Source organism: Ziziphus jujuba, chromosome 7, assembly GCF_031755915.1.
Source record: "Ziziphus jujuba cultivar Dongzao chromosome 7, ASM3175591v1".
Classification (NCBI taxonomy): Eukaryota; Viridiplantae; Streptophyta; class Magnoliopsida; order Rosales; family Rhamnaceae; genus Ziziphus; species Ziziphus jujuba.
The window spans coordinates 29,071,802-29,143,890 of NC_083385.1; the positions used below are offsets into that span (position 1 = coordinate 29,071,802).

Here is a 72,089-nt window from a genome sequence, read left to right on the forward strand (position 1 = left end):
AGATACTAAATAGTTATGATTAGAGGTTTATTGAGGTTACCATGCATGTGGAGAAATTTACTGGTGATGCAACAATTCATTCTTTCATTTCCCAACTTTGAATTGAAGAATTCATGAGGACACTTATGGATAATCAACTTCAGACTTTTTTGGAAATGCTTGCTAAAAGCACATAGATTCATTACCACAGAGTAACTTCTCAACTCTCACAAGCATCTCGAAAAAAAGGGGGCATCAACGTAGGAGCGATCAAAGATAAAGTCAACATTTGAATAGAAGTACAAAAGATGCTAACCAAAAAAGATATGAGCATTGGAGGGAAATAAGAAGCAAATTGAGTGATATACTCCCTCGAATACCTCTTGGATGAATGTGCAAGTTGAAGATGGGAATATTTTGAGGAAGTAAGCACCCATCAAAGCCCCTATAAGTAAGAGAATCATTGGAGATACTGTAGATATAACATGCTGTATGGCCAAAGTACAAAAATTGTTACAATATGAAGGATGAGATTGTGGTGTTGATTAGGTGGGGTCACCTTTGAGAATTTGGATCTAGATAACCTGCATTGGATTAACAGTGTAGAGATTTTGCCTAAAAGGAAGAATAATTAGCCCCCACTACAGAAAGTTAGAACTATCATTGGTGGATCTGATAGTGGATATTCAAATAGAGCTCATAAAGCTTATGCTCATGAAGCAAGATTCATGAAAAACTCCTACATGTTCGCATGGTCACATAAGTATATGGCTGGAGTGGATCCTTAATTAATGGTTCATAAGTTAAATGTAAACCCATCCTTCTAACCTGTACGACAAAACAAGGAGTGCTTGGTGGGGAAATATATGAAGCCCTAAAGTGATAGGTTGACAAACTCATAGTTGCACATCCAAGCTGGTTATTTAATGTGGTACTTATGAAAAAGGCAAACAAAGAGAGAAGATTATGCACGAATTTTACCGATCTTAATAAATCATGTTCTAAGGATAGCTTTCCTTTGCCAAAAGTTGATCAATTGGTGGATTCAACAGCATGCCACGAGACATTCAGTTTTGTCAATGCATATTCTAGGTATACTCAAATCAAGATGCATCTAGAGGATCAGAAAAAGAAAAAAAAAAAAAAGCCTTCATCACTAAACTTAGAATAAGATTCATCTAGAGGATAAAAAAAAATGGCTTTCATAACTGATTATAATCCTTTATTGTTATAAGATGATGCCATTCAAGTTCAAGAATGCAGGGGCAATCTATTAAAGGCTTGTCAACATGATGTTTGCTTAGCAAATCGAGAAGACCATGAAAGTTTATGTAGATAACATGCTTGAAAAGTGTAAAAGCAACAGAGCATTTGATGCACCTTGACGAGATGTTTAATATCATTAAAATGTATAAAATGAAACTTAATGCTACTAAATATGCTTTTGATGTGTCAGTTGAGAAATTTTTGGGCTTTATGGTGAGCCAGTGTCCAATTGAAACTAACCTAGACAAAATCTGAGTTATGTTGGAGATGTCTCCACCTCGAAATGCTAAAGAAGTTCAGAAGTTAATTGAAAAGTTGACACCATTTAATAGATTTGTTTATAGAGTAACTGATTAGTGCTTACCTTTCTTTAATGTAATTCAAGAAAGTAAAACTTTCTGGTGGATGGATGAATGCAAGTAAGCTTTTCAAGAATTAAAGAGATTCAGGGAGGTATTATTGCTATACTTGGCTATTTCTCCCATCACGGTCAGTGCCGCCTTGGTCTAAGGGGAAAGAGTGGTTCAATATCTGATTTACTATATTAGCTTAGCCATGATACTTATTGAGATGAGGTACTCAAAGATTAATAAGCTTGCATTGACATTGGTGGTATCATCTTGAAAATTAAAACCTTATTTTCAAGCTGATATGGTCTGTAACACCCCGTCCCGAAGTACATAGGAAATTTCTCAAATTTGACCGAGGTTGACCAGGTTTGACCATCATTGACCGAGAAGGGGTCAAATGTTGACTTTTTGCTTTCGGTGGAATTTCACATTGACTGAGGTCTCGTTAAAAAGTACACATTGGCACGAATTCATAGACTAGTAGCACGTTGAAAATGGAGTTACGGTTTGAAAGCTATGAGCAAAACAAGTTGAGGTCCAAATTGTCCAAAGGTATCGGGTTGACTTTTTATTTTTGAGGATATGAGCTTTGACTCATATACAAATGTGAAGTACTCGTCGGTACGAGTCCATAGGCTAGCGGCACACCTGATGTGGACATTTCGTTGAAAAGTTATGGACCTGTAAAATTTTTAAATACAGTATTATTTTAATATTATTTTTAAATATGTGAACAGTATGCCACGTGTAATTTAATAAAGGGTGCCATGTGTCACAACGGTGAGATGCTACATGTCAACCATGATTAAATACCATATTATTTTATTATTATTCTATACAATAATATTATTTAATTATTTTCTTTTATTTTCTTTTTCTTTTCTTTTTTCCTTCCCCCACGTGGGAAAAAAAAGGCCCACGGCCCCTCCTTCTTTCTTTCTTCTTCTTCTTCCTTCTTCTCCTTCTCTCTTCATTTTTCTTTCCTGTCAATATCTCTCTCTCTCCCTGCTGCATCTTTTTCGGCCACTGGATGGCCACACGCACTAGCCACCAGTGAAGCCCAGCCGTCAGCGAGCTCAGGTACCAAGTTTGGTGGCCAGCCGATCGGCGACGTGCCCAGATCGGCGGTTGAAGCCGGTGACGGCTCATTTTGTTTTTCCAGCGATTCTCACCGTTTTCGGCCAGTCCAGTCCGATCTTCCACCCTTTTCTCCCTATTTTGGGTCTTCTGAGTTCAAACATGGTCTCCAATTGTTTAAATTCAAAGTGGTTCGCGAGTTATGAGGAGGTGAAGTTTGAACGGTACTTCTCGGGCAAATTCCGACCACCACCGGCGGAATTGGGGTCAATGGAGGCTAGTAATGTGATTCTCGTCTCCTTAGCTTTCCATAGACACCTTATTTGTGAATTTTAGATACCGTTTGCATTAGCTCCCCCGGATACCAGGTATTATTTATTCGAATAAAATATTAATTTATTTGAATTAGGTAATATTGTTGTTCTAGGAGCACGTGTGAGTCATGGAATGGATCCTATGGAGGATCTTAGTTGGATTGCATGCTCGAGGTGAGTGACCTACCTTCAAAATTATTTTGGGATGTTAAAATATATATATATATATTTTGTGTTAATTGGTTATTTGAAGAATATGTTTTATGTGTTGAATATTTAGTAAATTTATATTTGGAATTTTGATGCCAAAATTGACTGGAATTGAATATTTGTGCATTATGAAATATTTTGGTTTTAAGGATTATATGCATTTGGGATTTTTTTAATTATTATTAAATTTCATTGTTGGAGTATTTCATAATTAAATATTTGAGAAATAGGTTTTATGTATTTGATATTAAGAGAATTTCTTTATAGAATTATATTGCCAATTTATGATAATTTTTTTTAATGCGTTTTGGTGCAAAAATATATTTTGGGACTTAAGATTCATGGTTTAAAGTTTGGTTTAAATTATTGTTAAATTTAATGTTGGTGTTATGATGGTGATTTATATGAATTTAATTGCATTCGGATTTAATATAGTTTTTAATATCATTTTTGGTACAGCTTGATTTTAAGGATTTGAAGAAAAATTTTTATTTTAAAAGTATTATGCTTCAAAAATATTTTTATGCATTTAAATATTATGGAATTGATTTATTTATGGTGAAATTGATGGATTTTAAAGTTATGGATTTATGATGAGGATTAAAGAAAAAATGTGGGATGGTGAATTTGAAAAATGGTATGATTCCCACGGTGAGTTTTGGAAAAATGGTTACTTTTAAAAATAATATGGTTATTTGTTTTAGATGCACTCATACAATACTAGTGTTCTGTACTGTGTATGTGAATGTGCACGCAAGTTATAATGTCTACCATGAGTTGCCATCGGACCGAGGGCAGGCAAGTTTGGTATTGGCCATAAACCGTCCCCCTCCATGGTCAGGTTGACGGTTTAAACAGCGGCATTGTCGGGATGCCGAAGTGACTGTATGCAAGTTTCTCTCTTTAACTTCCCGCCAGATGGTGCTCGGGATGCTGGGTATCATAGGGCAGCACTGATATATAGTGTGGTGCTTTAAGTTATTTTCTCGATACGAATTTCAAACCAAGATACTTTAAAATCATATTTAAAATTAAACATATTTAATTTTGTTTTAGTGCTTATTTCAAACTAATATTTTCTAAAATGTATTTATTCATGTTTTTATCAATTATTTTAAATTGGTGTTTTAGAATTTTATTTTACCATGTTGATATTATTTATTTAGATTTTGAAATTTTAACATGAATTTTATTGTATTCTTTTATCTATATTAAATTGAGGTTTAAAATATATTAAAAAGTTCCCTTGATTAATTCAATGATTTAAAAAATAAATTTTATAATTTATATTCTGAATTTATTTTTGTTTTATGCCAAATTTCTTTAATACAAGTTTATTTACGATTTTATTTATTTTATCTAGTAATGTTTATTATAAATTTAATTATTGGATTTTTAAAATGTTTTCAATATACATATTGAGTTCTAAATTAATATTTGTATTTATGTGCATTCTAAATTATTGCATTCCGTTTAATTTGATATTTCCTTGATTATTTTTTTTTATTTAAATTTTAATGTGATTTTGCTTATTTTATTTATGACATTTTGTTACAATTTAATAATTGTTATTAAAATTATTCTTGTTTCTTACATATTCTAGATCTTTAATTTAATGTATTTTATTTATAATTTATATAATTAATTATTCCTTGATTTTTGGGGTACAATTATTGGATTTTGTGAAAATATTTTTAAAAGGGAACATTTCTAACAGAGTGAATTATGAGAGTTTTGAGAGAAAACATTATTTTAAATATTTATTATAATTATTTATTTAATTGTTTGGTATTGATTAATTAAGTTTCTTTTATTGTTATATTATTAATATTATAATTGTGTAATAGATTGGATCACTCACTGAGATGATTAGCATCTCATGTTTTTAAATTCCATTTCCCTAGGCCCAAGTTAGGAGACGTTGATCGTTCGGGGCGAGCACGACATCTTAGTTCATTGCCGAAAGTCCAAGAAGCATTTCCTCCCTTTTTTCCCTCCATCTTGTATTGCTTCATCTGTCATTATATTAATTTCATAATTCTTTGTATGATGCTCTGTGTACAGATTGGATAGATATTTGTTTAATTGCTTATTGATTCCCTGTTATTATTTTGGAGTGCTGTAAATTTGTGGAAACAAATTGTAGTAAGGTGAGAGGAATAAGAGGATGTTTCTAGAAGTGTTTTTCATGCAGAAAAATTTTGTGGTAAGTCTAACCCTTAAGGGAGGTTCTATCGGATTTTTCATTGGAGGGTCCGGTAGGGTTTTCCTAGGATTAGGGCTTGTTTAGGGTTCCGGTGAGGAATTTTGGACGGGTCCTGACAGGTCCATGTGCCTACTAATTATCCATTGAGGCAAGTCTTGATCAAGTGGTCTGTAGAGTTGGGTCAATATAATGTGAATTACCAACCTAGAACATCTATTAAGGCTCAAGTGATTATTGCCTTCATCATAGAGTTTACGAACCTACCCAAGATCATATTTATAGATGATTAAGTCGTTAAAGTGTAGCTTGAAAGTTCTTTTCTCACATGAACTTTGCATGTAGATGGGGCCTTAATGAACATGGCAGTGGTGCTAGGCTCATACAGACTTCCCCAGCACCCAAACATATCAGGTTGGAGTATGCTTTTGCGAATAGGATTGAAAGTTATGGATAACGAAGTTGAATATGAAGCCATAATAGTTGGAGTGAAATTGACCAAAGCCGTTGAGCTATGAAAGTTACTAATACATAGTCACTAGCATTTGGTTGTTAAGTAAGTAAGTAAGTGGAAAATATCAAGCTAAAAGCAAGAAATTGGGTGCCTGCTTGAAGATAGTAAGGTTAGTAAAAAGCTTGGAGTGTATCAAATTACTCAGATACTAAGGTCGAAAAATGAGGAGGCTGATTCTTTGGCCAAACTTGCCTCCACTCCAAGTACTAAATTAAGGCACACTGTACCAATTAAATTCTTGAAAAATCTTAGTTTTTATGAAAAACCAAAAGAAGTAAATGTTACTTCAAATAGCCTCAATTGGATGGATCCACTTTTAGAGTACTTGACTGGAGAAAGCTTCCACTTGATAAATTTGAAGCTTATAAACTGAAGGGATATTGGCAGCTATGCACCATGAACTTTATCGAGTTGACACATTGCATCATAAACTTTTTTTCCTGACATTATGCACTCTAAACTTCCTTTTCTCTTGCACCGTTGGTTTTTCTGTCAAAAATGCTTAACGGAATGATCATGTATTGCACACGTGATCATCAAGTAAGGGTAGATCATGTCATTTTGTTATTCTCACATTAGAAATTAGGGCTTAAAAAAATGGAGTTTTACCCTAAGTTTGAAAGAGATATTGCATTTTGAAATGCCTCCATTTTCTCTACCCTAAAAAATAAAGTAAGAATTGTGAAGAGACAGCCATGAAGGGATACAATCGGAATGGTATATGTGCTTATAGGGCATTTCTTGAGCTTTGGTTCCCAATTCAAAAGCCTTTTTTGCACATGACACAGTGCGGTTCATTCATTCGAGACGTGAGAATCGTCGATCTCAATCATCAGCATCGACTAGATCACAGTTTTGGATGCTGGTGGCTACTCGCACCATCCGATACCTTTGATTTCGATCTGAGAAAGCTACTTTAAAAGCTGGTTGAATCCAGACCCCAATAGAAATTCCGACATGCTCGGCGGCAAAGGTCTCAAACCTGATCCAGTACCTCATCGTAATAGAGCTTTAACCCATGTCCTTCTGAACGGCCATCGCCGTTAGCTCCATCCGACGATGATCCGTGAAGCACGATCATCGGGTTGAAAGGAGAACAATTGCTGCCATTTCACATGAACAGAGCTTCCCTTTCCATTCCACAAACCTTCAGAACCAGAATTTTCTATTAAAAAAAAAAAAAAAGATTTATTGGATGGATTTTCAAGAATTCTTTTCTACGAAAAGAAAAATCGTCTTCATATGAATAAGCGAGAAAAAAAGAGATAAGGGTGGTGTTTCAAAGACAAGAAAATGAAGAAATTATGACTTTCTTGGAAAAAAAGTTGGACAAAACTGCAAGAAACTTTTCTTTTTCTTCTTTTTTTTTATATTTTTGATTTTCGATAAATTTTCTTTTTATTTTTTATTATTTTCTTAATTTATATGAGAGAGGTCAAATTTTCCATTGGGAAAGTGGTTTTGAAGGAACCTGAGAACATCAAAATGACTTGATCTACCCTCATTTGATGATCATGTATGCAGCACGTGATCATTCCATTAAGCATGTTTGACAGAAAAACCAATGGTGCAAGGGAAAAGAAATTTTAGGGTGCATAATGCCAAGAAAAAAATGTTTAGGTTGCAATGCGTCAACCCCGATAAAGTTCGGGGTGTATAGCTGCCAATATCCCTAAAATGAAATACTAAGCTATTTGTTATTAAGTAATTTATAGTATTATCTATAGGTGATGGTATTCATTGTTTTACCTTAGATGTTCAGGTAAGTAGCAAGCTAATTTTATGCTTAGAGAAATTCACAAAGGCATATGCAAGAATCATTTTGGAGGAAAATCTCTCACTCATAAATTGCTCCGTTAGGGATATCACTGGCCTGTTCGAAAATGAGGATGAAAAGAAGTTGTCTACGACATGTAAACATTGCAAACACTTCACTAATATCTCTTGACAATCATTTGAGCACTTAACCCTAATAACTAGCCCATCGCCTTTTGCTTAATATGTAGTAGATATCATTGGCCCATTTCGCATGGGGTAGGGTCAAGTTAAGTATGCCAATATACCTGTGGACTATTTCACAAAGTGGGTAGAGGCAAATTCCTTGGTGAAAATTACTAAAGGAAAGATGTCCAGCTTCATATATCTAGTTATTATTTGTAGGTCTGAACTTCCCCATACAACTGTGAATGATAATGGGCGCCAATTTGACAATGAGAATTACTGACATATGTGCTCGGAGCTTGGCATCAGTTGTGCCTTTTCCTCGTTTACTCATCCTTAAACTAATGTTCAAGTTGAGCCAATGAACAAGATCATCAAGATAAATTTAAAGACTAAGTTGGATGAGTTTAAAGATTTATGGGCCAGTGAGCTCCCTAAAGTATTGTGGGCCTATCACACTATAATTAAGAATTCTACGAGGGAAACTCCATTACCAATTGATTTTGGTACTAAAGTTGTCATCCTAGTAGAAACTGTGGTTCCAAGCTATCACGCTCAGATTTATAAGGAATGTGATAATGAAGAGTAATGGTTTTAAATGTGATAATGAAAAGTAATGGTTTTACTTAATCAAAGTGTTACTTTGATACATACTTTCATGAGGACTTCTAGTCATTATTTTGAGCTTGTCATGAAAAGCTACACATGTTATCCATATTTAGTGTCTCTCTCTTAGTTTTCTCTGGTGGTTTGAAGAATCTTTTTCATCTCCTTGGGCATTCCCAAGATAGTTGGGTATGAAGGCCATCGATCTAGAGGTTTTCATCCTCATTACTTTGCTAATTAATGAGGTAAAAAAAACACAAAAATAACCAATTTCTTTTCAACTACTTAACCTTTTTATTACCTTAGGAGCTTCCAAGGTGACTGCGTAGTTGGATTAATGAAGTACAATCTATCTTTAGCGTGGAAAATTTAATTTATTGAGCTAAGTTATTTACGAGCTGGTCGCACATTTAAGCCATTCATTATCATTCTTGTTCGTTGGGTAGTTGTTATCTAACCTAATTGGGCATTATGATTGCAAGTTCACTCATTGAAGTGCTCAAGACTATAAAAGCAAGTATGGGGACAGACAAACTGCTGAGTTAATATTCATGTGAACTGAATGTTTGTGATTCTCAAATGTTCATAATTGCTATGAGGAAATTCCAAGCAATAATATTAGTGAGGTAATCCATTTCCAACTTTTACTTTTTTACTTTTTTACTTTGATTTTTTATTAAAGTAAAAGAGTTGGGGTATAGTAGTAAGAAAATAGCATAGAACGCAACAATATTACTTAAGCAGATTTACAAAAGTTTGGTTGGAGTTTAGTTCAACAAATAGTTTCAAGTTTAGAGGAGTCTATCTTATATCCTAAAGCTATAACCATCCACCCATGGGATGGCAAAGCTAAGATATCAAGTCACTATATCAAAATACTAGTATGGCAGAAAAGCAATGGCCTTAACATCCAAAAGTATAAAGTATTTTAGCTAAGATAGAAAAAGTAAAGTAAAAGCAAGAAATGTCCATGGTAGTAACAACATCATTGAAAAGTTGAGCACTAGGATCGGCTGTGGCATTTCCATCATCAAGTTTAGCTTGGATATTTCCTTCATCAAATTTATCACTGAAGTTGGGAGCAACCAAAAAATTACAATCAAAATCTTGAACTTGTTCTTTGATCATTCCTTTTCATTTCTTGAAATCTTCAAGAAAGCAGTTCGTGAAGTTCTCAGCATACTTTGTGGAGGCTTTGAATTTCTCCATTTTCTCATCAGCTTTTTTGTTATTGAAATCCTCCAATTTCGAGTATTTCTCTTTAGGAGCTTGAAGCTTATTTTTCAACTCAGAAATCTTAATGCTCAACTTTATCTCGTTAGAATTGAAAAAAACCCTCAACCTCGCAAAGAGAGTCCAAGTATCTTCAACTTTCTTGTCAAATTGATGAGATTTGTCCTCAACTTTCTCTTCTTTAACCTTAGCCATCAAAACTTAAGCCTGCAAAATCTCGATCAAATCTCTCACCAAAAGTTATTTGATTACAAACAAAAAGATAAGGAATGTCAAAGTTGACCTTTGAAAAGTCACAAAAAGTTCTATCTGCAAAAAGTTTAGGTTCAATTTGAAAACATAGCAAGGGTAGCATTCAAAAGTTGGAAACATATTGTTTAGTTTCTTAAGCTACGGAATCTAAATAGGTCAAATCCAAACTTTTGAAAATCTATCATAGTATGGAAAAACTCAGCATTATTTATCTTTAACTTTACTTATTCAGCCTCAATAGAGATCCTTTATTTACAACATGATTCCAAAACCTCATTGGTCTTCTCATTTGATTTGAAGACACATTTCTCAAAATATCCTATGTCTTTCCCTACTTTAACCACTTAGTCGACGTAATCTCTTACTTGATTCTTCTTTAATAGCTCATAATTGTTCAAGCTATGAGTTAGTTGTTAAATACATGGAAGAAATCAATCAATAATTATCAAGGAGAGCATCGACGATTCCAATAATTATAGCTAATTTTATATTAGTCATCTGTTCAACAAAGTGTACAAATGCCAGAAATAGTATGAAAACTTCTTACTTAAAGACAACTTAAATATGCAGAAAAATGTTTGTTAGCTAGTCTTATGTGGCAAAAAATGCAGGGTTGGCATGCTTGGGATGTGAACCCGCATCACAATAGCACCATTTTAGTATTTCATTGGCTCAGTATTATCCGACTTGAAATGGGACCTTGAATGACATCACAAAATGTAGCTATTAAGACATGTGTCTTTTCTAGGTTAAACCTAGCCATTTCTCTTCTATCATGTAAAGCCCATAGGATAAGGAGACACCTCCTTTTATTATCTATAGGACAAAACTTCATCTTCCTTCTTTTAAATTTCTGAAAGTACTCTTTGAACTTTGCGAGAGCAGATTTAGATATGACTGTCAATTTATGCCATCTATTGATGACAAATTTTAGTAAGTTTGGCAAACTACGAGATCCAGTAAGGTTGAGCATGCCTAGATCTATTTTCCTTCATCCGAGCAATTGAAATCACAAAAAACTATTAGTCGACACTGGCGCAACCACTCTGAATTATAAAGTCCATAAAAGCTATTTATGATTAGTTAATTAAATATTTTTTTTATTATTAATTTTTTTGAAACAATAGACTTTTTGAGAAATATTTTATAAAAGTAATTAGATAATCACATTTTTAATGTAATTAAATATTTACCTTTTTCAAAAGTTGTTAAAATAACTATATATTCCAATTATAGGTTTTTTTTTTCTAAGTAAAACCTACAAATTAGTTAATTGCTAATTTTGAGTAAATTATAAATTTATTCTAATTTTGTTTTGATATTTTAAAGATGTGGATTTATTATTTTGACACATATAATTATAGAGTTAGAGAGGTGTATTCAATCAAAATTTTAATGGACTTTTATAAAATTGAATAGGATTGTAAATAGGCTTGAGTAGCTCATGATCAGCTCGAACTCGACTCGATTCTAGCTCTTTCAATTGGACTTGTAAAGCAAACAAGCCGAGATTGAATAAGAACCGAAGCTAGCTAACAAATCTTGAACAATAAATTTATTTTGTGTGTAGCTTGTAAGTGGATCGAATTTGTTATGTATATATATCTATATAAAAATTGCACTATGAAATTAAATATATTGAATATTATAATGCATTAACAATATTTTTTATATTTTAAATTTATAAAATTTTTAAAAATAAATTAATTTTATAGTAAACTTAATAGAATAAATGAAATGTATTAATAGCTAATGTTAAAATTGTTATTTTGTGAAAACAAATATTCAAATTTTTAAGTTTTCATGTTGTAACGAGCTGAGCCGAATTTGAGAAGGTTGTTTAAAAATTTTATGAGTTTGAGTTGAGGTTGAGCACACATAAAATTATAAAAGCTGAGCTTGAAAATGTTAATGCTCAAGCTTTTGAATAGTTATGTGACATTCAATTTAGACTTCTAAAGGTTTATAAAAATAATAGAATATTCAATTTAAATTTTAAAATACTTTAAGAACATATTCAATTACTCTATCTATTGTTAGATTTTTTTGCCGTATCAAAAAATAGACGGTCATTAAAAAATTCTTCTATGGATATGTTTAAACACTCTATCAAGTTTATACAGCAAAAAAAAAAAAAAAAAAAAAAAAAAAACTGTGAAAATGACCCTCTACTTCTAAAATGTTTGTTAAACATTCAAAAATTTACTTAAAAACAAAATTTTCCTTAAAAGATCAAATCTTTCAGAATTTTTTTTTAATTAATTATTAGCCATAAATAACTTTTATGCATATTATTATTAGAAAACAATTTTAAAGTTAATCGTACATTTATGCCATCTATATTTAGATGATATTAATTTTTATACTATATGGACAACAATCCACATTCATTAATGGAGATGTTTTAAAAAGTTAATAAAGGTCATGAGGTACAAAAATTTTGAAGAGTCATGAGAAATTAAATTTCAGTTAATACTTTTTTGTACAAAAATTCTTCTCTTATCCAACCACAAACTTATGAAAATTTTTTGAAGACTTCACAGCAGTCTATCATTTTTTGAACCTCTCCCTTAACTAGACAAGGATCCTTTCCATTTCAAAGGAAATGAAGGATCTCAATTTAACTTAGACAATTGTATCATATTAGCTTTTCTTGTATTATTTGGAATTAAAAATTAATTAATAAAATAAACCTTTCCAAAATTGAGTTCTAATTGATTACTTTTAAGGAAAAAGAAAAATCATAATATTATATAATATATTTCCATGATAATTACCATTTAGTAATACTTATAATTAAATAATAAAATAAATTAAGAGCAAAAAATATAACAACAAAAGTCTCAATTCCAAAATGGTCGGTATAATCTACTCACATATGAGATTTCAATATTTATTATATTTAGCTTTAATATTATTTTTTCTTGATAGAGTTTAATTTACATGATTGTGAAGTATGGATGAATTCTAAAAATTTTGATGCTACAAGTTTTCCTACATTTACCCAAATATTACATAGTGAATATGGACATGGGACAATGTAATGACTTGTTTTGGAAAAAGATATCTATAATTTGAAAATTTAGACTGTTGACCAGGTGACTAGGTGACCATGTTGATCAAATTTGGCCAAATTAGACTTTTAAGTGGAATTAAGTTTGACTTGTCTTTGGAGATGAGTTTTTGGTTTTAATTTTACATCATTGTGTAAATCTCTTGCGTAAAGCTCATTAATATGAGTTCTAAACGAGTGGAATGCTTAATTTTGAATTACGATTAAAAAGTTATAGTTCTGAAAAGTTTTCAAATATAAATATTTATTTGTGTCAGAACTAGTTCTAGGTTTAATTTTTTTAGGGGATCATAGGCCTATATATATTCATGGGGATGCATGCTATCATTAAACAAATAAAAAGATATTCATTTTTGTCCCAAAATCTTTCAAAATAGTGAGACCCATTGGGTCAACCCAATCTGCATTGCGACTTACCACCAGTAGATTGGTTTTACCTGAATCACCCATTTTCCAGCCAAAACCATCCATATGCATCGAACAAGGCTCTTGCCCATTGAATTTCTAGCATAGTCCAAGAATCCCATTGTCAACCACCACACGACATGCCGGGATTAACCATCCAATGCCGGCGAAGGCTGCCGGCAGGTTTTGTTGGAGTTTTGTCATTTCAGGCGGGCCTATATGCTCTCCCACTATTTTGAACCCTCTGAGCTTGAATTGGGCTTTTGTTTATTGAAATTCCTCCTAATTTGAGAGATCCATTAACAACAAATTTGGCCGAAATTTAAAGGTGGTTTTTTAGCCATCGGTAAGGTTTTTTGGTCAAAGTGAGTACATCATTGTCTTCATCCTCTCATGGGCTTTCCATCGATATAAAATTTGTAAATTTTGGAGATCATTTGATAATTTTTTCATTTTTAGGTCAATTAGTTTAATGCTAGATAAATTTATATTATAATTGGATATAACTAAAAAAATTGGATAAAATTGAAATTAAATGAGTATAATTAGGCGTTAATGGAATCCAATGAAAGGTTTGTATAAGTAAATTGACCTCCAGGTGAAAAATCTTAATTTTAGATATGGGATATTTAGGCTTCACAGTATAATTGGATTGTTTAATATCCAATTTTAAAAATTTTAAAGTTATTTTGAGATAATGATATATCCTAATGTCTTTGATTTAATTTTTGGAATATAAAAAATATTTTATTATTATTTTAGACACCGTGGCTGATATTAAAAGTGATTTAATGAGGGAGCTATTTTGAAATGTGATTTGTAAGTGAACTTTATTTTCTAAAATGATTTTAAAAATTATGTGTTTTATATGATTTATAAAGTATCTTATTATTATTTCTAGAATTATGTAAGTCATATGATTTATTTCATGCTATGAAAGAATTATTTGATTAATCATATTATGTTATGTTAAAATGAATAGTTTAGCATACATAAATTTTGGTATATGATTATACTAGTATATACATACATATATATATATATATATATATATATGTTTACGTTGATATTTGTGAGAATATTTTGATATTATGATTATGGGTATTATTAACAAATTTTATAAATATTTTAAGTTATGAGTTAGATATTGAGTTGTGGATTATTGTATACCATACTATAAGTCTATTTGGCAAAGTTTTTTTTGGTCCAAAAGCTCTATTTGATGACTAAAAGCTTTTTTGTCAAAAAATAAAAGTATTTAGCAAGAGTAAATAATTACTTATTAACTGAAAAAAACAGTTTTTTTAAGCTGTTCAAAAAAAAAAAAAAAAAAACTAAATTTTGAGCTTTTCTAGAAAAGCTCTGTTTTTTTAAAGCTTATGTAGAAAACCAGATGAGCATTTAATGTAACTTTTTTATTTATAGCTAAATACTTACTAACTTGTTAATAAAAATTCTTTTTCAAAATGATCTATTATACAATGATCTAAATGCCAAAACTCTACTTTTATCAGTAATACCAACCGACACTATATCATATGAATATGAACTTGTTGAATTATGATTACTTGTGCTTATTTGACCCTCTTCTTCTTGATTACGTGATTTTTGAGGTTGGATAGGAGGTCCCAATCTGCGATGCCTTTGGAACGCTGAGGGTCGCATTGAAAATTTCCTTTTCCTAGGTAGTCAACGACATACCAGGACATTTGTTGTGTTCCTGACTTTTTAATAAAAGCTGTTTTTCTAAATGATCTATTATATAATGATCTAAATGCCAAAACTCTACTTTTATTACCAACCGACAATATATCATATGGATATGATTTTGTTGAATTATGATTAGTGTGCTTATTTGACCATCTCCTCCTTGATCACGTGATTTTTGAGGTTGGATAGGAGATTCCAATCTACGACACCTTTGGAATGTTGAAGGTTGCATTGACAATTTCCTTTTACTAGGTAGTCAACAACATACTACGACATTTGTTGTGATCGTACGATATGTTATTGTAATGGATATGATATATAGGGATATTATTGGTACACTATCGATACAATATATGTTTATATACTTCTATATATTTTTTCTTACTGATATTTGTAATTATTATGAGGTGATGAATATTATCGGATTTTAATTTTCTTATTTGATAGTTTAAGAAATTGCTATTTATTAAGGATAATTATGAGTTTTATGAAAATTGTTTGTCAAAATAAAAAAATTCTTTGAAGTGTGAGAGTCAGGTTTTGTGATAAAGCATTTTAAAAAGTAATGCTTATTTTCATAATATTTTATTTGTTCACTTATTGAGCTTATTTTATAGTTTTGTATTTTAAAATTGTTTCCCTAGGTCTCAACTAATAGGTTACATATATTTCATTTAGGCATATTCATTGTTCCTATGTTATTCTGCAATGGATGTATTGCTCTTTTCATTGACTCTAATCATAGTAAATTATTTTTTCTTTCACTAATTTTGATGTATATATTATATTGAGCATTTTTGATATTTTATATTTATTCATTTGTACTTTTTATATTGTTCTGATGGACTAATCTAACAAGTATGACTCTTATATTATCTTTGGTTGATGAGTTTGCGATATTTCTATTAAAAATATTTATGATATCTTATCTATATTGTTGGATTATATCAAATTCATGAGAAAATCCCAATGAGGTTTCTTTTAGCAGGACCCTCTCAAATGTCCAAAAAGGGTTTTGGAAGCAATCCTATCAGACAAACTTGGGAAGTGATTGATTATGGTGTAATGAAAATACGATATCATCTTTTCTTTTTTAAACGTGTTCAGATATTATACTATATTTGTCGTATATTCAAGTATCTTGAATAAGAGATATTATTAAGTAATATGTTTTGTTTGAACAACCAATTTTTTTTTAAATTTTTTTGCTCTCTTAATTTATTTTATTATTTAATTATAAATATTATTAAAAGGTAATTATCATAGAAATATATTATATAATATTTTTATTTTTTTCCTTAAAAATAATTAACTAGAATTCAATTTTGAATACATATATTTTATTAATTCTAAATCATATAAAGAAATTAGCATCAATCAATGGTGAATGTGATTGTTTCCAAATTAGTAGTGATGATATGGAATAACAATAGCCTTTGGATCTAAAAATGGCACAATTTTGTTAAGCAAAATTTAGATTCTCCATTTCTCTTGAAATGGAAAGGATCTTTGTTCCCCTCAACCCCCTTCTTTACCGTAAATGTAATAAAAGTAAACTTAATGCAAAAATAAAACGTCACATGATATACATAGGTATGCTATAATAAAATATATCGAAAAAATGTTTTTTTGGTCTAATGCCCATATAAAATTTTTTAAGAATACATATTTTTCCAAGTTTTTCGATAGCAACCTTATTTTATAATTTTGATTTTAATGGATTTAGATTTATTACATTCATAAAAAAATATATTAACAAAATATAGTGAAAAAAGATGCTTCTTTCTTTATTATTTATAAATATTACATAACCTTTTCAGTTCAACATTCTTTTTACCAATGGTATCTTAAAAACACCTTTTAGTTAAAAAAAATTCAAACAATTAATATTTTTTAATGTATACATATGTTAAAGTGCAATATACTAGCTATATTGCTCGAGAACGTCTCAATGGCTATTTTTCATTTTTCCTTTTTATTTTAATGGCTATATTATCTTTATCAGTTAATAGAAGTCAATCAATTATTTTTTAAATGAAAAATTATAAAAGTTCATGAAAGTTTTTTATAATTGTAAAATGTCAAAAATGTCTATCAATATAAAACTTTATAAAAATCTATGATAATCATGCCTGTAAATTCTATATGAGTTCATAAAAATCTATAAAAGTCAATCATTTTTAAAAGTCATTAAAAATATTTTAAAATTCAAATTGAATACACCCCATCAGGCTCATACCAATACCACCTGATGGTTTTAAAATTAGGTATTCTTTTATTAAATCTTAGATCACATTTTGGATTAGGATTTAAAATTAAAAAAGTGATCAAATATGGATTTAATTATAATACTAGATCCTATTAAGGGAAAGTAAACCTTGTTGATATCTGATAATTAATTAATGAAATTTTAAATTTTAGCCTGTGATGCGATCTAATGTTGAAAATTTTTTTGATATTAAGTACTTGATTTGAGTTTGATCGTATATTTATATATATAAATATATAATCAGTTTCTCATAAGAACAACGTAATGGATATTTTATCATAACCTTACTTATTAAGCCTTGAATCACTTGAAGGAGTTGAGATTTAAATATATATATGAGTTTTTATATAAATTTAGTGAAATATTAAAATTCTAAGAGGTCAAAGTCAACTCTGTTAGAAATCATATTAATCCCAAATGTATATTTAAATCGTAATTTTTCAATAAATTCAAATGTTGATAAAGAAGATTTGGAAAATCTATCAAGACATTCTGATGAGAGATTAATTACATATATATATATATATATAGCGAGAGAGAGAGAGAGAGAGAGAGAGAGAGAGAGAGAGAGAGAGAGAGAGAGAGAGAGAGAGAGAGAGAGAGAGAGAGAGAGAGAGAGAGAGAGAGAGAGAGAGAGAGAGAGAGAGAGAGAGAGAGAGAGAGAGAGAGAGAGAGAGAGAGAGAGAGAGAGAGAGAGAGAGAGAGAGAGAGAGAGAGAGAGAGAGAGAGAGAGAACATTGATATGGTGAGGACTCCATAAGGGACTTATGGAGAGGAACATATCATATAAGATGCCACATAGGAATTTTTTTTAATTATCTTTAAAAAAGTTGAATCAATAATAAATAATAATTAGAAGGGGATCTTATATATATATATATATATATATATTATGGATTGCTATTTCTTTAATTTCAATTGTATTTTTTAAAAAAAATACAAAAATTTAAAATAATGTGCCATTATTTGGATGATGTAGATTGAAACATAGGATTCACGTTGGAATCCCTTTTCATAAATCCATGAAACCAATTATAATCTTGTATGTATTATCTAGAAGCGGTAGAATGCATTTATCCTCCTGCAACAATTCTAATCCCAACCTTAAATAAAAGATTTTATTTAAATGTTTGAACCTAAAAATTAAGATATATATGCATATAGTGTGGACATACATAAGACAATATCCTATCTGTTTTTGATAACATGTTATTTGATATAAATCCGCATAATAGAAATTTTTTTTTTTTATCTCTCTCTTTATGTATATATTAAATTAAGATATATTTATTAATATATACAGTTTTTCTATAGTGTGAATTTTAATATTATTTTAACGTGTAAATATATATCAGGTAACATATTGTATGAGAAATGAAGTATATTGTTTGATGTATGTCCGAACAATAAAATTGTTGTATATATATGTATATAATTTGCTTATGGTCTAACAAAATTAATTTGTGAACGCAAAAACTCTAATATCATATTTAATATTAAAATTGATATGCTAAATTATAAATTTCAAATAAGATCAAAATTGAGAGAATAAAAAATCATATAGATTACCAATTATCAAAATATTTACAAATTTATTTACTAAATGAAATTGTGGAAGATATGGTCATACCTAATTGGTTTATTCACTTATTCATATTTAGATTATATATATCAATTTATAATATTTTAACATATATTATTTAAGAGATATATTCAATTTGGATTTCAATAGAATTTTGTAGAATTTTTAAATGATTGACTTTTCCAGAGTTTTATAATTTATGAACTTTTATAAAGTTTATAAGATTATGAAAGACTTTAATAGATTTTATGTTCATAAATTTTACTGAACTTTTACAAAATTTACAAAATAAAGAAAAAATTTTATGGACTTTTATAAACTTTCATTTTTAAGGTATTTGATAGAGTTTTTTTTTTTTTTTCTCATATCAATAAATATTTTTTTAAAAAAAATATATATCACATAAAAAAGGAAAATTTATTTAAAAAAGTACCAATACTGGAAATTTATAATAATTTTATAAAATTTCTATGATATATTTGAATTACCTTTATTTAAAGATATATATGTATTTTTATTGCTATAAAATTTAATAGGTACTGTGCGTGAATTAGTGCCATAATTATAGCAAACCGAGACCAAAAACCAAAAAAAAAAAAAAAAAAAAGGTATATAGAAAAATTTTCCTTTATGTAATTTTCTTTCACATGAGATGCAAAAGACACAAGAAAAGAAAAAAAATAAAAGGTTGAATAAAATCATCGAAGCTCTATATGAGGATAATAGGGAGTAAGAGGGTTTGAAAAAATAATATATAATTAATTTCAATTGAAGCCATTTAAAGAAATTTTCAAAGGTTTAAAAAAGTTTTCTAGGTGAAGCGTATTTCATTTTTTAACTTAAAAGTTTATAAAAAGTTTGTATTTAGAAAAGTCTATACAAATTATTATCATTCTGAATACATCTGAGTTTTATAGACTTTTAAAATTTTTTATTGAATACTTTATTACTTTTACAAATTTTTTAAAAGTTTACATTGAAAACCTTAATAGAGTCTTTAAAAATTTATATTAATTATAGGTAAAATTTTCAAATCATAAAAATTTTTAAATATATTTTCAAATTTTAATTGAATAAATATAATTTTGTAGAATATTTTGATATTTATATACATTGTTGTTATTAAAAAAGAAGAAATAATTTCTTTCTATAAAATTGTGATAAGTGAAACATAAACTTTCTAAGGAAATTCGAAAGAGTAATGCTAAGGTATCAATTGGTCTACCATTATATTTTAATGGCAAAGGGATGCGTTTCTATTTTATTGGTTATGAAATTTAATATTTCTTAAATATAAATTAGTGATTCCCTTTATAATAAATATAACTACAAATAATATAATAACACTTAAATCACTTGGTAAATTAATTGGTACTTCTAATATATTCAATTTTAAAAGCAAATTATAGAATCACAAATTAAGACAAAAATTTAAGAAGAATAATATCAAGGATACCAAAACCGAAAATGGATATGTTTAGCAAACATGCACTATCATTATTTTATTAGTCGGTAATGCTATATGTAATGAAATATCTATTAAATTTATTTATCAAATAAAATATATTAAAATATTATTAATTGTTATATTTATATTAAAATTTTAAATTGATAAATAAATATAAATATGAATAATAATAAAAAAATTAAATATTATTATATTATCTATAATAAAATATTAACTAGTTAAATAAATTTGATTAGTGTTTTAATAATTCTAATATTATAATTTATTAACTTATATTTCAATTATATTTATAATTCAAAGGATTAATGATCACAATTAAATTAAATTACATCATTAATAAACATGTTGGTGAATATCTTAAGTAGCAGCAGCAAGTGCAATTTACCACAGCCAATTTCTTTATTTTATTTTATTATTATTATTAGTTTTTTCTGTAACCACCCATGTGTGGAGAGAGGAAGTGATCGGTGAACCGGAACGGTAAAGGCGTGGCATGGAGTGAAATTGGGGATGCTTTGTGCTATTTTAGAGATTGCTAATAGAAATAAAATTTTGTCCTATTCGCATTCCCATCTTAACGGAATAAAGGCCGCTATTCTGGGTGCGTCTCCGTTCTCCGAAGCAAAGAGAAGAGCAAAAACAAGAGATGGGCCTTCTTGGGTTAGACTTCACTTTCGCTGCTTTTTCTTGTTCTCGTCCATCGATTCCAACTAGTAACCGAATCTCATTCCTATCAAGCTTCAACTTACGATTTCCAGGCAAGTCAAATCTGCCTCTTTTTCTTTGTTTCACTCATTAAAGTTATTTATTTGATTGTAGAATGAACGAATTGTAAGAAAGAAACTAACCCAACTTACAGCAGTTGAAGAATCGGGATGGGTTTCTATTTCACTATGCTTCAGAGTTAATATTTGTCTAATTCGTATAAAAAAGATTCCTAATCAGAGCCACCTTCTGTCTTTTTTTTTTTTTTTTTTTGGTTAGTTCGTGAGGTCTGCTTTAGGGAGAAAAGTGGAATTGTAAATTCAAGGATTTCTTGTTTCTCTGCAACTGTTGGGGAAGTAAGTGAATTAAAGCTATGATTATTTAAGTTAGAAATTTTACCTGTTAGAACTAAAAAAATAATGGGTTATACTCGTTTTTCCTATTAGTTCATTGATTATTATTATTATTTTTTTTTTTGCCTTTTTCTGTAAATAAATAGAAGCCGAAAATCGTGAAAGAAAAAACCGTTTCGGTTATTCTTCTGGCTGGAGGGAAGGGTAAGCGGATGGGTGTAAGTGTTCTCGTCTTCCTTATTATTGAATTGATGGGTTTCTATTTTTATTTTGCTTTTTACTTGAAAACGGGAAAATTAATTGAACGTCCCCATCACCCTTTTATATGGGAGAAGCAGTATTGTTTATAACCAGTCGCCTTAAGGGAGACATGCATATTACCACTCTGCATTATCGAGTACCAAATTATCCGCCTAGTCTCGTTTTGAAAATAATTTATTTAGTTTTATCATCGTTTATTAGTTGGTTTCTGTTGAACACCAGTTACTCTTTTATTTTCACTGACTTTTCATCCTTGGATTAATCTGTCATGTGTTTTGCTAAGTCATTGGTGAATGAGTCTTTCCTCTCTGGTGCTGCTCATGTCCCTTTTTAAAGGGTTTGGCTTTCAGGTGAAGCCATACTAATTCCTTTTTGGTTCAGCAATTGGTCTTTCGATGCATGTATCCTGCCACTGTTTGCGGTTAGCTCTAACTCATGAAGGAGACATTCACTTTTAATTTCGATCTATTATTGCTTATCACTAATATTCTAAAATCATGATTTATAATAGCTGTGACAACTCTAAGCGGATTTCACTTGTAAAAGGATTTTATTTGTAATGATTCTAAATTTTGATTCCCTCACTACCCCTTGTATAACAATTTCCAGTCAAATACGTTCAGTATTTTGAAAGTATTTCTTTAAGAATAATATAAATGCATTTCAGTCAATCCATCAAATGGGAAAAATTACATTTACTTAAAGAAGTCATATTTCCTTGACTGTGGTGAACATATTTAATGCTTTTTGTTTTGTTTTTAAATGTTTTTGCCCAGCTAGTTGGATTTTTTCCTTTTTCTGTTTCCTCTCATACTATACCTGAAAAGGATGAACTTCCTCTGATAAGTCGGATGATATATTTCCTCTGATAAGTCAGATGATATATTACCTTACTTGATGACCCTTTGGATTCTACTGCATGTCTTTGTTGTCTCAGAACCATCAGGCTAAATAACTAATGCGTTTTGTACCACCTATAGTCTTACTCATATTGATTACCTTCCAATTTATCATTACTCACTTTGTTTTGCACTGTTATCTATGAGGCTGATTTTGGTCTGATGGTGGTTTTACCAGGTCCTTTAGCAAGCCATAACATGATGTAAGATTGTTGGTTTATTCATGAAAATAGGAGATAGCTTTCTCCCTTCCATAAACCACTCAAGTGTAGTGAACTGTAATTTGATTCCACGTTCTTGGTATCACAGCTGGAATTTTACCCTTAGGCTACCTTGAACCTTTAGTAGTTTTTATCCTTGTTTAGATGTGAATGACCTATTTCCTCTTGTGTATAGTTTGGTGATTTCTTATTCTCCAGATGATGGTTTCCTTATGTTTGTGCGAATAGGCCAGCATGCCAAAGCAGTACCTTCCGCTCTTAGGCCAACCAATTGCATTGTATAGGTAAATCACAACAACTCGTTTCCACATCCAATAACTTCATCTTCTTGGACCCAGTTCAAATTTTCGTGGGGGGCCTGTGAAAACTAAGTAACCTAATTGTCATTATCTAGGCATTTTGTACCTGTTGCATGCTTTTAAATTTATCCATAGAGATGATAAGCACTGTTTAATTTAAGCATCAATATAATCAGTTGAAGACAATGTTACTGTCAGGTCATATATGGTTACATGTTTTGGCGCTTTAAACCAATGAGTGGTAATTAATTGACATGATTAGCATTAAATGCAGATGCTCTAGTTGAAAATATGGAATTTAGACCAACATACCTAATGATCTCAATTTGTAGAAATAACTAGCCTGACCAAAAACTGATAAAAAAATTTCCTACTTTTAGTTCATATTAGATTGTTAATCAAGGTGCATTGGTCTTGGGGGTGAATTTTACTTATTGGTTTGACACATTAGGGGATGCCATTGTGATGTTTTCGTGGAAGTATTGGTATTCCTTTCTATTGACATTTTGGTTATGCAAATTATATTCCTGGGGACAATTATATGTTGTTTCTTTGCAGCTTTTACACTTTCTCCCGCATGATTGAAGTAAAGGAAATTGTTATAGTTTGCGATCCCTCCTATAAGGATATCTTTGAAGGTCTCTCTCTCTCTCTCTATATATATATATATATATATACACATATATATGTATATATATATATATATATATATTCTTTTCATGGCATATAGCTGTATTTAGTCAATCTTTTAATTTCTTTTCTTTTTCTTTTATTGTATAGTGCTGTAGGAAAACATTCAAACTCACCTGCTTCTGGCTATGTTTACAGACACAAAAGAGAAAATCAATGTGGAACTTAAGTTTGCCCTACCTGGGAAGGAAAGACAAGATTCTGTTTACAGTGGACTCCAGGTGCATGCAAAACTGTCTTTATTATAGAGTAATTTCTTTCTTTAAAACGTATGTTTTAGTAGTTTTAGTCGTCAACCAAGTCTGGTTTTCTGTTTTCTCGTGTACGTTTCCCAACTTTGCTATATGACAGCAACCATGGGGTCTCAACTTGCATGAGATCAATAACAATTTCGATCTCAAATAGTGTAAATTGGTTATTCCACCTTTTGCTGACTAGGTTTTGAGACACGCTCAAGACAAATCATTGTGTCACCTCAAACATACTTGTTGAAGCTTCTAACATAAAAATTCTTAAAAGTTTTTCTCCAATTTACAGGTTTATGAAGGAAATTCATGGTTTCATATTAATATGATTGTGTAGAAACTTGGTGAATCGATTTTATTTTATTTTATTTTTTAAAATCTATTCTTTCCCTTTTCTTTTCTGTCTCCCCTTTCTTATTTTCTTTTTCCTCCGTGGGTTCACCTGGGTAGCTAAGTGTTGATCTCTCTACATTTTTTACAAGCCAGTTAGATGATCTTTTGTTTTCTTTTTGTGGTCTTATACTTCTATATTCTCTTTTCTATTTTTCCTAATTGTTCAACAAACATGGAAAAATTTTTGAAAGTTAGTATGGAAATTAGTAATCATATTTGATCAAGAAATGGCTTCCTCTATATGTTTTTTTCTGTGTTCTCCTGGATTATAAAATAATAATAATAAAATAAATAAATAAATAAATAAACTAAGTTAGCAGCTGTCTCTGTGGTGTTGCTGAATGGAAATATATCTGTCATTTCACGTTGAATAATAACATAAACTTGTATGCTGTCAAATGCTTATATTTATTTCTTTTACAGGCTGTTGATTTGGCCTCCGAGCTTGTTTGCATCCATGATTCTGCAAGACCTCTGGTATCTTCAGAGGATGTAGAAAAGGTTTGTGATAGGCAACAAATCCTTCACATATTTGGTGCGTTGGGTTTTTCTCTTGAAGCAGAACAAAGAAGTTAATATCTGTATTATATTTTAAGATATATAGCTCAATGCTACTCAATGCATGTTTGGTAGTGCTTTTTCTTTAGAGCTAAAATCACTTATTTGAGAAAATAAGCATTTGATAATGTGTTTGGAAATAACAATAATACTAATAATAATAATAAATAAATAAATCATTATGATGATGAATTTCCATATATTGGGCAGAGCACAGGATGTCTTATGGTTTTCGTGGCTTTCTTGGCCAAATAAGGAGCTTGGCTTTGACCATAGCTATATCATATGCATGCGTAGCAAAACATTTATCATAGGTGATGAAATAATTTAATGAATACAAAATTACATCACAATTTAAAATAAGCAAAGTTGTGAGCAATGGTGCTTTAAGTTTGGGTTTGTTTGTACTTGTAAACACATAAGCATGCTGGATATTTCTGACAGGTTAACGGAGAACTTAAGGCTCATTTAAGTGGAAGCAACATTACAATTTAGATTGTGTAATTGATGAACTTTTGATTTTGAATGCACTCTATAAACTATTTTATCTGACAGTTTATTGTAAACATATATATGCCTTTAAATGTTTCACACTTATCCAACTTTTTTTTTTTCTTCCCCAATGTTAAAATTTGAGCCTCCCATGACTTTGACTATGATTGTAGTTTCAATTAGATTTACAAGGTTGCTTTTAGGTTCTTAAAGATGGTTGGCTGAATGGAGCGGCTGTACTTGGTGTTCCAGTTAAAGCTACTATAAAAGAGGTACACTTTAATGTCAGCTAGTTATTTGCTGATTGATGGTCTCAATTTATGCTTTGTTTCCTTTCCTTATTTGGCAAAGTTATATCAGGAATTGAATTGCATAGAATAAAGGTATATAAGTAGTCCCTGCTGCGAGAGCTAAGTGGCAAAGCCACTGTTTTTTGGGGCAATGATCCTGAGTTCAATTCTCCACAACCCTACTCCCCCCCCAACAAAAAAAAAACATCAAAAAATGGTCTACAAGTATGTATAAACTTTTGTGTTAGAGTCTATTGAAGACAAAAAATTGTACTTCTGTGGTTTTAAAAGTAGATTTATATTTGTACATATAATGATTTACCATTGGATTTATACTTATTATTGCTAAAATGATTTACCGGTTTACTTGTTAAATTTGAGTTGGGAGCTGTTCAATTATTCAATGACTCTGATTTGAAGCTGGTTATTAAGAAAAATTTGATTAAATATTCATGGGATCAAAGCATTTCTCTTTCTCTCTTTATATCTATGCAAAAGTGGTGTGGCGGGTTGTTTCAAACAATTTGCATAAGAGAATAATCCTACATTTCTGTCTGGGAAAATGACCTACCACATGAGGTGGAACGTTTTCCCAAACAATCCCGCACAAAAAGTTATGAATAATAGATAAGCTATATATATATATATATATATTATACCTATCTATATAAATATGTGAATTTGTGTGTGCAAACATAATAATTTTATTGGTAGATCATGTTAGGTTCTTCACTCATACTTTCTTTTCTCAAACTCTTCTTTTTCACAGATCATGTACCATTTGGTACTCGTAACTGCTAATATCTTTTCTTGCCTAGAATATGTTTTCTTTTGTAGGCTTACCAGACATAATTTCCAAATGGCAAATGCACTCATGGAATTTCATGTAAATGTGTGCTATAAACTTAAGATATGTAAGATTTTACTTTGTCCTTTTCTGTATTCCCCAATTACGCAACTTTTACAACCTATGGGAAAGTATCTAACCTATATTGGATTTAATAAAATGTGTAGTTTAACATAATGAATAATAATTGTGTACTGTGTTAGATCTTCCTGTTGCCTGTCCTACTTTTGGTTAAGCTTGTATTTATTCTGTATTTCTGTTAATCTGGCTGCCAAGTTTTGAAATATTTTTCCTTTCAGTTCAACATCAACTGTAAGTTTCTCATTTCAATTTCATTTACCTTGTGAATGTGAAATGTTTTTTTTCCTAATTTATGCACAGGGAAACAGTGAGTCTTTTGTTGTCAAAACCTTGGACAGGAAAACACTATGGGAAATGCAGACCCCCCAGGTTTTAACTGTTTAAAGCATTTCTATATTCCTTTTGAAAGCTTTAGTTTTAGAATATATTCTAGCTAAAATATTGGCTAATTTCTTAATCAGCTAACATATCTAACCTCTTCTTTAGGTTATCAAACCTCAGTTGCTCAGAAAAGGTTTTGAGTTGGTAAATAGGTAATGCCTACTCTTTACATTATTAGTATCACTTTGTTTAATAAGAAAGTAAATGATAAGATAAAAATGGATGCATCTTCCAATTGTATATATAAATCATGCTATTTACTATATGTGAAGTTAATATTTGGTAAATGTTGGTCAATTGAATCATCTTTATGTTATGAATTCTCTATGAAAAAGTTTCTTTATTATGCAGTGTTCTTACTTGAAATTTTGATGGTTCTTCTAGTATTCTGCCATTTGTTAGTTGCCATAAAATTGCTTTAAATTAACTGTATTTCAAACTTCTTTTGCTGCAACTTGTAAGATATTCTGAAAAAACACTGAAGCAAGCATCTTCATTGTTATGCATAATTTGTTCCAAAGTTTAGGAGTTGTTATGCACCCAAATTGGCCTGGAACCGGTGAGATAGTACGATGGTAGAAATGACAAATTCTTAACGCTGAGGTGGGAGCCGATGCTATGAGAGCTACATGTGAATATGCATTGTCATGACTTCCATTTGTGGACTTTCTGTTGCATCAACATTTCTATTTAGGAATAATAATTCTCTTGTTAAAATTCTTATCAAGTCAAAACAGGGCTCATACAACAAGTTGACTCCCTAGCCAAATCATATTGATGGTATTAAAATGGGCAAAACCAACTGTATATAAGCTAGTACGCCCTCGGGGAATATGAAATTTCATTTTGATAACAATATTTGGCTATGTTAAACCCTATGTGGTATTGAATTTCTCAATCCAACTGTCCTTCCCTGCAGTGAAGGTCTTGAAGTGACTGATGACGTGTCTATCGTGGAGTACCTTAAACATCCTGTGTATATAACTGAAGGATCTTACACCAACATCAAGGTAGTAAAAAATTCCCAAGTCTATGACTTTTATCTTGATAATTGAAAGTAATTATTTATTTATTTATTTTTATAAATGAAACCTATGCAAGCACTTTAGCCTTCTTAATCTAGTAAGAAATTCAAGTTAAAAAAAAAAAAAAAAAAAAAGAAGGCAACAGCATCTTACTTTGAATTGCAAAATAACGGGAAGAAGTTTTTTGCAGGTCACAACCCCAGATGATATATTACTCGCAGAGAGAATATTGAGTCTGAACTCTGTGAAGTCTTCTGCATAAAATTTCATTTGTTGCTTTTATATCTTCATTTTTCTAATTCCTTGGTTCATCATTCTGCCAATACATACAATTAGGCGTAACTTCTATATTTATATATATATATATATATATATATTTGGGATTATTTTGTTGTAGACTACTTTCAATTTGAAGAGCCTTGACATAATTTATATCGATAACTACATTTTAACCTCCTTAGCTATAATATCTTTCGCATTTTGCCCCATAAACTATAAAACTTATCACATTGCCCTCGAGTATTATTTTTCTATCAATTTAGTCCACTTTTGCAATTTTCCCTGATAAATTTTGAAAATTAGCCTCGTGAATTGATCAAAAGTAAAATAAAATAGAATAAAACAGTTCCTAACATGATTACATAAGTTATGTCGTGCAGGTGATATAAGGGGTTTTGGAGTATATGGGGCAAATTTCAAAAAATGGCATGTTTGAAGGGGGGAAAAAATGGAGTTATCCTTAAACTACAAGCATTGAATGATTTTGAAAGTATTTAAAAGTTTGGAGGTATTTGATTTAGATTTTAAAGGAATTTATGTAATTTCATTTAGATTTTAAAGGATGATATTTAATTTAGATTTTAATGGATTTTATAAAAATCTATTAAAATTCAGGTATATTCAATTAGGATTTTATACAATTTTTTTAAAATCTAGTAATATTTAAAAAATTATTTATTTTAAAAGATTTTAAAAAATGATGGATTTTATTAAATTTGAAAAGATTTTAACAGTGAAATTGTCAATATAAAATTCAATTTTAATTTAAAAAATTTCGTTGGATTCTTATAAATTATTTATGAAATTTATGAAATTTTATTACAATTCATCAAATTTTTTAAAATTTATTATTTATTTTAAATCTATTAAATTTTAGATCGAATGCATCTTCCTAAATATCTGAATAAATAGATTATGCTTTTCTAATAACATATCGTCCTACAAAATGGATAGGGAAAGGCCTGTTGATGTTAGAGCCACTTTTTGTGCTACTCGTCACTTCACCACTTCTTTGTCATTTGAAGGACTTACTTCACCCCACTTTGTCATTTAGAGGTGTAGTCGCTGAAGTGAGCCTAAAGGCCAAAGAGTGCTGTGTGAAGGCTGTTACGCATGCTTACCAACGGTATGGTTTAGATAAGGTAGGTTTGGGTGTAGCAGCACTTGAATATGCGACCGTTGGGTTAAAGTAATAGCTTAATGCTCTACCAAGAAACAGCCTTAACTCGTAGCATCGGCAGTTTCGTAACTCCACTGCCAACAAAAAGTGGGGATCTCAACTAGTTCAGACTCTGATCACCTGGATGTATGAATCATCCATGCATTTGAGCTTTGACTCCCCCTTAAACAAGCAACAAATGCTAAAGACGGGACAACAAGATTTTTATTGAATTACTGTACCTTTGATCTTTTAATGAATCGTTGGAGATTGTTGCCGATTAGGAGGGTGGATTCATTAATAACTGGCAATTGACGGCATTTTCTTTTTATTGACTTTTTATAAGTAAAAAAGTTATGATAAAGTGAAAATCAACTCATGATATCCGATTAAATTAGGAGATGAACATTCCACTAATTATAACAAATACCATTTTTCTCCAATCAAAAATACTCATTTCGTTGGCATACTTAAAAGCATGCTCATTTGACTAAAATGCACCAACATACTTGATTGAGAGAGAGAAGAAAGGATTTGCTTTAGATACTACCGTGAGAGTTCAGAGTATTTATTTATTTTTTTTATATTAATGATGAATACCGAAAGAAAACTTCCTCTTCTCTCTGCATAAGCCCTACAACTCTGTCAATGTAAAATTAACCCCCCCCACAAAAAAAAAAAAAAAAGAAAAAAAAAAAAAGAAACACACAAACAAATAAACAAAAGGAGGTCCATTGTTTGTAGTCAGTCCCCAGTAACCGTTCTGGGAAATAAAAAAGAAAAGAAACTCTTCTGTGGCGAAAAACCAGATAAATTGAGGCTTCACCATCAAATCATTTTTATTGATCCCACGAAAATGGATGGAACTGAAGAAATGCAGCCCAACCGCCATAAGCTTTACACCATTTTCCGTATTTCTCACTCACATCCTCCAAGAATGGCTTTGAATGGAAAATAAATACAAGAATGTGCAACAAACAAAAACTATATCTCTGATACTCCAAAAAAAACTCAATCACCCGCTTATCTTCTATGCCTGCTTTCTACTTTCTTCGACTTCACACATTCACCAAACAAAGAAAACCGTCCAACTTTTTGTGGACGAACAGGAGTCCCTCTGACCTGTTTGTCAAAAAATGAAAATAAAAAAAGCTCTTTGAGGTAGAACAAGTCTTCCATAATAATAATAGCAATATAATATAAATTGGAATTCAGAAGAGCCTACCTTTGCATTTCTATGGGTTTTTGCGGTATTCCAACAGAAAAACCCACTACAACCTCCAGCACCTGATCCTGATTCATAGCCCCTGAAGAAAGAGCACGAATATCAATTAAAAAACTAAGAAAACTATTCCATACATGAATAACAAACTCTGTGAAAGATGACACCCCCCCCCCCCCCCCCAAAAAAAAAGGGGGTCCATGGAAAACTTCATCATCATATACAACCAGTGCCCCAAAGTCATCTATTTCAAGGGTAGTTGAGAAAACAAAACATAGAGCGAAAACACTTGTTGCACCCATAGAAAGAACTATGATATTATAACCTCATTCAGTACACACAGCAGGACATGATTAGATTGAATGTAATCACACTACATGATTGGCTAAGTTGTCATTTGGTAACATTTTTGGTTTTTTGTTTTTGGTTTTTGTTTTTATATACCGAATTCTATGGACTTTTCTTATCTCATATGTTTGTTAGTATTAGTGGTAATTGAGAGTTTATTAGGCATCACAATTAACTACAAACGGAGAAAAACAAAAAATCTAACACCAAATTGAACATGTTCAAATTGTGTAAAGTGTCGTTTGATAACATGGGTAGTTTCTAGTTTCTACTTTTTATTTTTTTTTCTACCTAATTATGTGTACTTTGCTTATTTCAAGTATTAACTAATGGTAGTTATAGGTTGTTGAACATTTTAAACAACTATAAGCTTGAAGGACACCACAATTTGAAGTTGCGTTCAATTTGCTGTTTATATTTTTTTTCTTCCTTAAGTTTGTAGCTAACTTATATGTCTAATAAACTCTAACTCCAACAAACATCTCGATATAAGCAAATTACATATAATGAGGCAAAAAATAAAAGATTAAAAAAAAAAAAAAAAAAAAAAACAAAAACTACAAATCAACCATGTAACCAAATGGCACCTAATAAGGGTTTGGTTTTATTTTTATTTTTTTATTTTTTATTTTTATCCCTCTAATTTTATAGTTATTTGAGATGTTTAATAAACTCTAACTACTACTAATTGATTATAACAAATATTTGAAGTAAGCAAATTACATACAATTACATTAAAAAAAAAAAAAAAAAAAAAAAAAAAAACAAAACAAAAATCAACAACTAAAAATGAACCATGTTACCAAACGAGACCTAATAATTCTTGCAGTGTTTATTCCCAGCTGAATATTGATAATCATAAGAACAGCCATACTTGCTATAATTTATAAATAATGACATTGAGAAGCAATTCTGCGGGGAGCATTCAAGCAAATTCAGTAATTCACTAATATTTCCTTCCATGATCAGATATTGCAGTTTCCAGATAAAATTTGCAAATATCTACTAGTCTAGAGTTCAACTAATGAATGCTCATAAGAGATGTTTTGCTCAGCTTTGATCTCATAAGGACAATTTTACAGATACAAGAAAACAAGACACCAAAAAATAGAAAAATTTTTGGGAAAAAAATCATAACAAATTCCTAAAAATTCCCTACCCTTATTTTTCAATAGAATTAGTTAAAGTATGTAAAGAACAAGAAAAAAAAAAAAATCAAAAAATTTGAATCAAGGAAAAATGTTCCAGTTTTATTAGATTCCTAAAAATTCCCTACACTTATTTTTCAATAGAATTAGTTAAACTTTTGAGATGATATCTAGTTTTATTGGATTAAATTGACATGCCATTAATTAAAATAAACTTAAAAAACTATATTTTTGTATGAAATTCAACTTTTTCTTTTAAAAAAATTTAGAATTTTTTATCCATCTAGACAGAAACAGGAAAAGTTCAACTCTTATCTGATCTTTGATTTTGAAATCTACAATATAACTTTTTATAACCAAATTTAAGCAACCTAATTTTCTCACCATACAATCAAGCAGTGATTATAAATCCTTCACACAATTTGACAGAATAAAAATTTACAGAAAATGTAAAACACTTGGGCAATTGCAAATCAATAAAGACTCACAGGTTATCTTTTCCAGAAGTGCCCATGAAGCTGGTATCATGCAATAAACTTGGGGACATTGGATATCGATCTACCCGTCTAGCAATTTGGTCCTTTTGAAGGACTTTTCCATTGTTTAGCTTTAATACTTTGTGTTCATGGTTTAATTCATCTTCCCATTGCTGTGGTGACAATGATGTTGAATCCTTTGAGTCCATTTGATCTTCGCAATAGATAGCCTCTTGAGGCAGGACCTGATTCTTGTCGGGTCTCAGACGACTCAATGATTCAGGGGTGCCTTTCTCTGCAGCCTGTAGCCAGGCAGTTTCTAACCTTTGCTCACGAATGATAGATTCTATTCTCTGCATTGGAATCTCCTGTCTCCTTTCTCTTTTATCATTTGTCCGAGCATTGCCTTCAGCCAGTAACTCTGAAGAACCAGAGGTTGACTGATAGGTCCCATCCAGCAATGGGTAAGAATTAGAATAGCCGTCCATTTTATTAGAGGAAGCTTCTTTCCTCTCCTTTTCAATTGCCAGTCTTGTTTCTGCCTGCTTTAAATCTTCTGGTAACTCCAAAAGATTTGCAGCATTTAAAGAAGCCTCTCCACCTGGTAAGTGGATAATTCTTACCTCTATATTGCATCTAAGAACCATTTCTATTGAATTTGTTATACTGCTCAAAAACCTTTCAGCTCTGGATTTAATGTTTTCATCAGTAAATGCAACATAAGCAATTAGAATACCTGCACATCAAACCATATTAGATGAAGAAAGAATGAGGGGAAGAGAGAGAGAGCATGGACAATATCCATAGTAAAAATTATTTTGGAGCTAAGCTCTCAGATTGAGCCAATTAGAGACTCTCACGTGTTACAGAATTTTTTTAATCAGTCATCAATCCCAGTAAGCTAAGGATTTCCATGTTTAGTTTAGTTTATACTTGCTTCCATGCTCTTTGTTTCATTCTCAGGTTATTGACCAAACTATAGATTTATCACTTTTACTTCCGTACCCAAAGCATGGTTACATTTCTCAAACTATTACTAAAAAGCAACACATATTGTAGTAAATAGACTTAAAAGTGCAGGAGATTTCAGGAAAGAACAGTTCTAAGCCGTGTAAGTCCTGTGATGAAAGTAGACTTATCTCAAGAAATGAATTATAAATTAACGCTATAGGTTAAAGATGTGGCCAGAATATATGTATCCATATTAGTAATTTACAAAATAAATGCACCAACAGATCCCTCATGCCTCATGTCCATCCTTAAAAAAACTCCAGCATAAATACTTAACAGGACTGAAAGATGTGCATTATCTTATTTCAAGTTTTAGTACATATACTTGTCAGTTATGTGACATCTTGTAAAGTTGTAATCATTATAATCCAATCTGCCAACTCCTCAATGATCTCTATTAACGTTGTCATTACCTTGGTCATCTCAATGTAAATAAATAGACTGGAAGTTTTACAGATGATGGAAGCTACATAAACATTTCAGCTAATAGTTTATTATCTTTAATTTCACAGCTTGATCCTCAGAAAAAGAGAAAATTTTGACTAGTGTCTAATTGGCACAGTTTTATTGTGTATTCATTTTAGTCGGTCCCAAATTATAATGGACACCAGCACCCCTATATATCTAATTCATGGGATATATTACCATTGAGTTACATGTAAATGAGTGTAGATGCCCACCATTATGTGGGCGTGTCCCGCAAAATTATCATTTTAGTTTCACAAGGAAAAAAATAAACAAAATATAAGTCTATAAAGGTTAATTAACATACCTTCAACTTGAGCGATAGAAACAAGCTTTCCATGAGCATCAAGCAGCTGCCTCAGTGTCTTCGAATGACATCTTTCAATACATTGTGCCCAAATATTATCCAACTTTTCCAAGTTTGTGCATCTCATATTCCCAACCACGACATCGTCATGTGAGGCAACTGAGACACCATCATCCATTAACTGGCCATGTGAGAGCTTGGAACTGAAACCAAAACCATCATTTCGTGACAGCTCTCCTTGACGGTTGGGATTGCAATTAATGGATTTTTGCACAGCAGGAGAAGTTTGAGCCACATATTGAGCATCCAATCTATGTTTATAAGAAGTAGCTTCTCTTGAAGCACTTGATGGGTCATAATCAGTAGTTTTAGAGCTCTGTCTCCTACTACTACCTGAAAGAGTAAGGTCTGGAGAAGGCAGAGAACCAAGTTGTAATAGAGTTGCTGTGAACCAAGTTGAGCGTTCACTTGAAATTCTGAGCTGTTTCTCAGACTCTGAAAGAAGCTTCAAAGCATGCTTTAATCTCTCCACTTCTGCTTCAGTCACTGAAGCAAAAAAAGCGCAGCAACACCAATTGAGTACATGATTTAACATTAAAACTAAAAGCACTCAAATATTTTATAAAAATGATTTAGAACAACAATCAATAACTACTAGCCAGATGCCATATCGAGTAAAATCATCTAAAAAAGTGCAATTAGTCGAGTTATTTTTCTATATCTTCAAGTTTACATTATGAACGATCTCAAAAGGAAGACAAAAGGTGTGTAGCAAAGCATGTACCAAGTCGACTTCAAGGTCATTGGACAAGCTTACACATGATGTGAGAAAGAGTAACAATTGATGTTTTATTAAGTTTGATTTATACGTGTCATTGGGTCAATTTTCTATCAGATAATGCTTTTAAAAAAAATTAGTTAATGGAGAGCATCATATATCAGCTTCTATAATCAATATGTTTCCAAAAAACATGTAGATGTTCAGTCAACTTCTGGCTGCATGACTCAAGTAACAAACTACAATACAACCTAGCCCAACAAATTTGATGGGTTTGTGAATTTTCTTTTGATGAATATTTTGTCTTGGTAACTTGACCCTTATGATTGCTTACTGTATAAATGTCTTGGAATTAATTTAAAAGGCATTAATGAATTAAATCCCTTGTAAATCGTACTTGGGTCTGTTAATATGTTATGCTTTCTGATTCTCCATGTAAAGTGATTGTTCTGGGAGTTTGAATTGTTATCTAACAGTGCCACAACTTAAATTGCAACATATTGCTAAATTAACTCAAGGAATTGGAAATTTGGAGAGGATAATTACTTTAACCAATGAATAAATAACATAAAATATAATATACACATTGAATAAAAATAAGAGTCAATATATGAAATTTGCAGTGGCAGCCTGCCTTTGCGTACATCCACTCTCAACTATTCCGAGAAAAAATCTATTGAAGCAAAATGTTTAAAGTTCACCAAGACATTTGATTCCATTGAATCTACACATTGTACTTGTTGACTTCTGGTAAAAACTACAAGATTTTTCAGCATCATAAAGGCTAATTCTTGGAAAGATAAAAATAAAATAAAAAATAAAAAATAATAGACAATCTATAACCTAGTAAACCACTTCAATCCTAGAATTCCAAAAATGCATATCGACATTTTTGAGTTGCACACTCAATCAACCACAATCCTTGATCCTCCCTGGAACAAGTCCCTCAAACTTAGTGAATGAGAACTGTGCCTATAATATATAAATACGTGCAATACTAACAGTAAATGATGACTACAAATCATGGCAAAACACGTTCAACTCATGCACCTCCAAAAATGAAAATGGACTATAAGAAACTCACTTTCACTAAAAGTCTTTCAACATCACCACTTATCAAACAAGGGCCAAAGAGAAATTTATAATCTAGGCTTGAACTGCTATTACAATGACATAATGTTCAATCATTTGTTGTCAACCCATTCAAGATTCTATGCCTGACCTTACTTGGTAGTATAGTGATTGTGTTTGTTACCAAATAGTCACTTTAGCATTTGATACTTTGGCAGTTGACTAGCCTTCACTTACTTCAATGTTATTCAAATGCATTCTAACTAACAAGATAAGGCCTCTCAAAGAAAATTTTAGTTCCAGCCAATACTTCAATTTTTAAGTTTGATATTAAATTCAAAGTCAGTTTAGTGCTTCTGAGAAAGTCTAAGACTCATGGTTAACCTCTTTTGGGACAATGGTGCAATTAAGACAAGCTCAATTATGTACATTAAAGAATAAATACACCTACGACCTAACTTCAAGTACAATTTAACACCATTTAATATAGCATAAACCCCTACATAGTAACAATAGAGAATTACTTCCAAAAATGTCGAGATACCAAGGAAATAAGTATGCAAGTACACGTCTGTATAGCAGTAACATATGCTTCTCCATACTTGATAACATCATTTTTTGATGTACCCAAATAGCTTGGCAATATCATGATCTCGAAGATCAAAATACCAACTAGATAGTTTGTTCACGCCCATTGTGCTTCTAAATGCACAAATATAAAAATTAGTCTTGTTTCTCCAAGTCTTCTTCAATAAAGTACCTCTAACTAATTTTTCAATTAGAAAAATCAATATATTTATACTTAAGTGACTGCTCTATTACGTCTAGATCATACAGGCAAAAATTGAGCTAAAGTATAAAATTATTCACATCAAAAATGAAAAGAATGGGACTCACAATATCGTCCACCAAGCAATGAATTGTGTTTTACATCAATGATGTTGTCAGTTCCAGCAATAATATCCATAATAAGGCTGGCCAGTTGAGTCATCAAAACCATTGGATCAACCCCGGAGTCCATCAGCTCTCTGGCTCTTTTCACTGTCTCTGCAGTGTCTGATGACATTGCTAACTCCAAAAGTTCCAGTAGTTTCTCATCTGAAACAACCCCAACCTATAAAAGAGAAACACACTCATTTAATATGTTTTAACTTATACTAGATTAAAAAAATTTCAAAACAAGAAAAAAATGTAGTTTGTTATATCAGTGCATTAATTTAATCAACTTAATTTGAAGAAAAGAGAAATCATTGCAGAGTAAACTCACAAGTTCATTTACAAGAGATGTAGAAATTCTTTCCCCAAGCAAACTCAACTGCTCTAACATGGTTTCTGCATCTCGAAGTGAACCATCTGCATTCAAAGCAATCAAGTCCAGTGCATCTGATTCGGCATCCAGGTTTTCTTGAGCAGAAATTTTCCTTAATCGCGCCACAATTTCACTATCTTTAATTTTGTTGAAGAGATACTTCTGACACCGTGACTGGATAGTACGTGGCACATTATCCAGATCAGTTGTTATGAATATGAACACAACTCTTTGCGGTGGTTCTTCAAGAAATTTAAGAAATGCCAGCCATGTTTTAGAGGGTAGCAAGTGACACTCATCAATCACAAAAACCTTATACCGTGAGGAAGGTAATGAAGGTCCTGCCAATAAACTTTTCAAAAGGCACCTAATTCTATCAATACCTTTTTTATTAGTGCCATCAACTTCCAATAGGTCCCTGCTCTTCCCAGAGATAAAATCAGCGCATTCTCTGCAGTAGCCACATGGCTTAGTTGTTTCATTAGGAGCCAAACAATTTAGGGCAGAAGCAAAAATCCGGGCCGCCGAGGTCTTTCCAGTCCCACGAGGGCCCTGGAAAAGATAAACAGGGGCAATTCGATATCTTGAAATAGCATTAATAAGAGACTGCACCACAATACTCTGCCCAATCAATTCACCAAAGAACATTGGCTTATATTTCTGGCTAAAACTTCTAATATTTTCCAGGGTCCCTTCCTCTTCCCCTTCCCCTTTTAGAGCTACAATCTCTAATCCTTCTTGACTCCTACAGCTTGACGACCACCTCCGTCCATCCAATCTACTCAAAGCCTCCAAATCAAGCTCCCCAAAGTTGGTAGAGAGCTCATCATCACTCCTTCCAGTTCCTATAGATGACCCTCCCCCACCATCCCCACTATTGGTAAGCAATGGGAGGACACCCTGAGCACTCCTCAAAGCCATTCTCCGCTTGCTGGAACTCAATGACGACCTTCGACGTCTCGTATACATTGTATGACTTCCACAGAATATGCTACTTCCTTTCCTCCTTAAAGTATCGGAGAGGGAAGGAGAATAACAGCTCCGGCACATGCCTCTATGTTTGGGTGTTCTCTTTGACCAATAACAAGGAATGCCACATCCTTGGCGGCCTGGAAAATCCAAATGGTCGTCCACCTCATCATCACCATCATTCATGGAAGTTGTGGTGCCATCCCAAGATCCAACAGTACTTGGGTTACGGTTGCCATACCGATTATAAGAACTCGTTGACAGTGCCGGAGTACTATAGGTATAAGAAGAGTCCTCTCTTCGAGTATGTCTCAAAAACTTGGACGATGAGTGAGACCAATTCTTGTGCTTAAGTTTCCAAAGCAAAGGGGAAGCCCCTGTAATTGGCCGTATGTCCTCTGAATTACAGTACTCTTCAGTGTCATCGGATTGCTCAACCGAGTCATCCTGGCCTAATCCTATGGTAACTGAAGGATGACCGTCCAGCAATCTTCTCGAATTGACTAAGTTGTTCCTAGCGAGAATGATTTCTTTCTGCTGGTATTTTGACAAAACATCCAAATGGGTATCGATTTTCTTGCATCTTTTCTTCATCCCGGCTGTCCGCTTGATGGATGTAGCCCCCAATGAGACAAGATTTGCGTCTCTGCGTCTGAACAGCATTGAGGAAGGACCATCACCCAAGTAAGTATCACTCTTTGTATCCCCATGCCTCACATTTCGCGCATCGCTGAGGCTATCATCAAGACTAGCCCCTGCAATAGAAGAAGACCCTTGAATGTCATCGTGTTCATCATCATCATCGTCGTCATCATCATCATCATCAAAGTCATCATTTTTTCCTATCAAAGTCAAACTCTTCTCACTCGACGATTTGGGATTCATCCAATTAGACAGGAAGACCCTCTTATCCTTAACATCCCCACTGCTAATCTTATTTACAGGATCAACCAAGGAACCCTCGTGAAGCTCCTTGCGACCTTCATTCTCCGAGTTGTTGTTGTTGTTGTTCTTCCAACTACAAGGAGTGGAAGCTGCTGCTGCTGCTGCCAATGCTACTACTGCAGATCTAGATGAGGCAAGAGGAGACCTCCAGGACGACGTTGTCCCTGGATCACGAAGAACCCTTGCAGCCTTCCGAATCTGAGTGAGCTCCTTCTTCAAATGGAACTTGCTTGGATGAGATACTCGCATTTCCGACATTTCTTCTTCTTCTTCTTCTTTTTTTCAATTTTTTCCTTTTGTGTTTCTCTTTTATCTGATAGAAAAAAATAAGAAGGAAAAAAAAAAAAAAAAAAAAACAATAAACAAAGAAAGTAGATTTCAGTTGAAAACCAATGAAACCCACAAACACAGAGACCCCATTACTGATTTACACCTCGAAACGAAAACCCAATTGTCCTCCATTCATTGATCTTCATTCCTATCCATATATAATGTACACACTCACACACACACACACACACACATATATATATATATATATATATATCCATTCAGCATTCATTAAGGATACAGAAATCTGTGGGTGAAACAAACTAAAATAGGTGGGTTATGAGGGTTGCTGCAGATCTGACACAAACACATAAAGGCTTCATTTCTCTCTCTCTCTCTCTCTCTCTCTCTGCTTTCAGAGTTACTTGGTTTGATCTCAATCTCTCTCTCTCTCTCTCTCTCTCTCTCTCTCTCTCTGTGTTTTTATTATTGGTTATTAGGGTTTTTAGTTGGCGCCCCAAAATGTCTGATTGAATGTATCAGGCCGAGACTGATGCTTTTTTTTTTTTCTTCCTCTTTGAATTAAATAAAAAAAAAAGATTTAAAGAAATTTTCAGAATCCAAAAACTCCCTCCAAACTCCATGCTCTCAGCACGGGATTCTCTCGTTATTCTCTTTTTTAGTAAAATAAATTTTCCTACGCTATAAAGTGTAGCAACCTTTTTGTCCGCTTTATTACGTATTTATTTTTATTTTTATTTTTTGTTTTTAATCCTACGTAAAAAAAAAAAATTAAATCTCTCATATTTACATTAATTTCAATTTAATTTTTTAAATTTTAAAAATTAAAAAAATTCCATGTATCTCTTTTAAAATTTGCCATAATTCAGATATAATTATCAAATTTTGAATATTACATTCAGCACTTTTACGAATAAAATCCATCAACCAAACTGTTTTTTCTCTTTATATAGCACCTTAAATAACAAAATTACTCTTTTCTTCTTCTAAACATAAATCAATTTCATTCACATCGTTCATAAAATCAATTTAAACAAAATAAATTATTATTAAATTAAAATTTTAAAATATTCTCAGAAAATTGATCAGAAAAATATGTACGATAAGCTGATTTAGCTCAATAATTGTGTCTCATTTTGATCTGCTTTTCTTCTTACTTCTTTAAAAGCTAAAATAGCTACACAAATTACAGAGTAAGAAACCACTCAGTTTTTTTTTTTTTTTTTTTTTCAAACTCTCTCTCTTACCAATCAGATCTCTAATTGATCTATTCCCAGAAGAGCTTCAATTCTTGAGCGTCCTAGATATCCTAAGGAATCAATCTTAATTCCCAAACAATCTCCAAAATATTATACCTTATCACCCTAACCCTAATTTTTCCTCTCTCATTGCAATCTTAGCTCGCTCGCTCTTCACCCACCCACTTCTCGCTCAGCTTGACAACCCATCTGCTGACCCAAGCAAGACACACCATAGATTGACCATGCTGCTTATCTTTCAATTCTGCTACTTCATCTTCCTCTTCGCTTTCTCTCTCTTTTCCATTGCTGCCGCGGTCTTCACTGTGACCTCCCTCTACACCTCCAAGCCTGTTCCTTCTCATCCACTATCCCTGCCATTCCCAAAGTCTTCAAGCACCTTTTCATCACCTTCTTGTGGATTTCTCTCTTGATGGTCATTTACAATTTCATCAACTTTTCATCACCAGATACGTATAAGTAATGGATAAAAACTAATTAAAAGTAAAATAAATTTAAAATGAAAAAGAAAATTATATATATATATATATATACCATCTATCGTGCAGACGATTCTTATGCAGATCACAATATTGATAACGGTTTTTCATAATACTGATGACGATTTTCTAAGAAACTGTCGTTAATACTATGAAAAACCATTATTAATACTGCTATTCTTGTGTGGATTGTCTTCACCATAAAATTTTCATATATATATATATATATATATATTAAATGTAAAATGAGTTAAAAGCATAAATATGTATGAGAGGGAGGGAGAGAGAGAGCGAGAAAGACATGGGGGACCCATATAATTTTTGGACTAAAAAATAAAAATTTGTATGTTAAAATTTAAGGGGATGTATTCAATATTTAGAATTTAAAAGATTTTAAAAATTTTTAAAAGTTTAGAAGTATTTGATTTAAATTTTAAAAGAGTCTATATAAGTCTCATGATATTCAATTTAGATTTTAATAGATTCGATAAAAGTCCATTAAAATTTAGAGGTATTCAATTAGAACTTTGTAAAATTTTTTTAAAATCTAGTGATATTGAAAAAGTTATTGATTTTAAAAGATTTTAAAAAATTATAGATTTTAATGGATTTGAAAGAATTTTAACAGTGAAATTGTGAAAAAAATTATCAATATAAAATTCAGTCTTAAATCTAGAGATTTTGTTGGATTCTTATAAAATTTTTATGGAATTTATAGAATTCCATAACAATCCATTAAATCTTTTAAAATCTATAACTAATTTTAAATCCATCAAATTTTAAATTGAATATATCCCTCTTAATATATTAAATATCGTTGCAATTAACTTTTAAAAGTCAAATTACAATAATATCCTTTCTCTGTCAATTTAACAGAAAATGGAAACGGCAAGGGAGATAAATGAAATTATATTAAAATTACAGGTGTAATTTGTAATTATGCTAAACATGAGGGGGTCTAATTAAAATTAATCCTAAAAATTTTAAACATTCTTATTCTTATAAGAGTATAGATAAAATTATTTTGAAGAGTGCAAATAAAATAATAGAAGAAGAAAATAAAAAGTGTTTGAAATTTGAAAGAAGAGGAGTGACATTTTTGAAATTTAAAAACTAAATTGAAATTAATGCAAATTAAGGATCTAGATGAAATATATATATATATATATATCTATATTTTTTTTTAAAAAGGAAACATTTATCCATGGATACTTTTGGTTTGGTAGGTGCAAACGATATAAAAATAAATTACATATTCTTTAGAAATAGAGTTAAAAATTACTTTGTTAGTACTTTCTCAAATTTAGAAATATAAATATATATATATATATATTGTTTATTTTTAAGAAATATATATTTTTTAAAATTTAATATACTTTCATTTCAAAAACAAATATATTTATAATATTTAAAATAAATTAAAATCTAAATTAATTATCTTAAATTAAAAATACATAAATTAATAAATATAAATTTAACTTTAATTAATTTTTATCAAATTTGATATTTTAAATTAATTCAATATAAGAACTAAACATTCTATTAAAATAGGTAGTTATTTTAAAAATCTTTCCAATGGATATATTTAAATATCCTATCAATTGATGTGGTAAGAAAAAAATAGAATTTGTCAAACTGATCTTCTACTTTTGGAGTCTTGTTAGATACTATGGAATCTCCTAAAATATAAAATTTTCTTGAAAAATCAATTCTTTCACAAAAATAAAATAAACTATTAAAGTATTAAATTAATTAATAGCCATTTATATCTTTTATACACATTACCGTTAGAAAATAATTTTAAAATTGAATATACATTAATATCATCTAGACTTTTACAATATCAACTTTTGTGCTTTATAAATATTAATTCACATTTACTATTGAAGATGCTTTATTAAATGTACTGTCCATTGTTTTGTCTATTACTAAAAAAATTTTCCATATCATATAAAATGTATAGTGGCTTTTATATCCTGTTGATAGAAGAGGATTTCACTCATTGGATTGCTTCTTTGTTTGGGCTTAGCTCATTAGGGAGAACGGGATTACTTGAATAGGCAAGTGATTGATAGATATGTTCTTCTTCCCAGAGGGAGTAGGTATGGGGCACCCATACTTTTGGAATGGGTTACCTTAGGCATTAGCTAACTAATCCAGTATGTCAGTTTCAAAAAACCTCCTTTTAGTGGTTCTATAAACGAGCTCTATTAAGTTGACATGATAAATGCAAAAAAAAAAAAAAAGAAAGAAAGAAATATCAAGATGACCTTTTACTTGTAGACAATCTGTTAAAGATGGTAAGTTAGCAATTTATTTTTATTTTGATCAATTTTTTTCTCCACCTTCCAATTTTTTCTTCCTCTTCCTTGCTTACTCAAATTTCTTTAACTTCTGTTCAAATTTATTTATCCTCTTTATTGTTATTATTATTTTTTTTCTCTATTGAATGAGATCCATTGTTCTAGGGTATTTGAATATCATCATCACCTTCAATCCATCACAAATGAACTATACACATATTATAGATGAAGAATAAATTAAAAAAAAAAAAAAAAAAACTAGGCATTGTGATGTGGTTGCAGAAGAAGCATCCATGCTCCTTTCATCTCAAATGACATCCATTTATGCATTAGAAGCTTTAATAAAGATTGGGTTAAATCACATAGTTGGTCCTCAAACTATATTGCTATTTACAAGTTCATTTTCAAACAATTTTTGTTGACATTTTAGTCCTTAAACTCATTAAAACATTGTATGGTTAGTCCTTCAACAATATTCCATCCAAAATCATTCAACATTATTCCATCCAAAATCTACCATTAGATGTACGTATAAATCTTATGTTAGAAATTAATTTGAAACATAGAATATAGTTTGGAGATCAATATATAATGCCTGATATAATTTGAGGATTAACTCTATAATTAACCCATGAAACACCCTCAAATTATGTCAGATGTTATAAATTGATTTCTAGACTAACTCTTGTGTTACAAATTGATATCTAAAAGGATATGATTTTGAACGGAATAATGTACAAGGATTAATGGTTCAATGTTTTAACAATTTTGGGACTAAAATGCCAAAAAAACAAATATTTAGGGACCAAATTGTAAATGATGGTACAGCTTTGGGATCAATAATGTAATTTATATTTTCCAACCATATGTATTTTTTCTTTAGATATAGAATTTAATGCCATAGTTGCATGGTTCTTTTTCATCTTTTTTTTTTTTTTTTCCAATTCAACAATGTCAGATCCCCATTAACAAGATACAAAAAATTAGGCTAAAAATACTTGTTTCAAAGAATCCGCCAATACCCATTAGCTTGTAAAGAGTTGAGCTTCATCCTCAAAAACATTTAAGCCAAAATTTCCAAAAATTTACAAGCCCTCGTCTTTTAAGACACCCTTCCCACTTTCCTTCTCTTTCTTGGGCATGTTTGAGTTTTTTTCTTCCTAATCCCTTTCATTTTTCAATTTATTTATCAATTTATATTGGGTAGTGAATTGATATATATGTGAATGCTTTACCAATTGATAGTTTTTTGGAATACATTAAAATTCTGAGAAGTTTTCACTATTTGTACTTGGACATATTTTGGTTTCAAGCTTCAGCAAAAAGTATGTAAATAGGGAAAGAAAAATAATAAAAAAATCAACTATTTAAAATATTGTACATCATCATTCTATTATATTCTAACCAGAATTCATTAAAAAGTTATTTTCAACAGACATTGTCTATTGAATAGATATTATGATGTATAGCATTAACACCTTCCAACTCGCATACCACATAAACTCCAATGGACAGAACCATTGAGATGCTGGACTGATTATTACTTTTCCTTCTTTTTCTTTTTCTTTTGTTATTCCCATGAATATAAATATCTATTCCATCAAGAATAATAATAATGAAATAATTACCAAATTTGTTTATAATATTTATTTATCAAATAATATAGTAGATAATCTAATAACTTTTAATTGATTTATTTTATAATTTACTTATCTATTTAAGAATTCACTTTTTTATGTTCAAATTATACGAATATATCAACTAATTGTATTTTAACAGATATCAGATGGGAAATAAATTAGGTAAACATTTTGTTACCTATAGCATTACTGCAAGAATTAAATATTCTCATATTTTATGATTTAAGTGTCACGTTCTGCATGAAAATGGTGGAATCCTTGAGGCTTATCCGGAATATTCTAGACTCTCCATGAGAATTTATGATAATTCAAGAGAAATCTAGAGGGATTCGGAAGATTCTAGAAGCTTCTAGGTACGAGGATTCTAAAGAGTTCTAGATAATTCAAGATAAGTCTAGAAGGTTCTAAATGACTCAAGGGAACTCTAGAAGGTTCTAGAATACTATAGAACAATCTAGGACTTATGTACCTTTCTAGAACATTTTAGGATTATGTAGTAAGGTAGCTTTCTAGAATAGTCCATAAAAATATCTAGGAAATTTTTTTAGAAGCTTATCTACGATCGTGCCATGTGTATGATATCTAGAATGTTGTATTCTCGTACTACGTGCCAAGCCCTCTATATAAAGGGGGTGAACCCTCATTTGTAAATAGATCGGAGAATCCACACATTCACTTGTAAAACTCTCTTCTAAGCAATATACTTTCATTCTCCCCAACTCTCTTTTGTGCTCTAGCTTTCTTTGCTTAGGTTTCACTTCTTGTGAGCAAAAAAGCTTACTTAGTTGCAATAAATGGTCGGAATAGCAACTAAGGCTGCACGGCTTGAAGGGTCAATGAATAAGTCCGTGACATAAGGGATGCTTGGAAGAGCCTTTTTATAAGCATTTATTTTCTATAATACTTATTTTACATAACACTTTTGTTAATAAGTATTTCATAAAATAAGCAGCATAATTTTTTGCTATACACATATAAAACATTGTTAAACTTATATTTAGTGTTTTTTATTTTAATTTATGCATTAGATCTTTATTTTTTTTTAATCTACAGTTACTAATTTAAAGAAGCACCAACTTTGGTAATCCTTTTAGAAGCACTTAAAGTGCTTTCCTTTCTTTCTTTCTTTTCTTTTTTTTTAAATACAAAAAACACTTCCTAATATTTTACAAAGATGAAGTTATTTATTTATTTATTTGTTTTCTTAGCACTTATTTTATGGAAAAGCACTCCAAACACACCTTTAGTAGTGTTAAACTAATGTTAAAAAGGCACTAAAATATATACAAAAACAATCTACCAAAAGAAATTATGTAAAATTTTGTTAGGATTTTTTAATATTTTAAAGATATATAATTTTGATTTCCTATTCATAGATTTTTTTTTGTCATCTTGGTTCATGTCAAATTTTTATAAGAATATGAGTTGTTTTGGAAAATAAAAATTTCAAAACTTTAACTATTTGTCACAATTAGTAATCAAGACCAGTGAAATCATTACTGATGTGACAATTATTAATTGAGTGTATTTAATGATTATTTTTTAATATTAAAATCTAATATAAAAAGGAATAAATCTATAACAGTAGCTTATTAAATTGTTAGATAACATGTAGGTTCCATTTACATTATATCATATGATAAGTAGCATATATAAGTCGAGTTGAGTCAAGTATTAGGATTATCATGCTCGACTTGTATAACTATAGTAGTAAAGCAAGCCTTGGCTTGAGCTCATAAAACTTTAAAATTTCTTGTTTGAAATTGACTCGGTTTGTTTATAAAAATATCAAGTTTAGCTTAGCTCTGAGACAAAAGCCTAAAATATTTGAACAGTTAATTTCTTAAATTTATTTCATTACTAAAGTATTAATACATTTCTTTTTTTTGATTTTTTATAAAATTAAATATAAAAAATAATATTCATTCAATATAAGTTTTCTAGATCCTTAAAATGATATATATGAGTCTGCACTAAAATTTTATCAACATGTCCTAATGAGAGAATCATCATATATATATATATATATATGAATATATGTGTGTACACAATGCAAATTTAAAACTATTTAAGGGGGATGTATTCAATTTAGAATTCGAAGGATTTTAAAAGTCTTTTAAAGTTTTGAAGTATTCGATTTAGATTTTAAGAGAGTCCATATAAATCTAATGATATTCAATTCAGATTTTGATGGATTTTATAAAAGTCCATTAAAATCTAGATGTATTCAATTAGGACTTTATAGAATTCTTTTAAAATCTGGTGGTATTCAAAAAGTCATTGATTTTAAAAGACTTTAAAAAATGATAGATTTTAATGGATTTGAAAGGATTTTAACAAGGAAATTGTGAAGAAAATTGTTAATATGAAATCCAGCTTTAAATCCAAAGATTTCATTGGATTCTTATAAAATCTTTATGGAGTCTGTAGAATTCCATAACAATCCATCAAATCCTTTAAAGTCTATAATTCATTTTAAATCCATCAAACTCTAAATTGAATACATCCCTCTAAGATTGGCCTGTATTAATGTTTGGGTACAAACAATTAGAGCTTGAAATTTGGCTTTTCCAATGAATTGTCTAGTGACTTCACTTGAAAACCAGAAAGAAAAATGACCTAAGCGTCAATGGGAAATGGTATGGTATCATCCAATTGCTCTTCAACACTCAAGTCAATGGAATAATTCTTGGAAAGTGTTGAGAGAATTAGGGTTTTTAGAACATACCTTTACTATGGGAGTATTGCATTCTATTTATAACGATTCTTCTCTGGGGAAATCGTGATGGCGCTATGTGTCTAAGGTTTTATTAAACCCTGGCTCGTAGTCCTTTTACTCTATCTTATTTAGCTGAAATTTATGACCAAGTGTTAAAACCTTCATTTGGAGTACACTTTGCTTAAGTCCAATAAAAAATCATTGTTTATTGGTATGTCAACGTAATATATGGATAAGGAAGTAATGCTTCAACTAGAATACACTACTTTGTGTGTGTGTGTCCATGTGGAATGAAGTATGCCCATTTGATCTTCATTATCAAAGAATAAATATGATTAGAACCTGCCGTTTATCTTGAAATAATTTATGTAGATGTCAAATTAACCAAATGGAACATGTATGATCCATTTGAACATTTTTTAAAGGGTGTGCTTGACTGGTTAGGGCTCAATTTTATATATCCTTCATAGTTTATGACATGATCTTTCAATTTGGACAATTTAATGGGCCTTAAGGAATGATGGTTCATCTAATCTTGGATTATATTTTTCTCACTTTAACATCCAATCAAAATCATTTCATGAGAACAGATGGTCAGACATTCCTTATTCTCTTTATTTTCCATGAATTCTGCATGGAATTTCCCATATGGTAAAAGTTACTCATATAAATTGCCCCCTATTTTTTAATTAAAGTGTTATTGCATTGATTGGAAAATATTTGATTAAAGCATGTGTTAATGCTTAACCAAAATACACTAGTGTGTGTGTCTTATCACAATGTAGCGTACCCATCTAAGCTTTATTTGAATGGGGTGTATGAACTAAGTAGCAAGATGTCCAATCAGACTTTTCTATGTGCAAGCGTGCCCAATAGGAATGTGTTATGACCTTGCTACTTAGCAAGATAGATATGATCAGAATCATGGTGCATCCTCTAAGCTGATATTGAATTATGTGCTTCCTAACTATTTTGATCGAAATGTACATGTTCCACTTGGTATCTTGTTTGTATAGGTATGGTTTGACTATTGATGATAGAACCTAGTTTTCCTTATGATTTTCATTTTTTGTATTCCCATATGAGGTTTTGGCCTTTCATTTGGACAAATTTGATAGGTCTTGAAAAGTAATGGTATCTAATTTTTAGGCATCACTTTGCTTATACATTGCGTCCAATTGGAACTACTCTCATCTTAAATTGGATGATCAAAAACTTTATTCTTCACTTGATCTCACATGTTCCAACTAGATTTCTCAAGTGACAAAAATAAACATATAGTTTTCATTTTGGTGGTTGAAATTCATGACCTGATTGATGCACCATTTATGACCTGATTGATGCACCATTTATGGTTAGATGTATTTATGAGCACTATTCAGCAACAAATGTAGCTTTATATACTTGAAAATATTTGTTGGGATATTGCGCTTATCCAATCGCTCAATTGTTGCTAGTTTTTGAAGATCTTTAGTATTCTCGGACTGTCTTCGTCTCTTTGCTTCATACAAAAGTCTATTTTCTACTTAATCTTGGTTCTTTGCCTCCACTTATATTGTAAATTTGGAACATTCTTTGCTCGAGGCTCAATTGTAACACACCGTCCCGAAGTAAGTTGCAATTTTCTCATGTTGACCAGGTTTGAATGCCATTGACCGAGAGGGGTAAATTTTGGCTTTTTGATTTGGATAGAATTCTGTATTGATCGAGGCATCATTGCAAAGCACATGTCAACCCGAGTTTGTAAACTAGTAGCACGTCGAAGATGGAGCTATAGTTTGAAAGTTATGGGCAAAATAAGATGCAGTCCGAATTGTCTGATGGTGTTGGGGTTGAATTTTTTGTTTTATGTAAAATTAAGCTTTAACTCATATATGGTTGTGAAGTACTCATCGATACGAGTTCATAGACTATCGGCATGCCTAATTTGGACTTGTGGTTTGAAAGTTAGGAACTCGTGAAGTTTTCAGAGACAATAGTTACTATTCATTGATATGTGAGTGTGTGTGAATAGTGGTGCCACATGTCAAAAATCCAGCCAACCTGTGAGTGCACAGTGGTACCCATGGGATGCTTTTTGATTGCACAAGAAGGGGGGAGAGAGAAAAAGGGGAGAGAGGAGAAAGAGGAGAGAAAGAGAGAGAGGAGGAGGCTAACCAACCGCCGGTTGTAGCCCACCTCATTTTTGGCTTGCTAGCCAAAAATCATGGCCAACCTACCGTCGATGCGCCTCGACCAGGGAAATTTCTGACGGCGGCGTTGAGTCCTTCTCTGGCCAATTTCTCCCTAACCATACCTCCTTTTTCTACACCGCCAGTCCTATTAGTTTACCCATCCTCCGATCTACCTTTGCACCAATTTTCATGGCTAGTGGCCACTGGACGCGTCGCCGGCGGTGGCGGATTCAGGTGACCAAGGCAGCTTGTTGGAAAACCTAGTTCCGATGAGTTTCTTATCAACCCACCTTTCCCACTAATTCGATTCCCCTGAATCCAAATCCGAGGTCGGTTTGCCTCAATTTATGATGGTTTGTGAGATCCAAGGACACTAAGTTTGAGAGCTTTCTAATAAGATTCCGGCCACCATAGGTCCAATCTTCGGAAGGTAAGACCCGATTCTTAATCCTCATGTTGTAAGCTTCGATTTGGTATATCATTTGTAAATTTCGGATATCGTTTGTGTTAGCTCCCCTGAGTACCTACGTGTAGTATATTCGATTAAGATAATATTTTAATCGGTTTTGTGTATTGGTGATATTTTAGGAGCATATGTGAGTCGTGGGACCGATCCGGTTGAGGACATGGATTAATAAGCATTCTCAAGGTAAGTGATTCACCTTCATATTTATTTTTGGGCATTAAATTATGTATATTTTGTATTAATTGATTAATTAAAAAATATGTTGTATGTGTTGGATATTTAAAAAAAAAATTTGTTACATAAATTATATTGCCCATTTATGATAATATTAATATATGAGATGCTACAAAATTATATTTTGAGGTTGTGAAAATATATACATATGGTGTTAATTGATTCTTGAAAAATGTGTTACTTATGTTTAATATTTAAAGAAATTATTAATTAAATTTTGATGATGATTTATGTGGACTTATGCATCAAAATTTATATTCCATGTTTTCCAAGAAATTATATTTAAAATTATTGTTGAAATTAATTGTGTTTGATAAAAGTGTATTTATATGAATTTATGCATATGTGGATTTTTATGTGATTTCAATGAGATTTCAATTGTACTGAATTGGGAGGATTTAAAGAAAATATTTATTTAAACTTATTACGCATTGAAACAATGGTAGGAAAATTATTTTATGGTATTGGAAAATTTTGGATATATATATATATATACCGTTGGATTTTAGATGATGGATTAATTGATGAATTGGAACTTATGGATGTTAGCCCTTGTTTTATGAAAATTGGAATTGATATATATATATATATATATTTGGTTTTTAAGACGCACTATGCAGTACCGGTGTTCTGTAGTTGTGGATGTGATTAACGTATGGGCAGATTGTTATGAGCACGCAAGTTCATAATCTCCCGTGGTTGCCATCGGACCAAGGGTAGGCAAATTTGATATTGGCCATAGTCGTCCCCTTCCATGGCCGAGATTGAGGGTTATAGCATCGGCACTGTTGGGATGCCAGGGCAGCCTGGATGTAGGTTTCTCTTTATAACCTCTCCATCAAGAGGTGCTTTGGGACGTTCGGCATTGTCAAGCATCACTGATATACAGTGTGGTGTGTCAAGTTATTTTTCCAAATGTTTTCAAAATGGTATTTGAACTTAAAAGTATTTAATTGTGATTTTATTATTTATTTAAATTTGTGTCCACATATAAATTTTATCATATTTTCAAGGTTATGTAAAATTAAGATTTATTAAAAATTTCTTTGGTGTCTTTCATTGCTTTATTAATTTATTGAGCAACTATTATAATTTATTTACTAGAATCAATTTGGCCTTACATTAAATTTTATTATTATTAAATTGATTTATTACATATTAAATTGCATTTTATTTATTATTAATTCTTTGATTATTTCATGGATTGATTAATAAATTTTATAATTAAATATTGAGTTAAAGTTGTTTGGTTAGTTTGATTTGTGCTAATTTCTTCTCGTATGAATTCTACCATTTATTTGTAACCTTATTTTATCTTATGATATTTTATTATAGATTCAATTATTTGTTATTGAATTGATCCTCAAGGTTATATTGTAAGATTTAAATCATTTGTAATTTTATTTATTATTTACTTCCTTGAGCTGTGGGGTATATAAATGTTGGGATTTGTGAAGGGGTTTTAAAAAGGGGAACATTTTCAACTGATTAAATCGAAAGGATTTTGAGGAAAATGCTATTTCCTAATATTTATTAATTATCTATTTATTAAGTAGTCGACTTTATTATATTATTATATGACTACTATTATTATTGTGGTAGATAGGGTCGCTTATTGTGGTAGGCATTGGTCGTCCGGGTGAGTTTGATGTCTTTGTTCGTTGCTACACTCCAAGAAGCTTTTCTTGCTTTTCCTTCCATTTGTTAATTTTCTATCTTGTGTTGTAAGAACTTCTATTCTTAATTGTAGATAATGTGATGCTTTGTATATTGTATTGGATTTATTTAATTGATATTGCACTTATTCCTTGTTTGTTATTTAAAGTGCTAGAAATTGTGGAATCAAATTGTAATAAGGTGGGAGGAATAAGGTGGTGTTTATAGGATTGTGTTTTCTATGTAGGAAATTTTAAGATAAATCCAACTCTTAGGGGAGATTTTGTTGGATTTTTCATTGGAAGATTCGGTAGGGTTTCCTTGGGATTAGAACTTGTCTAGGGTTCCGGTAAGGGATTTTGGATGGATCCTGACATCAATACTCAAACTCATAATGGTATAATATCTTTAAGAGCTTATTAAATATGAAGATGAAAGTTCTTACCAAGACAATGATGATGGTTGCTATATGTATAAAAATTCCTGTAAGTGCACAATTTGTTTTCAAGTAATAATAGTAGGAAAATATGGTTGTTGTACCCAAGGAATTGATTTGATATTAATTCTTTATTAAACATTGCAATAATATGGATTCATGATTTTGAAGCAAGAAAATTTAAAAGCAAATTATACTACATCAACAAAGCAAACCAAAATTAAAAAAGATTGTAAGACAATGAAAATTTAATGATTAGAAACCTAGAGCATAGAATCCACTACTAGTTACTTCAACCTAATTATCAAATAAACCTATTTTATTAACAATATTTGTTTATCAAACTTAATCTTTTAAATTATCAAAAGCCAATTTATGCTCTCTTGAAATTATTCACATAAACCTTGACCAATTCCTTCCGGATAAAAACCTAAGTTTAATGCAAATATCATTAAGTAGAAATTAAGTCTATATTAATCATAGGTAGCATGAATATTTTTTAATCAAACATTTAACACATCAATTAAGATAGAATTTTGGCATGCAACTTAAAATTTTTTGATTAAAAGGCATGCATGTAAGTTATTGTGATCTAAATATGTTCCCTTTTCTAATTGCCAAAAAAAAAAAGAAAAGAAAAAAACAAACACTAAATCATTTATGGTTTTCAGACCTATGAAAGCATTGAGAACATAATAATTTGTAAATAAAAATTTATATTGCTAATAAAATAAATCCAAACATAACAATCAAGTACCCATAACTAGGATTTCATTTGAGCTCTAGACATAGAAATTAATTCATCACAGACCTAATCTCAACATCAATAATCTTGTAAACAAAAATTCACAATTGAAAACTAAGAGAAAAGTTAAGAAAAACTAATGAAGAAGAAATCCAAAAGGTTGAATTCGCAGTTCCTTCTCTCAAGCAAAGCTTTGGCTTTTTCTCTTCTCCAATGCACTCCAATTGCACCATTCTTTTGCCTTTGCAAAAATTCTATGTTATTCTTCTATATATCTCCTAATGTGGCTGACAAAATTTATGCCCCTTTTATAGAGAAGTGATGACTTGGATCCTATGCGAATAAGATCTAGCGTCAGTCCCCATATCCAAGCTAACTAGGTTTTCAAAAATCAGTTTTAGTAGACAATTATGTGGGGATTGTTTTCTCATGGAAATTAGGAATTAATTTTTTCTTTTAATTATTGTTTTAATATGCCAAATTTCGTTGCACTTGTTGCCCATAAATTGCCATATGTATTCCTAAATTTTTGGAGCTTTATTTTTACTAAAACTTTCTATTTTTTATAAATCTCCTATTAGTTTGCTTTTAACCCACCTTTTAGACACTCACTTTGAAACTATTTAGAGAAGTTAGGTCTATGTTTTTCCCTATAAATGAAGATACAATAATAAGCATTTAGGCATAGGAAAAATACTCAAAACATGAATATAGCTTTTTGCTAACTTTAAAATAAAACTGATACTGATTGGTTTGTTGGAACACAATGAAATTTTATAAAGATCACCCTAAATGTCTTAAGAAAATTTTCCAACTAAAATCACCTTAAAGTTCTATTTCTACTTGTAGCTTCATATATGGTTAAAAGAGTATATGTCATGCATATTTTCAGCTTTCAAGCATTTTTCTTTGTTTGTTCTTCTTTTGCCTAAAATTAGAAAAGAACTGAAAAGATTAGGCAAGGTTAATCTAAATAGAACAAGGTTTTGAAAGGTTTGGAAATTGATTTGGAGTTTAGATGTTCTCGGCTACCTTTGGTTAAGCTACTGGAAAATTTTCCAGTTTTGGCCGGTTTATGTTTCTCTTGGTTTCAAAATGGAAACTAAGGTATTTTCTCCAAAATTAAATATAATACATTCATTTAGATGTAATACATACTTATAGCATACAAAATTGGTGTGAAAGCACACCATTGCTGGTTCTAAACACCAATACAAAACAAGTCCTACATGGAGAAGCAAAACACATGTGTAAAGTAACAGTGCCACATGCTTCATGGTTTGTTGACAAGTGTTGCTGCCTTATTAGTTGCTTCATGTTGAAGTAGTCTCATGCATGATGAATATGTCCTTCCATGCATCGGATGAGAGAGGCCGAATGATTTGGCTCCATGTCACCAAGTAGCTTCCATGTCACCATCTTAGTAACCAAGGTGCTTTCCATGCCATCAAGATGCTTCATTTCCCTAAACTTCCTAACAATCTAATTTGCCTAATAATATTAAATAACACATTTTGGTGTCTTTGTGTACCAACTTAACAAGCCTAGAATACAACACAAAATGATTTAATCAACTACCTAAACAAAATACAAAACAAACTAAGGAAGTTGCTTCTAGGCCAAGGCATTAGGCTTGGTCTCGGGTTTAGCTTGCTTATGGCTAACAATTTTCTATGGTTCTCTAACACTTCTCCTTGGCAATGTTAGGCATGATGTGTAGAAGACTTCTAAGCATGCCATGGTTTTGTGAGAATGTCGGCCAGCTGGTCTTGTGTTGAGCAATGCATCAAATTGATTTCTTTGTTTCTTTCAGCCTCACGGATGCTATGGTACTTCATAGGGATATGCTTGGTTCTTCTGTGTTGTACTGGATTTTTGATGATGACTATGGTTGAAGTATTGTTACAATGAATGGTGGTTGCATTTGTTTGCTTGCAACCCAAATCATTAAGCAATTTCCTTAGCCAAATTGCTTGATTTGATGCTGCTGCCGCCAAGATGTATTTAGCTTCTGCTGTTGATTGTGTCGTGGTTCCTTGCTTGTGTGAACTCCATGAAAATGGACCTGAATCAAACATAAACAAGTATCCAGAGGTGCTCTTCATGTCTTCCAAGCTACCTGCCCAATCACTATCACAATAGCCAAGTAATTCACACATGTTTTACATACCTTAGGACTCTTTTTGCAGCTTGGTAATGGTTTTGAGATGGTGCACTCATGAACCTTAATAGCACACTTACAGCATACATAATATTAGGTCTTGAAGCACACAAATAAAGCAAGCTTTCAATTAGGCTTCTATAAACCGAAGCATTCACTTTCTCACTTCCATCATCAAGTTCGAACTTGGCATTTTGAATCATTTGTGTTTCAACAATCTAGGCATTTTCTAGTTGAAACTTATCAAGCAAATTCAAAGCATGTTTTTCTTGAAATATAATTATACCTTTACTTGTTTGCTTGATCTCCAAACTTAGAAAATAATTCAATATGCCAAGGTCGGACATCTCGAAGGTTTCCATCACTTTATCTTTGAATTTTTGAATGCCTTTGGTATTGCAACCTGTTATTAGCAAATCATCAACATAAAGAGAGATTACCATTGCATCTTCATGTGAGTTGGCTTTGATATAGAGTGTAGGCTCATTATCACTTCTTGAAAAACCTTCATGAGTGAGGTAGTCATCAATTCTTGCATACCAAGCTCTTGGAGCTTGTTTGAGCCCGTATAAGGCTTTATGAAGCTTGTACACTTTCTCCTCCTTTCCTTCTATAAGAAAGTCTTCAGGTTGCTCAACATATACTTATTCTTCTAAAATACCATTTAGAAAAGCTGATTTCACATCCAAATGATATATTTTCCAAGAATTATTTGCTGCATATGCAAGTAAAAGCTGAATGGTTTAATGTCTTACCACCGGTGCAAAAGTCTCTATGTAGTCTACACCATATTGTTGAACATAGCCTTTAACAACCAGCCTTGCTTTGTATTTGTTCAAAGTGGCATTAGGGTTTAGTTTTGTTCTAAAAATCCATTTGACACCTATTACGTGTCCTTTCTTTGGTCTCGGCACCAAACTCTAAGTTTTGTTCTTTTTTATCATGTGAAGCTCCTCCTCCATTGCAGCTTCCATTCTTTATGTTGTGAAGCCTCACTATATGTTGTAGGATTAGGTGTTGCCATCCTTGCACTTGCATAAAGTTCTGTAATTGATTTTGTGCCTCTCTTCCCATCATATTCTTCATTGGCCGGGTCATCATCATCTTCATCATCATCGGCAACATCAAAATCACTTTGATCAGTGGAAGGAGTTCTTGATTGAATATAAGTGTTTTCTTCCACTTTATGCTCCTTCCAACTCCAATATGAGTTCTCATCAACAATAACATCTCTAGAGACAATGATCTACATCTTAGATATATCAAAGATTCTATAGCCCTTTGAAACCGAGCTATAGCCTACAAATATACCAATACTTGCTTTCTTATCAAGCTTGGTTTTTTTGGAGTCATTGACATGCATATAACAAATACTTCCAAAGACTTTTAAGTGAGCAATTGAAGGTTCAAAACCATACCACAATTCATTTGGAGTTTTAGATTCAATTGCCTTACTTGGAAGTTGGTTTAGGAGGTATACACTTATATTGGCAGCTTCGCCCAAAATTTCTTTCGCAAGCACTTCTCGAACAACAAGCATCTTGACATCTCCATGATGGTTCTATTCTTTCTTTTACTCACTCCATTTTGTTGTGGCGTGTATGGAGTTATGAGTTGGTGTATGATGCAATTTGTCTTGCAAATATCTTGGAAAGCTTTGGAAATGTACTCTCCATCATTGTCGGTTCGAATCACCTTGATGGTTGTTTGTGCTTGGTTTTTTTACAAGTGTTTTGAACTCTTCAAATGTGGCTGCTGCTTTTGATTTTTGTTTTAGGAAATATATCCAGCACTTTCTTGAATAATCATCAATAAAGATGATAAAATACCTCCTCCCTGCATGAGTTGCTTCATTCATTGGTCCACACAAATCCGAATGCACCATTTGTAACTTTTCCTTTACTTTGCCGAGTGTTATCAAAGGAAATGGTTGTCTTTTGATTTTGCCAAGTTGACATGTTTGGCAAACAGCTTCATCTTCATGGATTTGTGGTAAATTCTCAACAATTGTTTGAGTACGCATTTGCTTCATGGTGGCATAGTTGTAATGGCCTAGCCTTCTATACCATAGTCTCGAATCTTCTTGGACTTTGGTATTCATACCCATTTGATTTTGTTGATCAAAATCAATTACAAGGCTATTATCTTTCATATGGATAACTAATACAATTTTGTCATCCTTAGATATTTCACAACTTGTATCTAAGAATTTCAAAATGTATCATTTCTTCATAAGTTGTGGCACACTAAGTAAATTTTCGGACAGATTTGGTATATATAAAATGTTGGTAACTTGAATTGTACCGTTTAGTGTTTTAATGACCAAATCTCCTTTTCCTTGTGCCTCCATGATTTGTCCATTTTTCGTCCTGATTTTTTTGCAATTCTTGAGTTGAACTTGACAAACAAGTCACAGTTGTTGCACGTATGATTTGTGCATCCGCTGTCCAAAATCCATTTGTCTTTATTTGTGGTTGCAAGATTGCAAGTTGCTGTAAAAGTATGCTCATGCTCTCCATTTAATTCTTCGAGTTCATGAGCTTGTCTTGCTTCTTGTCTTTGGTTCCTTTACCTGCAAACTCTTTCCATGTGACCGAATTGCTTGCAAATCTTGCATTAAGCATTCGGCCTCCACCAGCATATCTTGGTTGTGTGTCCTTGCTCCTTGCATATTATGCAAGGACCATATGTCATCTTGTTTCCTCTTTGGTTGGTGCTCTCCTTACTTCTATTTTGCCTTTGAAAAGGCCTTGGTTTCTGGATTGTTTTGCCTTTGTTATTTGCTGCAAGGGCTACTTCACTTGAGCTTGATTCACTTTGTAGCCTAAGACTCCTCCTTTGTTCCGTGGCTTGCAAAGCATTGATCAATTCAGCAACTGTGAGTTGTGTAAGGTCTGTTGTTTCCTTCAAAGTTGAGATCTTTGCTTCATATTTCTTTGGAAGACATATAAGGATCTTTTCAATAATCCTTTAGTCTAGAAAAGATTCACCAAGTAACCGGATTTGGTTGACAATCTTCATAAGTTTGTTTGAAAATTCATTCATGGTTTCAAGTTCCAGCATATTCAAGTTTTCAAATTCTCTTCTAAAGTTTAGCAGCTGTATTCATCTTGACCTTGTACTTCCTTGAAACTCCTCTTGAAGCTTTTCCTAAGCTTGTCTAGGAGTTGTACAGGTCATGATTCTAGTGAAGATATCATCAGTCATAGCAGCTTGGATTGCTGTGAGAGTTTTGAAAGGTCTTGCATTTTCTTCACTATGAAGTTTGATTTGATTCACCGTAGCACCTGCTCTTAATGGTTCTACTTCATAATCAACTTCAAAAAGCTCCCAAAGGTCATAAGCTTGAAGTTAGGCTCTCATTTTAATTGCCCAAACAGGATAGTTTTGGCCATCAAAGATAGGAGGTGAAGGTGCTGAAAAGTGTGAGGATGCCATTTGAAAATGGTTTGTGTTTTGTGTATTTTCCAATCGGTTTTGAACAAGGATTTATAAAAATCTACTATGATACCAATTTGAAAGGATTAGGGCAAGGTTAATCTAAAAAGAACAAGGTTTTAAAAGGTTTGGAAATTGATTTAGAGTTTAGATGTTCTCGGCTTGCTTTGGTTAAGCTGCTGGAAAATTTTCCAGTTTTGGCCGGTTTATGTTTCTCTTGGTTTCAAAATGACAACTAAGGTATTTTCTCCAAAATTCAATACAGTACATTCATTTAGATGTAATACATACTTATAGCATACAAAATAGGTGTGAAAGCACACCATTGCTGGTTCAAAACACCAATACAAAACAAGTCCTTCATGGAGAAGCAAAACACATGTGTAAAGTAAGTTTGCCACATGCTTCATGGTTTGTTGACAAGTGTTGCTGCCTCATTAGTTGCTTCATGTTGAAGTAGTCTCATGCATGATGACATATGTCCTTCCATGCATTGGATGAGAGAGAGGCCGAATGGTTTGGCTCAATGTCACCAAGTAGCTTCCATGTCACCATCTTAATCACCAAGGTGCTTTCCATGCCATCAAGGTGCTTCATTTCCCTAAACTTCCTAACACTCTAATTTGGCTAATACATATTAAATAACACATTTTGGTGTCTTTGTGCACCAACTTAACAAGCCTAGAATACAACATAAAATGATTTAATCAACTACCTAAACGAAATACAAAACAAACTAAGGAAGTTGCTTCTCGGCCAAGGCATTAGGCTTGGTCTTGGGTTTGGTTTGTTTATGGTTAACAATTTTCCATGATTCTCTAACAAGAACAACAATTAAGTCCCATATAAAATGAGTAAAAAGCTAACAAATATTATTGTAAAATATGACATAAATTTATAGTATTTTAGGCCTAACATGTGCCTTCTGGCATAGTTGTAGATGTTTCGATAAGAATTTCTAATAAGCATATTCTTTAAACTAATACTTCTGCTCCAACAATCTTTTTCATACTTAAGAGCCAATTGTTCGATGTAAGGAAATAAAAATACATATTTTTGGGTTTTCTCTTCACTTTTGGCTTGAGAATTTGGACCTATCCTCATACTTTTTGATTGTCGATCATCCTTTCTTCTTTATATATGTTGAACTTCATATTTAAAGATTTAGTCAAATGATGATTTTTCAAAAATTTGATGAATATTTTAATCAACCTTTATAGCACTTTTGGAATATAATATTGATAGCTTGAAAGTAGATGAAACATAACAATTTCATCTAAGGTAAATTTTTTTGCGTTAAGATTCTTTTCAAGTAATGTTTAACATTAATTTAGATGTCATTCAAGTTCAATTAGCTTAGATTTAGAAGATTTTTACATCAAGATGTTCGAATAAGAATGTCATAATTTTCATGATACTTAAGTTTGGTTATCTTGAATTTGATAATTTTCATATCAAGATGTTCCACTCAGAATGTCGTAGTTAATATGACAATTACATTTTGTCAACTTAAGCATGGACAACATTTAAATCGAGATGTTCCAGTTGGAATGTTGTAATTAACACAAATTTTTATCAACCTGAATTTGGATACTTTTTACATCGAGATGTTCCACTTGGAATATGAAATATCATAATTAATATGATGCTTGGTTTTTTTTAGCCTTAATTTGGACAATTTTTACCGAGTTGTTCCACTTAGAATGTTGTAAAACATGATGCTTTAGTTTGGTAAACTTGAGCATGGATTATTTCCACATCTAGATGTTCTACTTGGAAAGTTGTAACTAACTTAGACACTTAGGTTTTGTCAACTTGAATTTCTCCTCTTGGTGTACTTGGAATACCATAGTTTACATTGTACTTTGGATTTGGTCAACTTGAATTTTCTTCTTAACTATTTGTGCCTCGAGCTTGTCTAGTTGAAATTTTGTTTTAATAACATTCTTAGTGCATGCTCTGAATGCTCAAAACACCATTTGGACATACTTGAAAGTACTTTAGGTGCTTGGGCCTTGCTGACATGTCCTTTAGTGAAAAGCTTACATTTCCAAGAAAAGTTGGATATTTTCAACAAAAATGCTATGATAAATGTTATGTAATACTAGGTCATTCATAGATGTTAGTTGGTCAAAAATTTCTTATGACATTAAAATGTTCAATTGGAATATATATAATGTCCCAAATAGTTTATGGAGATCTACTGGTTTGAGTGGCTCATAGGCATCTATAAGTATAAATAATCTAAAGACATCTATTGGTCCAAAATATTCATGGACACTTATTGGTCTGAATGGCTCAGTAATATTATTTTGCAAGATGACTCTCGAACATCTATTAGTATGGATGACTTTTTGGTTATCTAATGGTATAAATGACTTTTTAGACATCTAATGATCCGAATTACTTCTTGAATTCTAATTGTTTGAATGATTCATGGATATCTATTGGTCGAAATAACTTCTTAGCATCTAATGATTTAAATAATTCATGGACATCTATTAGTTTGAATGACTTTTTGAACTCAAATGGTTTGAATGACTTGTTTTTTTTTTTTTTTTTTTTTTTTTTTTTTTTTTTTTTGCTTTAAAAATTTTAAACAGGTTGGTTATTTGTTTATAAGATGAGCATATAATGTGTCCTCTTCCTCTTAATTTTCAAAGCAAAGATAAAAGTAATCAAAAGATATATAACTATTGGACTTTTTCCGATGATTTATCATATGATTGAATTTACCAATCAAATTTTATGATAGAAGAATTATGAATTCTTTTTTTTTTTTTTTTTTTTGGGATATGTTCTATTTCAAAGAAAGAAACACATTGTACTTGACATCATCAAGATTTGATGAATGGATACAAGAAGGGAGCATCTTAGTTTTTGTTAAGTCATATGTTGCATAAGATCTATTCTTCTATCAGGAAACTTGACTCAGTATGAAACAATCAATCGAATTACATTGATTGATATATGTTCAATCAAAACTTTGAGACTCCATTTTGATATCTTGATGGTTTGGTCTAGTTGAAACTATGATATTTCAACAAGTTGATTAGTCTCAAGGCCTTCTTCTTTGGCCATCTAATGTGGATTTGACTTTTCACTTGGATTAGATGGCCAAGCTCAACAATTGGTGGTTTGTTGGGATTTATAGCTTCTAGACCAATTTTTCATGACTTGGTTTATCTACCAATTTTTTTATCTATCTAATAGGATTTGACTGGAATATATTATTTGACAACGATGATCAGACATTTCAATCATCCATTATTTCTTATGAACCACATGAAATTTCTTAAGTGGTAAATATATGAATATGCAATTAAAAACAAAGAGGCTGAAAATGATGGGAAGTGTTTGCTTTAAATTCTAATTGGTAAAAATGGCTTAAGTAAATATTCAATAAATGTTTTTGAGTCTGCACTTGACCTTTTCTTTGATCTCCTTTACATCTCATTCCACCACCTGTTCAATGAACACTAGGTAGCGGAGCAAAGTTTCTGGTTGAACATTTCATCATTCATCTTAAGTAATGTGGTTGTTCATTTTCTCCTTTGCAACCTCTGTCCTTCTCCTTTTTACTTAGTGCGCATCATCATCAGAGCAATTTACACTCTTCATTTGCCTTTTTGTCTTCATTTTTGCCTTTTTTTTTTCTCTTTTCCTTTATAATACCAACTAGTATTCATGCGTTTTCTTCCTTTTTAACTAATTCCACCTTCATTGCAAGTTGCAGAATCTCAAAATTAGGAGTGCTAAGGCTAATTGTATAAGCTAGAGTTGTTCAAATTGCTCATTCGATTGAAACACTTCAATTTTGGTTTCAGCTAAGGGCTTAGAGATACTTTTCACCTTCCCCCATTGATATAGGTAGTTGTGAATCTCTCTACATGGTTTCTCATGTTAACCATTACTTCTTGACAAATAGAAAGGAAGGTTCGATTATTGGGAAAATAGCTCAAGTTGAACTATTAGCTATCTACGCTTTTTTTTATGAATGAAGCTTAAGATGAACATGTCAATGATTATGATTTTTCCAAAAATGGAAAAAAAAAATGAAATAACAATACCAGGTTGAAGGAAATATTAAGAAAATGTCAACAAGGCTCTTAACCTTATGGTCATGTGTTTGAGCCCCATAATGGGTGTCAAACTATTTGGGTACAAAAAATTAGATCTTGAAATTTAGCTTTGTTGATGAACTTTCCAATGAGCTTTGCTTGAAAGTAGAAAGAAATACAAGCTAGAAGTCAATATGCATCGATGGGGTCAAGCTTATTGCTTTTCGATGCTCAAGTTAGTGGAATCATTCTTAGAAAGTTAGGAGAAAATTAGGATTTTTCGGACATGACCTTGCTAGGAGGTAATTGCTTCTATTTAGGGAATATTATATTTGGATCCCTTAAGATTTGGATTAATTACAATTTAATCTCTTAAGTTTAGAAAATTACAATTAGCACCCTTAAGGTGGTATTATAATAATAAATGAAAATGATAGCTTTTTGAAACCTAAAGAGAGGTTGATGGTATTTTTAAAACTAGAGGGAAATTGTATTTAAGTCCAACCTCAATAGATATGGATGAAATTAACCATTCTATTTATAACCATTCTTTTTTGGGAAAATCATGATGGTTCCACATGTCTAGGATTTTATTAAACCCTAGCTTGTAGGCCTTGTCCCTCATCTAAATTAAATGGAATTCAAGACCAAGTGTTAAAATAATATAAGATCGGACCACACAGTTCTCACATGTTTGATTGGAATTTATTATTTTCATGGACAAGTGAAGTAATACTTCAACTGGACTACATTAGTGTGTTTGTGTCTAGTTAGAATGAAGTATTGCCCATGTGGTTTTCATTATTAAAAAATAGTTCCGATCAAAACATGCCTTTTAACTTGAACTAATTTATCAGATATCAAATTGCCTAAATGGAACATTATGTTCCATATGGACATTTATTTTATTAATCTGGGGCCTAATTTTATGTGAATATTACATTTTTACCCTCTGAAGTTTATAATAGTTACAATTTAATCCGTTAGGTTTTGACAATTAAAACTAGCATTCCTAAAGGGGGTGTGGATAATAATATTTTAATGGGTATGGAAATAGTAAGGGGAAAATGATAACATTTTAGAACCAAAGGGGAAGTTAATGATATTTTTGAAGCTAAAAAGGGCTAAATTATATTTAAATTAAACCCTAAGGAAGGTGAATAAAATTAATTCTATATGTTTAGTGTTCCTTTTTAGTCTTATGGCATAAACTTTACATTCGAAGAATTTAATGGGTCTTAATGAGTGGTGGTCCATCTAACCTAGATCTCCACTTTGGGTACTTTAACGTCCAATCTAAATTGTTTTTTAAGAACAGATGGTCGGGCATTCCTTACTCTCCCTATTTTCCTATATTTTTGTGTGGAATTTCTCCTATGGTAAAAATCACCCATATATAATATTTTACTAAACCCTAAAATAAATAAAGAAGATAAAACACCATTTAGACAAACATTAGTATCACTGTTAGTTCTTTTTTCTAAAAAAAAATAAGGTGCATTACAAAAACATAGCTTATAGTTCACTTTTTTTTTTTCCCACTTAAACCATTCTATTTTTAACAATTAAATATACTAGCTTTCAAGTTTCAAATTTATTGCAGTAACTATCCTTTTTGTAGTATCGGAGGCTAATGACATAAAATTAGATGGGTCAAATGTCCTTAATGGCTTCATTTCCTTCTTATGTGTTTGAATATGTAGTATTGCTACTGAATGGATTTTAAACCAAAACGCAACTCAGTTAACTACCAAGGAATCTTTCTTCCTCCTTTCTTTTTAACTCTCAATAATCATTACTATTTTTCTAATTTTTCAACAAAAACTAAGTATATGAAGTAATATTCAATTTTAATGTTCTTTTGAAGTGGTAGTTATCCACAACTAAATATTATTGATTTAATGCTTATTGGTGAGTGTTGTGTGCCATGGATAAATAGTCAATGAAATGGAAGGGAAACAAGTCTTGTATTAGTATAGGACAAATTAAGAGAAATCTTGAGTTGACTTTACAATCATGACCCATCCATCTTTGATGCTTTACCTTTTGTAATATTTCTTTTGTTGTTGAATACTTCAATTTTCTAGGCATTTTTTCTCCTTTATAAAAAAAATATTTTCTCTTATCTTTGTTTTCTAATACAAAATAAATAAAGAAAAAAGTGGAGAAATGTTGTTAGGATTCGACTCTTCCTAAGGTCCTGCGGTGATGACATTATTTTCATATACCCTTTATAGGGGTGGGCAAAAACCCGATCAAACCGAACCGGATCGGTAAAATCGACCAAACCGAACGCCTACGGATCGGATTGGTTGCACTCGGTTGGGCAGTTCGGTTATTATTTAACAAAGAAGGAGACGGTTCGGTTCGGATGTCGGTTTTTAAACTAAAAATCATCAGACTGCCTGAACCGAACTGGATACTTTAAATATTATAAAAAATATATATAATTACATTTTTATATATATAATAATAATATGTTTATAGTTTTATTAATTTTATATTTGATATTAAACAAAAAAAAAAAAAATAAAAGAAAGAAAACACTCTTTCACTCTGCTCTTGCCTTGAAAGTTCTCTTCTGTCTTCTCCCCCTCTTCTTTCAATCTCTTCTCTTGTCTCTGGTAAACCCTAGCTCAACTGTTACTCTTGGTCACCATTCACCATCTCTCAGGCCGACAAGCACCTGTCCTCTACCATCTCTCGGACAACGGTAATCTCCCTTATCTTCCATTCTCTGACTCGCAATCTCTCACCATTTAACCCTCTCTTGTAGATCTCTTCACTCCTTTCTCTCTCTCTCTCTCTCTCTCTATCTCTTGCCCTAAAATTAAATCTCTCTCTATCTTTTTTTACTCTCATCTCACTCTCTCACTCTCCAATCTATCCATTCTCAGCTTGAGGTAGCTGTCCGAAACCCTAGCCTAGACTATTAGACATTGTTACTCTACGGTGGGCTGGTAGCTATGAGACCATCAAAAGCCTCGATTACCATCATTTGGTCACCAACGATCATGTTAATTCGAAGGTAATTTTGCAAATTTCTATTTTCCCCAATTTTTTTCCTTTTAGGGTTTAAGTTCTAAGAAATCACTATTTCAAAATTATATATTTTTCTTTGATTATCTCCTCAATTCTGAAATATTAAATGTTTAATGACTGTTGGATTTTAATATTAAAGAGAAAATTGGCCATTCAAGTTGAAGGATTGAAGGTGAGGCAGGTCCGTGGCTTGTGGCTGTGTCATGGTCGTGGGTGGCTCTATGGCCTGTGTTTAAAGCTGTAATAACTTAAGGTAAGTTGTTCTTTTCTCTTAAACTCTCACTTGCTGTGGATGGATAAAGTGTGATTGCATAAATAGACTATAGATTTTGTTCTTTCTTTGTAATTTTGTGAAGGAAATAATCGGATTAGCTTTTGTGAGACTGAACTGTCTGTGAAATGTTGACTTGTATTTGTGAATTGTCTTTGAAACTCTTTTCTATGAAGTTTTGAATTCAAATTGTGAGATTGCTTGCATTTCAGAGTCTTTGTGACTCCAACATTTTTGAATTGCAATTTTAAACATGTTAGCTTACATTTCAGAGTCTTTGTGACCTTAAACTCCTAAAGTTGCCAATTTTAAACAAGTTAGCTTTCATTTTAGAGTCTTTGTGACTCTGAATTTCAGAAATTGCTTTTTAATTGTTAGTTTTTTTTTTGGAACTATGGAATATTATGCAATTTCTGAATATTGTGGAATTGAAATTGCATAGTTGGAATTGTGCAATTTTTAAAGGTTAGCTTACATTTAGAGTCTTTGTGACTCTTAAATTTTGAAATTGCTATTTAATTTGTAGTCTTTGTGGAATTGTGGAATTTTTTTAGTTGCTGTTTAATTTTGAGTCTTTGTGGAATTGTGGAATATTGTATGCTTGGTCTTGAATTTTTTATGTATATTTGGTCATAGTGCATATTTGGTCCTGGATTTTTGATGCAGATATTGTATTAGTGCATATTTGGTCTTGGATTTAAATGGAAAGTTCTAATGCGAATAATGCATGTAGTTGGCAAATTTTCATGTGGCTGTGTATGATAGTTTGGTTTAGGAAAAATCTATTTTTTTGGTAGTTGCTATCAATTCCGAAAACATGCTAATTGCTGGTAGGGAAAATGTATATTGTTGGTAGTTGTGGGTAGTTTGGTTTAAGGATTAAAGGGCTTGGACCCGATGGTTCTATGTTATTATTTAAGGAAGCAAAACTATTATTTGCTGTTTAATTTATTGTAATTTAATTTGATTGAGATTGTGGAATTTGTGGTTTTGAATTGTTGTGTAATTGCTGTCTTGTTTCTGTTTATTTCCTCTTATGTAAACAGTGTCCTAGTTATGCCTGATATGGACCCAAATTCCCCATCATCAGTTAATGCACCTTCCTCTCAAACCCCAATAGGTCAAAATCCATCACCATCACTGTCAAACCCTACACCTTCTGATGCCAAATCTACATTACCTCCACGACCTCCATTAGGGAAAAAAAAAAACCTTCTAGGCCAGCAAGTGATGTATGGGATCACTTTATCAACATAGAAGGTGGTGATCTTGATGACCCTAGATATGAATGCATTTATTGCCATAAGGATTATGCATGTGGTTCTAAGAAGTGTGGAACTAGTACCTTAAGGAATCATATGAAGCAATGTCAGAAAAATCCTTATAACTCAGATGAAAAGAAGCAAAAGACCTTAACTTTTGATAGGAAATCTGATGGTAGTGGTAGCAATTTGGTAGCTACTATTTTCAATAAAGAGGCATGTAGGATGGCATGTGACAAAATGATAATTTTGGATGAGTTGCCTTTTAGTTTTGTAGAAGGTCGTGGGTTTAGACACTTTTGTAGTGTTGCATGTCCTAAGTTTGATCCTCCATCTAGAAGAACCATTGTGAGGGACATTTATCAATTGTATTTAGATGAGAAATTGGCTTTAAGATCAATGTTTGTTGCAAACCAGCAAAGGGTTAGTCTTACATCTGATACATGGGCCTCTATTCAAAATGTTTGTTATATGTCATTGACTGCCCATTATATTGATGATGATTGGATGTTAAATAAAAGAATTTTAAATTTTTGTGTGGTTCCTAATCATAAAGGAGAGGCAATTGGAAAGCTAATTGAGGTTTGTTTGCATGATTGGAGTATTGAAAAAGTGTTCACGCTAACTCTTGATAATGCAAGTGCAAACAATAATGTAATTGCATATCTTAAAAGGAAAATGGTACATTGGAAAAATTGTATATTGGATGCTGATTTTTTGCATGTTCGATGTAATGCACATATTGTCAATTTGATTGTGTGTGAGGGTTTAAAAGAATTATATGAGGCAATTGCTAGCATTTGTAATGCTGTGAGTTATGTTAGATCATCTCCTTCTCGATTGCAAAAATTTAAGGAGTGTATAAGTCAAGATAAAATTGAGAGCAAATCTTTAGTATGTTTGGATGTTCCAACCAGATGGAATTCCACATACTTAATGTTAGAGTCGGCTTTGAAATTTCAAAAAGCTTTTGAGAGAATGGAGGAGGAAGATAGACATTATGCTTCCTATTTTGGAGAGGATGATAGTGGTAGAAAAAAAGTTGGACCTCCTTTAGCTTGGCATTGGGATGATGCCAAAGTTTTTGTCCAATTTCTTAAGGGCTTTTATGATATAACTCTTAAATTTAGTGTTTCTTTACATGTTAGCTCCAACATATATTTCCATCAAGTTTCTTCCATACAAAAACAATTGGATGATTTATGTGTTAGTGAGGATGACCGGTTGTGTGTTATGGCAAGGAAAATGAGAGACAAGTATAATAAATATTGGGGTTCCATGGGAAATGTCAATAAATTGCTTCTAATTGCAGCAGTGCTTGATCCAAGATATAAGTTGGATTATGTGTCATTTAGTAATGGGATGCTTTATGACAATGATGAAAGCAGGGTTACTGAATGGACAAATGGTTTGAAAAAGACTTTAATGAGGCTGTATAATTGGTATAATGAAAAAGAAATGGGTTCAGATGGTAGTTGTCAATCTTCCACTGGTGTTGAGTCTTCTGGAACTAGTTTGGATAGTAATAACAGTGAATTAGAGCATGCCAACTATGCTGACCAGGTTTGGATTGCTTATTTGAAGAAGAGAGAACAAAGCCATTGTAAAGAGGTAAAAAGTGATGTGGATAGGTATCTGGCCGACCCTTGTGAATCTGGTTTAATTAAGGATTTTGATATTTTAAATTGGTGGAGGGTTAATGGAGAGAAATACCTTGTGTTAGAGAAGATTGCAAAGGATGTCTACGCCATTCAAGTCTCCACTGTGGCTTCCAAGAGTGCTTTTAGCAGTGGAGGTAGGATACTTGATCCTTTTAGGAGCTCTTTGACTGCTAAAATGGTGAAGGCTTTGATATGTTGTCAAAATTGGCTTAATGCTTCTCCAAGTTTTGACAGCTTTTTTTTAGAAGAGATGGAGTATTATGAAAGTTTAGATGTAGGTAATGTATTATGCAATTGAGATTATGTTTTGTTTGTATGTATATCATATTTTTTTTGAATGTTTTTATAATATTTGCTTATGTTTGCTGTTTGATGTCACTCCAAGACTTATGCTAAAGCCAAACAGTAGCAGTGAGTCTAGATAGCAGCAACAAAAAAGATTGATGGTGCATTGAGTAGAATTAGTGGATGTACTTGAAACTTGAAAGCTTGTGAGTTTTGACAACGATGAAAGTAACTCTCTTTGTTTTATTTTTCATTTCTTAATATTCATCACATTGTTAAACTAATAATGTATTGGTTTAATTTATTTTGGTGTCCTTTGTGATTGTAGGTTTTGTAGCAGTGGCAGTGAAGGATTTGGCAGTGCTAATTGCAGGCTGCTTATATATATATATTTTTTTCCTACTGTTTCTTTTATGTTTAGTGTCAATGTATTACCATTTCTCTTAAGTCATTGAATCATTTGTAAAACTTGCTTATTATTTGCTTTAATAGTAGTAGTTATTATTTTTTCCTTTTTTGTTTCTGTCTCTTTGGGAATGGATGGGGATGTGAGATTGTTATTTTGATATTTGTATTTTGTGTCTGCATTTCTGATTCTCAATTTTGGTGAGTGGCAGTGGCATACTGGCATTGCATTTCTCAATTTCAATTTTCCCTTTGATATATATTAAAGTTTTGATTGTTTCATACCTAAAATGGTTTGCCATTTCATACCTAAAAAGTAAAAAAATTGCCATTTCATTTCCGTTGGATAGTTTTTCGAAAAATTTTAAACATTCAAAATAATTGAAAAGCAAAACTAATGAAGGTAATTTCTAATTGTATATTGGACAGGCCAAAAACTATAGGTCCAAAAATAAACCCAGCTCGATTAGCTGAAAGTATGCCCTAAATTGTAGGCCCGAAGATAATTTCTGGCCCATTAATTAAAAAACAAGCCCAAAATCGGAGGCCAAAATATAAGTCCAAACCGACCAACACGAACCCGAACCAAACCAGCCCATTTATTCGGTTAAATGCTTGGTTTTCCATTGTCCATGGGTCGGTTCGGGTTAGTATTTGTGGATAACCGAAAGATTGGTTCGGTTGGAATTCTTGGGTGGAACCGATCCAAACCGAACCGTGCCCACCCCTAACCCTTTATTTGGGGAAGGGTATATGAAATCATTATTTTCCTCCATTTGGGGAAGGACAACATCACATGCAAAGTAAGATTAATTCTTAAAACACATTTAACCAAAAGGAATTCCAAGAAAATCACCAAGCAAGCTCTTGGGTTCAGGAACTCACTAAAACCAAAAAATTTCCTATATCAAACTTCACTATCTTTAACATGCAAATGAAGATCAAAGCTAAAAACTAATTTATTTAAAGTTAAACCCAAAATATTAAGTATTCACCAAAAAAAAAATTAAAAAAAATCCAGATGTGTAAGTGAGAACATTCTTGGGTTTAAGGAAATCTATAGTAAAGCAAGTTTTGTTTTGAAAATTCAAGGATCTAACATATAGAACACAATATCAAGGTTAAAAACTAAGTCACTTAAAATATAGAACAAAACCAACCTACAATTTCAAAGAAAATCAAACAAAATTTAGAGAATAAAGCATGAAGCTCTTGGTTTTAAATGGAACCAAAACTTGAGTTGATTTTTGTTTGAAAAATCTTTTATGTCAGTAAATACAATGCAAGATCAACACTTCAATAACCAATGCCCAAAGCATAAATTTACAATCCAAGAAAAAATTCTAAAGGAAAACAAAAGAACCAACAAATTTTATCATCAAACCTTCTCGGTTTCATTGGCCCCCAAACAAACAAAACATT

General features: G+C 31.5%; 2 protein-coding genes across 4 annotated transcripts; one reads left to right on the plus strand and one right to left on the minus strand.

Moving 5' to 3' along the window:
- Positions 1 to 20,885: 20,885 nt before the first annotated feature.
- Positions 20,886 to 28,588, plus strand: LOC107426943 (2-C-methyl-D-erythritol 4-phosphate cytidylyltransferase, chloroplastic). 2 transcript variants are annotated; one of them, XR_007242462.2, is made up of 12 exons: positions 20,886 to 21,210; positions 21,437 to 21,513; positions 21,657 to 21,728; positions 23,120 to 23,175; positions 23,749 to 23,828; positions 24,019 to 24,101; positions 24,942 to 25,019; positions 25,772 to 25,840; positions 27,087 to 27,155; positions 27,273 to 27,319; positions 28,092 to 28,177; positions 28,383 to 28,482. XR_007242462.2 is itself a non-coding variant. In XM_048479038.2 (12 exons), exons 1-12 carry the CDS (start codon positions 21,099 to 21,101, stop codon positions 28,452 to 28,454), a joined length of 906 nt encoding a protein of 301 aa, XP_048334995.2. In that variant the 5' UTR covers positions 20,890 to 21,098; the 3' UTR covers positions 28,455 to 28,588. The 2 variants fall into 2 exon arrangements, 1 of the variants encoding a protein (XP_048334995.2); XM_048479038.2 differs by having other exon boundaries at positions 20,890 to 21,210; positions 28,087 to 28,177; positions 28,383 to 28,588.
- Positions 28,589 to 30,420: 1,832 nt separating this feature from the next.
- Positions 30,421 to 40,635, minus strand: LOC107426960 (protein STICHEL). Of its 2 annotated transcripts, none has more exons than XM_048478990.2 (7): positions 40,251 to 40,635; positions 37,724 to 39,992; positions 37,354 to 37,570; positions 34,608 to 35,153; positions 32,837 to 33,560; positions 30,856 to 30,937; positions 30,421 to 30,752 (listed from the first exon to the last, which is right to left on the minus strand). In XM_048478990.2, exons 2-7 carry the CDS (start codon positions 39,935 to 39,937, stop codon positions 30,654 to 30,656), a joined length of 3,882 nt encoding a protein of 1,293 aa, XP_048334947.2. In that variant the 5' UTR covers positions 39,938 to 39,992; positions 40,251 to 40,635; the 3' UTR covers positions 30,421 to 30,653. The 2 variants fall into 2 exon arrangements, with proteins under 2 accessions (XP_048334947.2, XP_048334946.2); XM_048478989.2 differs by having other exon boundaries at positions 40,113 to 40,635.
- Positions 40,636 to 72,089: the final 31,454 nt, after the last annotated feature.

What these genes read in the sequence shown, in the direction of transcription:
- LOC107426943 (XM_048479038.2), top strand. Translation starts at nt 21,099, where the DNA reads ATGGGCCTTCTTGGGTTAGACTTCACTTTCGCTGCTTTTTCTTGTTCT. An exon ending in CTTCAACTTACGATTTCCAG is followed by an intron (nt 21,211 to 21,436) that starts GCAAGTCAAATC and finishes TTTTTTGGTTAG; the next exon opens with TTCGTGAGGTCTGCTTTAGG. An exon ending in TTAAAGCTACTATAAAAGAG is followed by an intron (nt 25,841 to 27,086) that starts GTACACTTTAAT and finishes ATTTATGCACAG; the next exon opens with GGAAACAGTGAGTCTTTTGT.
- LOC107426960 (XM_048478990.2), bottom strand. Translation starts at nt 39,937, where the DNA reads ATGTCGGAAATGCGAGTATCTCATCCAAGCAAGTTCCATTTGAAGAAG. An exon ending in TTCTATCGCTCAAGTTGAAG is followed by an intron (nt 33,561 to 34,607) that starts GTATGTTAATTA and finishes TTTGATGTGCAG; the next exon opens with GTATTCTAATTGCTTATGTT. An exon ending in AAACCCATAGAAATGCAAAG is followed by an intron (nt 30,753 to 30,855) that starts GTAGGCTCTTCT and finishes TTTGACAAACAG; the next exon opens with GTCAGAGGGACTCCTGTTCG.